This window comes from Ipomoea nil, unplaced genomic scaffold (assembly GCF_001879475.1).
Source record: "Ipomoea nil cultivar Tokyo-kokei standard unplaced genomic scaffold, Asagao_1.1 scaffold1250, whole genome shotgun sequence".
Taxonomy (NCBI): domain Eukaryota; kingdom Viridiplantae; phylum Streptophyta; class Magnoliopsida; order Solanales; family Convolvulaceae; genus Ipomoea; species Ipomoea nil.
Genome location: NW_017617678.1, coordinates 73,040 through 145,128, shown reverse-complemented (window position 1 = coordinate 145,128; position 72,089 = coordinate 73,040). Strand labels below are relative to the sequence as shown.

The 72,089-nt window shown below is 34.7% G+C and overlaps 2 protein-coding genes and 1 long non-coding RNA gene across 3 annotated transcripts; all 3 read left to right on the top strand.

Moving 5' to 3' along the window:
• Window positions 1-12,875: 12,875 nt before the first annotated feature.
• Window positions 12,876-22,143, top strand: LOC109184204. The gene is made up of 3 exons (XR_002054735.1): window positions 12,876-12,887; window positions 18,403-18,406; window positions 22,033-22,143. It is a non-coding gene; the product is annotated as an uncharacterized LOC109184204 (long non-coding RNA).
• Window positions 22,144-45,644: 23,501 nt separating this feature from the next.
• On the top strand, window positions 45,645-47,977 carry LOC109184203 (heavy metal-associated isoprenylated plant protein 7-like). The gene is made up of 5 exons (XM_019334259.1): window positions 45,645-45,836; window positions 45,910-46,126; window positions 46,205-46,410; window positions 46,636-46,723; window positions 47,151-47,977. Exons 1-5 carry the CDS (start codon window positions 45,828-45,830, stop codon window positions 47,708-47,710), a joined length of 1,080 nt encoding a protein of 359 aa, XP_019189804.1. The 5' UTR covers window positions 45,645-45,827; the 3' UTR covers window positions 47,711-47,977.
• Window positions 47,978-57,428: 9,451 nt separating this feature from the next.
• Window positions 57,429-59,037, top strand: LOC109184092 (heavy metal-associated isoprenylated plant protein 7-like). Its single transcript, XM_019334133.1, has 3 exons — window positions 57,429-57,444; window positions 58,518-58,962; window positions 59,001-59,037. Exons 1-3 carry the CDS (start codon window positions 57,429-57,431, stop codon window positions 59,035-59,037), a joined length of 498 nt encoding a protein of 165 aa, XP_019189678.1.
• Window positions 59,038-72,089: the final 13,052 nt, after the last annotated feature.

The following is a 72,089-nucleotide window of genomic DNA, read 5'->3' as shown; positions in this document are numbered from 1 at the left end:
AACAGATAGCGAGTACAACCCCCCCGAGCTTGGACCTTTAAGAAGAACCGCATGTGTGTTGCAGTCCTTCACAACAAAAAAGGTAGGGTGAAATTCAAAATAGCAATTATTATCCTTAGTGAAACGATCGACAGATAATAATGAGACCGACAACTCAGGAACATGTAAAGCGCAAGACAATTTTAATGATTTGATAACCGAAGGAATGACTGCATGACCCACATGCGAGATCGCCAAACCTGTGCCATTACCCACTCTTAGAACATCGTCACCGTGGTAGTCCTCGGATTGCGATATCACGCCGAAATCCGGAGTTGCGTGCGTAGAGGCTCCCGTATTCAGTAGCCACGACGTGACCGCCGGCGACGCACCGCCTTCACCTGCCACTGCCACATGCGCCTGGGATGGTGGCGGCCCGGAGTACCACCGATAACAGTAGGCGGCAGAGTGTCCTTGAGACCTACAAATCTGACAACGCAAGCCTCCACTCCGACCACGTCCACCACGGCCTCCGAGCTGGTTGCCGCTACGACCTCTGCCGCGGGACTGACGACCACCATTGCTCTGTTGTCGTTCACCTCAGCCGGCATACAACGCTAGGGGAACGCCACTCGCCGTTGCCGGTTGATAGATAGGAAAGTCATCCGCATGCATGAACTGTTGGGCTTGCAAATAGTCCGCCAATTGCGGAATCGTCACCAGCATACCGCTGGTCGCTAGGGAGGCTGCCATAAATCGGAACTCCGGCCGCAGCCCCTGGAAAACGTACAGGTTCTGCTCCGACAGTGTCATGTTCCGCCCGGCGAGAGCTAGGTCCTCAACCAAATGTTGCGCACGCCCTAGATATTCCGGTGTAGAGCTATCTCCCTGTCGAAGAAATTGAAACTGCCCTAATAAATTAAGGCAACAAACCGGGAAGACGAACCAAGAGCCGTCTTTGCCGCCAGCCACACACCGCGGGAAGTCGTTTGTCCAAGCGAGAGATACATGACCTCCTCAGAGATCGACGAGATGAGCAAGGATAGGATGGAAGCATCTTGCTCGACCCATGCTTCATACGCCGGATTCGGTGTGGCAGAGGCAGCTTCGTCGGATTGATCGCCGACGGGGAGCTCTAGAAACAGCGAGGGACATGGCCGAGTGCCATCGATGAAGCCGAGCAACCGTTGTCCGCGTAAGAAGGGTATAATCTGCGTTCTCCAGTATAGATAGTTATGGTGGGTAAGTTTTAGTAACACAAAATGGTGTGCACTAGGAAGGGAATTTGGGGTGGTGTTTGGGGAGGAGATGGTGGTGGTGGTAAGAGTATGCTCGGAACTCTGCGACATCGTCGAACGAGAGAGGGAGAGAGAAAACTCAACACCGGATTCCTACTGGCTAACTGATACCAGATGAGAACGGAAGTGATAATTCATTCACTAACAGAATTGTGATTACATTAATACTCTCAGAGAGAGAGAGAGAGAGAGAGAGAGAGAGAGAGAGAGAGAGAGAGCTAACTAATATGCTTAAGACTAGATCACTAACTTAAGCTACAAAATGTACACAATAAAATACATAATAATAATATAGTCTAATATTATCTAACCCAAAACCCTAGCATAGTAGCATCGTAAGAGAAGATATTATACTAGATCTACGAAACTGCGAGACTAAGGATGAGAAGAAATATAATTCAAGAAAAGAAAAGAAATTTATGAAGAATACCTTGGATTTGTGAGTAGAGAAGAGAGGGGAAGTCATTAGTTCGCTGCTAGAGAAAAAGGAGCCGCCGAGAAGTCGAGGGATAAAGAGAATCAGTTAAAAAAAATGTGTAAAATGTCTAACTCTTGTAACCCTAACGTAACTATACTTTATATACTATCCATATATTTCAGGTTTCAGGTCGAATCTGATACCAAAAATTTAAACCCGCGCCTGAACCGAACAAATTACATTTCAGCAAAGTAGTGTTCGGGTTCAACCCACTGGTTCAGCCCGATGTGGGTCGAACCCGATCTAAATTCACTTTTTTCAAGTCGAACCCATGAAAATTCCGATTTGACTCAAAATATGCCCACTCCTAGCCACGGATGACCTGTTTTGTACAATTGCATCCATTAAGTTTTGTGTTTATCAATGAAGGCACACCATATTTGTAACACCCCATGTTATGGCCTTCAAATCCGAATTAATTATTAAATTAATCCCATTAACAAATGGTTAAAAGGGGATTTAATTTGGTTAGGATTCCCCTAATTAATTAGTACGGTCCACCATGGATCGTGGACCCTCATTTGTATTAAAGACTTTAAGCTGGAAAAGGACAATGAGAGTAGAACTTCTTCCACCCAGACTCTAATTAGAACTCCTTAACTCTATAAATAGGATATTAAGAAGCAATTGGAACCCTCTCACCTCTCATAACTCTAATACACGAATTCCCTAAGAAACCTGGCTAGAGGAATTCCCCACCACCAAGCCTAGGGAGATCAATCGGAGGGAAATCTTGAAAAAGAACCTTAATAGCCAATGGAGGATTAGTTAAGGCTAAGAAGTAACACATGTCTTACAAAACCTATTTTCCTTGTTACCTTTTATTGATTGGCTCCGTGAACAATTGAATGTATGATTTTGTATTCGTACTTTGTTAGAGCTTGTCTTTAGGGATTTGTGGTATGAATTATTGTTATTCTTGATATTCTTGGTGGCCATGTGTGGTCTTGGTATGTTCTTGTGTTTAATGATATTTAGAGCTTGTCCCTAGGGTTTATATTGTAAATCTTGTTGTGGTGATGTTCTTGGTGCTCTTAGGTGAGTTTATGCATGCTCGGGTGTTGACTCAAGTATAGGGCTTGATTTAGGGTTTTGCATATAGATTTCTTGTTAATGTTGCGGTTCTTGATGCTCTTCGACCGTTATGTGTTTAATCTCGAGTCTTGGCATATTTAGGGATTGTGTTTAGGGAACAATTGTGGTGTTTCTTGGTTTGATTCTTGTTGTTCGGGTCCATATTGTTGTTGATATGTTTTGGGATGTGTTTGGACTTGATTTCGGGTTTAATTGATGGATTTCTGAGAAGGAAAAATGTCAAAGTTACCGTCGTACCAGCGGGGGGCCGGTGGGGGGACGAACCCGCACCTGACCACCCGCCAGGTACCGCCCACCGTACCAGCGGGTGGATGACCACCTGCCATGTACCCGCTGGTATAGTACCGCCCGCCAGCGGGTGGACGGCGGGTGGTTGACCAATCACCCGCCGTACCACCAGCTGGTACGGGCGGGGCGGGATGTTGTTTTACCCCGTTTGATGATTCCCCGTGCCCCATTGTGCCCCGTTTGGTGTTTATGATGTCTCGTGTGATGTTTCAAGTACCGTTTTGAGAGTCGTGTGTCGTGGTTAATGTTGTTGTTGAGCTTTGATTGTTGTTGTCGTTGAGGATTGATTATCGTTGTTGATTGAGTGTTGTTGGTTGTTGTTATCATCGTGTATTGGTTGTTGTGATTGATTTGTCCATGATGAGGAAAGAGGTGTGAATGGTGGAAAAGATTTGTTGGTGGTTAGCACAACGAGTGCTCGGTCATTGTGCTATGGCACAAACCACCCTTGATTTGCTTGCTAAAGGCATGGATCAAGTTACTAAGCGCTGTGGTCAACATGCTAGTGTCTTTATGAAGTCAACTTGTTGTTGTGTCTTGAGTCTTGATCTTGTTTTTAAAGTTAGCGTTGCTCAGTGTTATATATGTATTCCAGTCTCAAAATGATTTCCTATACTTATACTTATTGTACCCAACGGGTGAGAGTGGGTTACTAAGCATTATTCGCTGACGGTTGCTACACCATATGTCTTTCTGGTGCAGATCGGTAGCTTCGGAGTGCGCTAGATGGATACAAGGACTTAGCTTAGATAGTCTTAGCCTCGGTAGATGGCCTGCGTGCCTTGACTTGTATTTTGGATATTGAATTTGAATCATATTCTGTTTAGTTAGTTAGCTTGTGCATCTAAGCACTCAAGCTTGGATGTGGCTAGGGATGTCAATTAAGCCCTGAACCAATGGGCTGACCCATTAAGCCCTAAAAATTGCAGGGCTAAAATCCAAAAAGATCAATCCAATAAGAAAGTAAGCTCATTGGGTTGGCCCTATTGGGTTATTGGATTGAGTTGGGCCAACTCATGGATTGTTGAGCTGGCCCGTGTAATATTCAATGATTATTGGATGGACCATAGTCTATACAACTTGTGTGGACCATGAATATAAGGTACATTTTTAATATATTAATTATACATTATTTGTATATTGAAGATACATTATATGATAGTATATATGAAATAATGTACTTTTATACACTACATACATTATATGTACACTACACACAGACTGTACACACACACACACACTGTACACTGTACACTGTACACACAATATATATACCACACACACACTATATATATATATATACACACACACACTGTACACACAATATATATACTACACACACACACTATATATATATACACACTGTACACACACACACACACTATATATATATATATATATATATATATATATATATATATATATATATATAGTGTGTGTACATATATATATATATATATATATATATATATATATATATATATATATATATATATATATATATATATATATATATATATATATAGTGTGTGTGTGTGTACAGTGTGTGTGTATATATATATATATATAGTGCGTGTGTAGTGTGTGTGTGTACATATATATATATATATATATATATATATATATATATATATATATATATATATATATATATATAAACACACACTGTACTGTACACACACGCAGTGTGTGTGTACTGTGTGTGTAGTATATATATATATATATATATATAGTTATGAACCTACTCTATTTGTAATAAAAAATTTGTTTAGTGATTTAGCCCGTTGGATTAACCAACAACCCGTTGTTTAGGGTTAGGGCCAACCCAACTCAAAAAGAAAAAATAAAAAACCATTTTAGCCCAAGCCAACAAGTCCACCAACCCTGTAGGGCTAGTCCAAAACCCAACGGGTTGGCCCATTTGACATCCCTAGATGTGGCATAGCACCCCGACTTTTATGCTTAGTTTCTGCTCTGTTTGGGTAATTAATGATATATTCGCCTTTATTTCATAAGCTTTAAATGTTTTAAAAATTAGGGGTGTTACAATATTATGTTTCCTTTTAAACTTTTTTCCTCGTCTCTATACGAGCTTCTTTCTCTCGGTTTGCCTCCGAGTTTTTCCTAGGGTCTTCCCTTGTCTCTTTCTTCCGATTTTTTCTATGGCTTCTTTGCTGGAAGAAGCATGCGCTGCGTTGGCTATTGAAGATGGTGAGGAAGGGTTGATTGTGGGTTTGGATGACAACGATATTTCGGTAGTCGACATGCGTTTTGCAGCTGTGGGACGTGTTGCTACTGAACGACCGGTAAAGTTTCCTATTTTCCGGGAAGTCATATCTAATGTTTGGCATCCTAGAAGGGGTGTTAGCGTCAAAGAGATTGGTGAAGGACGTATCCTTTTTCAGTTCTATCAGGAGATGGATTTAGCCAGGGTAATGGACGATGGGCCCTGGTCTTTCGATCAAAACCTGGTGGTTTTGCAGCGTCTTCAACCATATGATAACGTGGGAGCATTAGCTTTAGATACTATTGTTTTTTGGATTCAAGTTCATTAGCTTCCTATTAGATTTATGTCTGGGAAGGTGGCAAAGGTTAGTTATAGGTGACTATATTGGTACTTTTGTCAACTCTGATCCCTCAAACTTTGATGGCTTGTGGAAGTCCTTCATGTGCATCTGTGTGAGTATAAACATCACTAAGCCCTTGAAAAAAACCATGAAGATGAAGAAGCCCAGTGGTGATTAGTTTTGGTTACAGTTGAAATTTGAAAGGTTGCCAAATTTCTGTTTTGCTTGTGAGATCATCAGTTATTCTGATAGGTACTTCCCTACTGTTTTGGAATGCTGGCAGCGGGGATCAATAAACCTTATGGACCTGACCTCCGTGCAGGAGGCCGTGGATCAACCTCGACGCCAGTTAATCGTTGGTTGGTGACCTTGAACTTGAAGGGTCAATCCGGTGAAGCTCAAAAGCCAATGATGACTGGTAACGGTCTTCATTATGGTCCGCCAATAATGAAGGGAAATGTTATGGACGTTAATGCTGTTGGAACCCGTGAGAATATCATGTGGGGGACTATAAATGAGAACTTAAATGTTGATTCAATAATAGAGGAAGTAGTCTTTATTGCAATCGTTATGCTATAGACCCGTGTCCAGTAGAGCCGTCAAAATGGGTTTAGCCCGCCGGGCTTTCCCGCCCCGCCCGCCAAAAGGGCGGGGTGGACTCATGTTTTTGAAGCCCGTTTTAAAAACGGGCTTTTTTTGCCCGCCCCGCCTAACCCGCGGCGGGCTTGGCGGGCTACCCGCCAGCCCGCCTTTTTTATTTTTTTTATTTTTTATTATATATATATATATATATAATTAAAATTAATATATATAATATAATAATATAAATTATAGTATCGGTTATTCGGTGATCGCGGTTATTACAGCTTCGTAATTGATAAATAATCGAATAGTCGAATAATCAATTTTTTTTGCTTATAATCGTTAACCGAAATTATCGGTCGGTTGGTTATCGATTATCGGTTTTTTGATAATTATACTTATCCCTATTGGTGTCATTGTTGTCATGTTGTGATGAACGAATTTATGTTATTTTCTTATGAATAAATGTTTTAAGTAGATAGCAATTAAGTTATTAACATAATCACATTAGAGTTTAGATTTTAGGGACATCACACATGATTACAAAAAAAAAAAAAAAAAAAAAAAAAAAAAAAAAAAAAAAAAAAAACAGGCGGGCTTTGGCGGGGCCCGCGGTCCTAAGGGGGGGAGGGGCGGGCTGCCCCTACCTAGGCCCGTATTCTTGGCGGGCTTTTTAGCCCGCCCCGCCAAAAGGCGGGCTTTGGCTTGCCCCGCCCCGCCAGCCCGCATTGACAGCTCTAGTGTCCAGCATGTAACAGTGCCGTTAGTGGCACTGTTATCTTCCACTTTTTTTTTTTTAAATAAAATATTTCAGACCACTTCGTTATAGGAGTATATGTTCATAATTTTATTACGAGAAAAGGGTCAAATAAGCCCATAAACTTTACCCTAAAGGTCAATTAGCCCCCTAAACTTTAAAAAAGGTAAATTGAACACTCAAACATGTTAAATTTGGTCAATGAAATCCAAAAACCGGTAAATGACCTGTTATTACAAGTCATTTTAATTCCGGCAACGAAATCCGGCCATCGGTGACAGATTCCGGCGACCGGCGAATTTTTCCGGCGGCCGACGAGATTTTTCGGCCGTCCGGTCGTCTTCCACCGGAGAAGACGACCAGACGGCCGCCTTCTCCAATGGAGAAGCGTCTGCTGCCTTCTCCATTGGAGAAGGCAGCCGTCCGGTCGTCTTCTCCAGTGGAAGACGACCGGACGGCCGGAAAATCTCGTCGGCCGCCGGAAAAAGTCGCCGGTCGCCGGAATCTGTCACCGATGGCTGGATTTCGTTGCCGGAATTAAAATGACCTGTAATAACAGGTCATTTACCGGTTTTTGGGCTTCATTGACCAAATTTAACATGTTTGAGTGTTTAATTGACCTTTTTTAAAGTTTAGGGGGCTAATTAACCTTTAGGGTAAAGTTTAGGGGTCTATTTGACCCTTTTCTCTTTTATTACTATATGTTCATAATTGTAAGTTCATAATGTCAGAGCTCTATGTTCATAATTCCATAACTGTACATTCATACTTCCATAACAGTACATTCATAATTCAATAACTGTAACGTCATAATTTTTGAAACTCTATGTTCACAATTTTAGAGCTCTATGTTCATAATTTTATCACTATATGTTCATATTGTAAGTTCATAATGTCAGAGCTCTGTGTTCATAATTCCATAACTGTACATTCATAATTGCATAACTGTACATTCATAATTGCATAACTGTACATTCATAATTCCGTAACTGTACATAATTCAGTAACTATAAAATCATAATTTTCAAAGCTCCATGTTCACAATTTTAGTGCTCTATGTTCATAATTTTATCACTATATGTTCATAATTGTAAGTTCATAATGTCAGAGCTCTGTGTTCATAATTTTATAACTTACATTCATAATTTCATAACTGTACATTCATAATTCCATAATTGTACATTCATAATCCCATAACTGTACATTCATAATGGCATAAACGAATAACGCCGTTAACGGCGAGACAAAATCAAAATTTTTTTTAACTGGAATGACGCGTTTTCCCTGAAAACGACGTCGTTTTGGACTCTAGTCCACAATGCATTGTGGACACGGGTCCAGGGCATAATTTGCGTCTTTACTGATCCCAAGCGTAGACGTGTTGTGGGCTTGGATGAGGCAACTATTGGGCCTGGATTAGATGGAAGCCCAAACTTAATGGATGTTTCACCTGTTGCTATTTCTTTTGAGGCGGGTCCTTTGTTACAGGCCCGCCAGGTCTAATGAGTCTCCTAGCCTAGAACTGTCGTGGGCTTGGCCTGCTTATGATAGTTCATGTTCTTTTGTACCTTGTCTGTTTACATAGGCCTAAAGTTATTTTCCTTAGTGAGACTATGTGTGGTCAAACTAAACTAAATAGTATTCAAATAAAGCTGGTTTACCAGAGTGCTCTTGTGGTCAACGATGTTGGTAGAAGTGGGGTCTGGCTATGCTTTGGTCGGATGATGTTGAGGTGCAGATTACTGGTTATTCCCAACGCCACATTCACGCAATCATTCGTCTTGCAGTTGGGCAACCGGAGTGGCGGTATACCGGGTTCTATGGCTATCCTAACCAGGCTCGGCAACAATGTTCTTTGGACCTATTGAGGTATCTCTCGTCCTTATCTTCTCTTCCTTGGGTTGTAATGGGGAATTTCAACGATTTGTTGGACCCTAGTGACAAATTTGGGAGAGTTCCCTATCCAGTGCATCGGTTTTGGGGTTTTGGGGATGCAATTAGGGACAGCGGGTTGTCTGATTTTCCTTTTGCTGGAAGCCAATTCACTTGGGAAAGGGGTAGGGGTTCGGGTGATTGGGTTAGGGAGAAACTTGATCGGATTTTCTGTTCCGATGAGTGGGGTGATTTGTTCAGGGCTGCGCGGGCAGAATCAATTTCGTGTGGGGGTAGTGAGCACCTTTTTTTTTTTTTTTGTTAATCCCTATTCGTTAGCCCCAACCTAGACAGCATCGCTGTTTTCGCTTTGAAAATAAATGGTTTGGGGGGGGGGGGGGGAGGGGGACAATACCGTGATATTGTAGAAGGGGTCTGGGATGTTCACGCTGACATGGGTTTACCGCAAAAAAATTACAGTATGTGGGGCTTCTCTTAAGGATTGGGGTAGAAGTCGTAGGGGGGAAACAAGGGATTTGTTAGAGGAATGCTGTGGAATTATGGATCGACTGCATGATAAGGCTGATGGGAGGAGTCTTAGAGAGTATAACACTGCCTAGAAAGCTTACCTTCAACATCTTCATGACCAGAACACTTATTTGCAACAAAGTGCTAAACAGTTTTGGCTTAGGGATGGGGATATGAATACCCGACATTTTCACACCTTAGCCCGCCAAAGACAGCGTAGAAACACCATTCTTCGCCTCAAAACTGGAAATGAGATTTGGGTTAAGGGAAGGCAGGAGGTAGCAAGGGTGGTAGTTACCTATTTTAGGGATCTCTTTACTGCCAATCGAGGGGATATAAGTCCTGTGTTATCTTGTATTAAGGGTAGAGTATCAGCTGACCAAAATATTGACCTATTGAGTGAGGTGTTGGTGGAAGAGGTTCATAATGCTCTTTTTTCTATGTATCCCGATAAGTCTCTAGGGATAGATGGTCTAATCTCGGGATTTTATCAAGAATACTGAAAAATTATGAAGGAGGATGTTGTTTTACTTTGTAATGATGTGGTTAGGAATTAGATCTTGCCTAATGGTCTAAACAATGCCCACGTAGCTCTTATTCCAAATATTAAACATCTTGTTCAGATGGGGGATCTTCGCCCTATTGCTCTTTGCAATGTGCTTTATCGAACCTGGACTCGTTTAAGCACTTCTTTAATATGAATTCATCCACCTTAGAGTGGTTGTGTGGCCTGTTAGAGCTGCTGATGGAGTGCCGCAACCCAGTTGACTTGCCTCTTAACCTCATCGTCGAGACTAGGCTTAGAATTGGGTTCTTCCACCTCGTCAGCGGCGCTGATTTTCGGGAAATCTCTAACCAATTTCGGGTCTCGGTCTCCGCATCCTAATTCTGTGTCAAACAGCTATGTTGGATGCTCTACAACAATTTCCGATTCGGGGTCGGGTTTCCCAGCCCGAACGGGCTCTAGTTCGTGTCAACTCAATTCGAAACCCTCTCTGAGATGCCCAAATTCTGCTAAGTTATCCAATGCGCCAGGTTCAAGATCAGAAGAAACAACGACTCCATCTCAGTTCCTAAAGATAGGCTTCAAGAAAATGGCAACGAATTATTGATGCAGAACGGTGACGAAAGGTAGTGCTACAATTCTTGATTTTAAGCTTTGATTTCTTCCATTTTCATAGTACAAGGGCTGAAAAGGTATGCCTGTAATTCAATTACAGAGAACGTAGGAGTGTTTAACCTGAGGAAGGGTTCTTAGCACGGTGATTGACGCTTTTTCCCCTCAAAATAACGGTAATTGGATAGCATTTGTAATGGAGGACCAAATTGAGTTTATTTTAAAAGTTAAAGAATTAAATTTGGTCATTTATAAAATTTGGGATTAAATTAAGCAATACTTAATAGTTGATGGACCAAAATGGGAGTGTTTAACCTGAGGAAGGGTTCTTAGCACGGTGATTGACGCTTTTGCCCCTCAAAATAACGGTAATTGGATAGCATTTGTAATGGAGGACCAAATTGAGTCTATTTTAAAAGTTAGAGAATTAAATTTGGTCATTTATAAAATTTGGGATTAAATTAAGCAGTACTTAATAGTTGATGGACCAAAATGGGTATTAACTTTAATAATAATGATGATGATGATGATGATGAATGCTGTGAACGTAACATATTATAAACATTACATATGTAACTTTAGGCATTATAAGCATTATCATTTCCAAGCATATAGTAAAGTTTTTCCATTATAGTAACGTCCTACAGCAATCGTGGGCCTGTACTTCACAAATGAAAGCCCACTCCAATCACCATGTTCCACTTTGCTTTGCATCAGCTTGGGACGTCTATGTTAATTCGTTATGTGTGCACACGATTGCGAACGATGCTGTTTTACTATGATGGAGTAACGATGTTGTTAGTGGCATCATTTAACTCCACCATTCAATTTTTTTTTTTTTTTAACTCCAATCGGCGGAATTTTCACCATTTTTGGTGTGGATATATAGTTCACTAATTCTGCATATGTAGTTCACTAATTCTGGATATATAGTTCATTAATTCTGGATATAGTTCATTAATTCTGGATATATAGTCAGTGGCGGATCCAGAAATTTTTTTCAGCGTGGGCAAAATATTAAAGCAAAATTGATAATTAGAAAAAAAAAAAAATAAAACACTTAAAAAGTATAGCCATAAATAATGTAGGATATAGGAAATTTATAAAACACATCAAAACATTATAAAAATATTCATAACAAAATATGAACATAATCAATTTGATAAAATAATTTGAACAAAAGAATCCATTATAAATTACACATCTCATCTCATTATTAATATAAATGAAGATTATATATATATATATATATATATATATATATATATATATATATATATATATATATATATATATGAAATTGTGTTGAAGCAATATGCACTATTAATAATAGTGAAAATTTGAAATAATGAGAAAATGTAGTGTTGAAAACATATGAAAGGAATAGAACACTTGCCTACCTTAAAGCCAACTATGCACTTAGCCAACTACGCTAACCCACCTTCTATTAATATTTGTCTATTTACTAATACTTATACTAAAACTTGTACTATATATACACATATACATACAAGGGTTATATAAGGGGTGGTGGTGGGGTGAGTGGGGGAAGCTGACCCCACTGGCCCCACTGTAGGTCCGCCACTGTATATAGTTCACTAATTCTGAATTTATAGTTCATTAATTATAAATATATAGTTCATTCATTCTAAATACACAGACGTAGCAAACTGCCATAAGCCAAAACAGAGTACCAGTAACCGTTGTTGGATATATTGTTCACTAATTCTAGATATATATATATATATATATATATATATATATATATATATATATATATATATATAGTTGATTAATTCTGGATATATAGTTCAAACTATGCACAGCATAACGCCGTAAACGGCAATCAAAAATATTTTTTTTTAAAGTCAGACATCAATGGAAAATGATGCATTAGTCAAAGGAAAATAAGTATGTTTTGGGGTAAACTGACTTTCCCTTTTTTTTTTTTTTGGGAAGTCATTTTCTAAGTGATGCACGTGCAAAATTTTTCGGACCTAATTTTTTACGGGCTTTTGCATGTCGGCCCACCAAGCCCGTGGGCTAGGATTCATACAACCATACCTCACCCATGTGGGTTGACGAGTCCCATGACCTGGTCCGCGGACTTTTTTTTTTTTTTTTAAATTTTCAAATTTAAAAAAATAAATCTACAAATAATATTCACTTTTTCGTACTTAAAAATTACATTTTTAAAAATGTTGATATATATATATATATATATATATATATATATATATATATATATATATATTTCATAATCTCATAAAAAAAACATTTATTAAATTATGAATTTTCTGTTATGAGATTATGAATTTACAGTTATGTAATTATGAATTTTCTGTACATTCATAATCTCATAACACGAAATTCATAATCTCATAACAGAAAATTCATAATCTCATAAAAGAAAATTCATAATTTCATAACTGCACATTCATAAATCCATGCCTGCACATTCATAATTTATGAGTGTTGAAGAAACTTGCGCGAAGATGAAGTGAAACCGCAAAATGTGAATATGAAAAAGAAAAGTCGCGCTGTTAATTTTTTTTTAAAAAAAAAAATTTGTGAAAGATAACGGTGCCCGTAGCCACCGTTACCGTTTGGGACCGTGTTCTCCATGGATGGTGAACACGGTTCCATGGCATAATGATTGGGGTAAGATGGCAATTTATATCCTACACCACGGCGCGCGTTGCACTATGCGCCCAGATGCAAAACGACGTCGTTTTAATTTTTTTTTTTTTTTTTAATTTCCCGCCCCAGTGAATGACAGTAGTTTTTTCTTTTTTTAAAAAAAAAACCCGATGTTCAAGAATGTACATAATGTTATACTAGAATACACATAATTGTATACATGAATGTACATAATTATATAACAAAATATACATACTCTTTTTAAAAGATAATACACATAATCTAACATAATACATAATAAACATAAACTTTTAACATAATACACACAATTTTTCTGATTCGGATGTACATAATTGTATAAAAAGAATGTACATAATTGTATAAAAAATGTACATAACTGTATGAACCAATACACATAATTGTGTGAACAAATACACATAATCCCAGCAACTTCCTACCGCGCCTCCCAAAACGACGTCATTTTGGGAGGCGCGCGGCGCACAGTGCTATGTGCGCCGTGGTGTAGGGTATAACGATTGGGGTAAGATAAGGTAGGCCCCTCCAAGCATGGGCCCTGGGCAAGGGCCTAGCCTGCCTTTGCCCAGGGCTGGGCTTGCTTATACATAATATGTTAATTATAGTAGATATAATGCAGTTAACATATAATGTTTCTATAGTTAACATATGATGTGTCTTCAATTTATTTACAGACACATAATATACTTTTTTTAAATACAAGGTACATTTTTAATATATTAAAAATACATTATTTGTATATTGAATGTACATTACTTGATAGTATAAAAAATAATATACTTTCAATATTCAAATAATATACTTTATGTATATAAATAATGTACTTTTTATTTATGAACTATTTATACCATAATCCACACAATAATGATTGATAATTTGCCGTATTAGTATCGATGGGCCAATTTTATTATACCACACTTTATTGAACCAGGCCTAGTGAATGGAAAAGTAATCAAATGTTAATCCTGAAACTTTATGAGTGAATTATAAAGGAGACATGAATAATTTTATGATACTAGACACTTTATTGAACCAGGCCTACTGCATGGAAAAGTAATCAAATGTTAATCCTGAAACTTTATGAGTGAATTATAAAAGGAGACATGAATAAAAGGTGATGGGGCATTTACATTCATATTGTTAAATAGTAACCCATAATATGTTAATAAGAGACACATAATATATTAATTGTAAGGGAAAATTACACTTTTCGTCCCTAAATTATAAGGTAATTTTAGAATTCGTCCCTAAGTGTTGGGCATACTCAATTTTCGTCCCTAAGTTATCATTGACGTTGCACTTTTCGTCCCTGAGTTATAAGATAATTGTAGGATTCGTCCTTAAGTGTTGGTCATGATCACTTTTCATCCTTAAGTTATCATTGACGTTGCACTTTTCGTCTATGAGTTATACAAAAATTGCAAATTTCATCCCTAATCACTACTACATAAATGGTATACTACGTCACTTAATAGACGACGATTTTTAAAATAACCGTCATCTAATATATTGTGTTATACTACGTCACTTAATAGACGGCAGTTGTTTAAATAACTGCCGTATATAGTTGACATACACGGCGGTTGTTTAACCGTCGTATATAGTTAACATACACGAAAAGTGAATATTTACAACGGCAGTCACTTGCACGCGCGACACTTCGAAAACCGTCGTGTATGTGTAAAAAAAAAAATCGCAGGTGGTTATTTAAAGTGTATGACGTAAAAAAATTAATTAAGGTATATACGGCTATTATTTAAAAAACCGTCGTCTATTAAGTGACGTAGTATAACAAAACAGCTAGACGATGGTTATTTGAAAAACCTCCGTCTATTAAGTGACGTAGTATACCATTTATGTAGTAGTGATTAGGGACGAAATTTGCAATTTTAGTATAACTTAAGGACGAAAAGTGCAACACCAATGATAACTTAGGGAACAAAAGTGAGCATGACCAACACTCAAGGACGAATTCTATAATTACTCTATAACTTATGGACGAAAAGTACAACACCAGTGATAACTTAGGGACGAAAAGTGAGCATGACCAACACTCAGGGACGAAATATACAATTACCCTATAACTTAAGGATGAAAAGTGCAATTTTTCCTAATTGTAATAGGCACAATGCAGTTAACATACTACGTTACTGTAATTAATATATTATGTGCATTCAATTTATTTACATAATATATTAATTGTAGACACATAATTTGAATGTCATTTTGGATTAAGCTCAACAATGTAAGATTGACATTGGTTCATGATATAATTTGCCATATTACTATTGATGAGCCAATTTTGGGGTGACGATGGAAACCTTCAGATCAGTCACTATCCGAAGATGTGTACGGGATAGAGCAGCCTCATTTGTTGTAGTTTTTTTGCACGTCATGTAAGAGAGAGAATGAAGTGAGAAAAGAAAAAGAAAAAAAAAAGGAAAAAGATGAAAGAAAAATCCAAAAAACTAAAGGCTATTTACGTGCCCAAAAGGTGTGTGCACTACATGCGCCTTCTGGGCGCTAACATTGCTGCACACGTACAGTAATCTGCTCAACTTTCTCCCTTCCCTCCAAAAGTGGATCCCATCCAAAAATCACATTTACAGGAGAATAACTACCCCAAAAATCCTATTTTTCATTAGATAAAAATCAATCACTAATTTTTTCTTCTTTATTGAGCAAAAACCCCTAATGGGATTGTTCTAAGTCTCCTCTTATTATCCTAGCTGACAAAAGACCACAAAAAGATAAATCAGCTTAAATTTTTCATAACTGACCGACTCAAACTAAAAAGGTTGAAATTCAAACTTGTGACCTTGTGATTATACGTTGTATCCTGGCCAGGGCCGTCCCTGGGCAAGTCTGCCCAGGGCGGCCGCACAGGGCCCCCGAATTTTGGGGGCCCCAAAAAAAAAAAAAAAAAAAAAAAAAAAACATAGTATTAGGTAGTTTAGGCTTCAATGCGGAAGACTACAAACAAAGCCCAAATTAAAGCTCATAAACCTTTCTTTAAAAAAAGCCCAAAGCTCATAAACCTTTCTTAAAAAAAAAAAAAAAAAAAAAAAAACAAAGACAAACACCGTATCGGAAAATTATGCTATGGACCCGTGTCTACCATGTGCATGATGGACACGCTATACATTCATAATTTATATACTGTACATTTATAATTTCTATACTGTAGATTCATAAAATTTATAATGTAGATTAATAATTTCTATACTACACATTCATAATTTCTGTACTGTAGATTCATAATTTCTGTAATGTATATTCATAATTTCTAAACTGTATAGTTATCAAATTATGAACACATAGTTATTAAATTATGAATCTACAGTACATAAATTATGAATGTGCAGTATAGAAATTATGAATCTACACTACAAAAATTATGAATGTGCATTATAGAAATTATGAATCTACATTATAAATTTTATGAATCTACAGTATAAAATTATGAATCTACAGTATAAAAATTATGAATGTATAGTGTGTCCACCATGCACATGGTGGACACGGGTCCAGGGCATAACGCTCCCACCGTAACAATGGATTAGCTTTAATCTCTATTGAAAATGACATTTTAGAAGACGTTGATATCAAAAGTTTGGTGGATGATTTTGCATCTAAGTGTGCACGACGCATGTCACTTTTTAAATAAAATTTTAGATGTATTTTTTTTATACAATATTTATATTTTAAATTTTTAACACAACTTTTTGAACAACTATTATTTGTGTATAAAAATTTATTGAAAAAGGAGGCCCAAATCAAAATATTGCACAGGACCCCAATTTTTATTGGAACGGCCCTGATCCTGGCCATCTTAATTAAAATTATCTCCGATTGGCACATTTTATAATAGTAGACACTTTACTGAACCAGATCAGACCCATGCATGGAAAAGTAATCAAATGTTAATCCTGAAACTTTATGAGTGAATTATAAAAGGAGATATGAATAAAAGGTGATGGGACATTCACATTCATATTGTTTTCAACTATTCTCACTGTCCCTTCTATTTCATATTGTAATAAGGCTATCCACACCTTTAATTTACAATTTTTTCTCACTTTTAAAATATCATATCACAAAATTAATAATTATTTGCTAATTATTATTTACTCTTCATTCATATAATTTTCTCACATCTTTTAAAAATAGTCTCACTTTGATATATATCAAAATCACCTTATTAAAAATTATATTTTTTTATCAATAAAGTAATACGGAGTAATAATAATAATAATAATAATAATTATTATTATTATTATTATTATTATTATAAACAAATAAAAAAGGTAATTGCATATCAGTTGCAATTCTGACACAAATTGCATTTGTTGCAATTCTTATGTGCCAGAATTGCAACAAATAATCTTAAAATAAAATAAAATAATCACATAGGATTTGCAATTGCCATCTTCTCATGCGTGTGGATACCCTGGCCTATGGCTATCTTCATCCATACAATTCTCTCCCACTTTCAAAATGCCACATAATTAAATTTACAATTATTTCCTATTTACTTTGCATTTTGGCAATTTGCTCTCCTCTTTCAAAAGTGGTCCACCTTCAAATCACCTTAACCAAAATTTGTTTCTTTTATCAATAAAAAAATTCTTTTCTACAATTAATCTATGTTATCAAAATAAAAATTAATTTAAGATATTACAAATTAATATTTAAAATAAAAAATTATGTAAAAGAAATATTAATTCATATTTAAAACTCGAAGTACATTAAAATTACTATAATTTAAAATATAAATATGAAAATATTACAAATGTGAAATACAATTAGGGTGTGTTCGTTTGGTTCGCATATGGGAATCGGAATCGGAATGGGTATCAAATACTTGGTAAATGTAATGAGTTTTAGTGAAAGTATTTTGCATGTTTGGTAGTAGGGTGGAATGTGAATGATTATCAATAATGATGTTTGGTTGTGTATGATCTGATAATGAGAATAAAGATTTTTAAAATACAAGAACACAAAATCAAGACAAATGATTCTAATATAAAGACATCCAAAACACCAATATGAACAAAAAAATAAAAACAAAAATCTAAAAGTACTAATCAAAGGGGATGAGAAGGAATAAGAGAATGAAAGGGGATGGTATGGGTTTTTTTAATTAAGGGGATATTTGAATATAGTAGTGTTCTAAAAATCTATCAACCAAAGAATACCAATCACTTTGATACTCATTCCTTAAAGCTAAACATGTTAACCAAACACACCTTTAGTTATTCGTTTCTTCTCCACCAAACCGGTTTAATATCAATCTCTTCAATCAAGTCTTCTTGTAGTCGATGATTAGTTGGCCTATTGCGAATCATAGCATGATTTCAAATATATTCTTCATTTCGAATCAAGTGTTCTTCTGTACTTTCAGGCATGCATACATTGAAAATTTCAATTTGAGCAAATACCAATTTTGGTCCCACGGGTATTAGCAAAATAACGATTTTGGTCCATATGTTTAATTCCTACCAATTTTCATCCACAACTATTGTTTTAGTACCAATTTTCATCCACAACTATTATATTAGTACCAAAAATCATCACGCCGGTCACCCTTCCATTTAAGAGATGCCGAAATCTAAAAATTGTAAGGACATTTTCGTCTTTTTCAACATAAGATTGTAATTTGAGCAAGAATAAAGGGATTTAAGCCCTAAAATCGATCCTAATTCGCAATTCTCATCCTCATCCTACCTTTAGTTGTGGAGAAGAACTACGAATTGGATAGATCTTATGGCTTAAATCCATTTATTCATGCTCAAATTGGAATCTTAATTTGAAAAGGACGAAATACCCTTAATAATTTCATTTTTGGCATACCTTAAACGAATGGGTGACTAACGTGATGAATTTTGACACTAAAACAATAGTCGTGGATAAAAACTGGTACTAAAACAATAGTCGTGAATAAAAATTAGTAGGAATTAAACATATGAACTAAAACTGTCATTTTGCTAATACTTGTTGGACCAAAATTGGTATTTGCTCTTTTCAATTTCATCCGTATAATCGATGACTTCACTGAGTTCGAACCTATATATGACCTCCTATTTGCCAAAACCACATATCAAGAGGTGTCATTGAACTACAGACTGCTTGGCAATTAGGCAATTAATTAGAGTGAATTTTGTTTGCAGGGAGTTGGAAATGTACAAAGGCGCAGGATCCAAGCCCGAAACTTGTGCTTCCTGCCATATGGATTCGGCATTTTAATAGGACTGCCAACCCAATCCCACCTTAATCTGCATGGAATATAATAATTAAATTATTATGATTTCACTTAATAATTAACCACAAAGATTATTATATGTATATATATTGAATCAAGCTTTGATATGATATTGTGATGGACTTACACTGGGAAGGCAAAGGAATCTCTGGTAGCCTGGGATTGATTAGAATCAGTTGATTGAGTTGATTCAACCTCATGATCTCCTACTGCACATTCCCCATCTTTTCTCCATTTCTCCACACCCTAGCTTCCAACACAAAACCACACCTTAATTAATTTACGTACACCTCGTATTCTTCAATATCAGCATTCTAAATAGATGGAGATTTTAGTTAATTTTGCATAGGTAATCAAAAGAGAGAACATGAGAGAGAAGAGGGAAAAGAGAAAAAAAATAACAGAACTAACGCGCCTAACAGGTGCGTGCTGGGCGCACATCAATTGCCCGTAAAGCGCAAGTAATGGGAAAGTCATTGCTTCTGTGGGACAATGTGTCTTACCATAAATAAGTCTTGCAAAAGAAATTAAGAAGGCGTTTGGTTGGAAGTAAGGAATTAGGGTGAAAAGTAATTGCAATTCGGTGGGAAAAGAATAAAGTGGAATAAAGTAGGAATTCAAATTACATTGTTTGGTAGGGATGAATAGAATTATTGGGTAGGGAATGAAAGAAGTGATACTTAAAATGTCCTTGTGTAATAATAATAGTAGTAATAATTAAGGGTACTTTTGTCATTTCATCCTTTTTTCCTTTTCCCACAACCATCGAATTGCAATTCATAAGGGTGCCCATGAATTGCAATTCAGCAAAAGGAGGAAATTGCAATAAATCATCCAAAAAATCCCGTATTGAGATGCTTTATAAATTCTAGGTAAGATGTTTTGGCAGGAACATAGTCATCTATAGGTATGAGTATAGGTTTTCCTAAATAATACATACACCTCAAGGCTCAAGGTCTTCACACATTCCAATGAATTGAAGTCCTCAGGATTCTCTATCACACCTTTTCATAAAGTCCCATCAACTCCTTTATTGCCGTAATAATGACGTTTGGAAAAGCAAGAGGATTACACTAAATAATTTCGAATATATTCTAAATGGCTCTATGAGTTTAAAAAAATTTAAAAATATATATAAAACAAAAACTATTTTGTAAAAAAGAATTATGAGTATTTAAAAAAAAATAAAAATTGAGGGCTAACTTGGTCAGAGTGGGGCCATAAATGAGGGGAAGCCTCTGGTCTTGTGTCATCTTCCATGAGCCGAATTTCACCATTTTCTGTGAAGCAGAAAGCAATGTAGTCCTCTTCTCGGAATCGGATCCTTCTCTCTTCGCTCATGGCTTCATCTTCTTCATCCTCTGAAATATTAAACAATTCTTTTCAAAGTCTTTCAGCTCGAAATTTTAAACCGAATTTCTTTTATAAAATAAAGAAGATTGAGAGATAATCCAGGGTTACCTGGAGGTGGAAATTTGCATGAATATAAACGTGAAGCCCAATGCTTAATCTTCCATACAAAGAGGCTTGTTATTGTAACTGGAGGAGGGCTGCTCATCATATCGATTATCAATCTTCTACCTGCAATATAATGCTGATTAATTGATCTTATATTTGATGATAATGAGTGGGAAAATATAAAATTTGAAATCTAAATTTTGGGTCATTGAGGAGCCAACGTTTGGTCCTTCCAATTATCATTGATTACTAAGAGTTAATTACTTACTTAATTGTTCCTCTCCATATATGGTATTGGAGTAATTTAGGGAAATATTGATTTATTTGGCAACACAAAATGATAAATTACACCCTGTGTTTTAAATATCTATACTTATATACTATGAATAAAAACAAAATCATTCACTTTAATTTCTCGCCCAAAACAGTCTTATACTATTAAAATCCACACCCCGGCGGGGAGGTTAAAATTTGCGTAATATAATATTGTATAATACAATCCCTAAGGGCCTCCCACACCCCGGCAGGGAGGATGTAAATTATGGTGACTCAACTGAACATGAACCACAGAGGCTAGACCGGTGCTCACTGCGCACAAGAAGCCCCCCACACTGCCGCTGATGAGACTCGATCCCTGGTCATTCTTCCAAAATTTTACCTCTATGACCAGTTGACCAGTTTTACATAAAATTCTTATTCTAATATTGTAAAATAGGGTAATACAATTTGTAATATAATATATTGTTTCTTACTTTCCTATTCGTACTACCATTCTACATTAAGATTCCAATTCGTAGTACAATACAACAATATTAAACTTGAAAAATTATAAAAATACTCTGTATCATGTAACTATATTAGATTGAAAATGTTATTAAATATTTCAGGTGAAAATTTTTACATGTCAATCATTGTAAATCAAAAGGCATGATGACATTTTTTTTTGCAAATCTAATAATAATAATAATAATAATAACAATAATAATAATAATAATAATAATAATAATTTATTAAAAAAATAAAATAAAATAAATTAAAAATAAAGCATAAGGGCAGCTGGTTCGGCTCCCCTTAGTTTGCCACTTTTCCCACATCGGTGGAAAAAGTGGCATGGGAGCCTTGAGGCTCCTATAAAAGGAGTCTCAAGGCTCCAACATAAACATTAAGCTTGCCCAGTCGTTGATGGGCAAGCAGTGAGCCAGCCAAACTGACTCTTGCATTCTAGGAGCCGAAACAACTTCTCCACAACAAATGTTTTAAAAAAATAAAAAATAATATAGGGGTGTCCTGAAACACTAAGTGCAAAACCTACAAATTGCAGTGTTTGCATTTTTAACGGTTTGGAGCAAATCGATGTTCTAAACCGCTGAATAACCAAACACTCTTTTTAGTGTTTTAACCAAGGTCAAAAATGCTAAAGTAATGGATCTGTCGTAATTTTGGCAGATACGCCATTTACTAAACATGCCCACAGAGTAATCTAATAATTATTATGATAATTAAATTAATAAAAATAAAATCATACTTTTGATAATATGGGATGAAGCACTAATGACACACAAATACTGTTTTGAGGCTTTGGACAAAACCATGAGGGATCTATTGAAATGCGACATGCCGGGTTGTGTTGAAAAGACTTTTGGTGAAAAGATAGTAGTTTTGGGCGACGATTTTAGACGGTTCATTTGAGATTGATATTCCGGCACGGATTTTGTTGAAGCGTGGGACGATCCCATAGCAACTATAGTGGAAAACACCTTCCCAAGCTCGAGATATGACATGTTTGATGAGCCGCAGCTAGAAGGCCGAGCGATCCTCTCGCCGACTTTAGATGTCGATGATTAAATTAATCAGTACATGTGCGACATTGATACTGCAGTAGGACGAACATATTTAAGTTGTTACTCTGTGTGTAAGGCAGCATCAGATAGTGAAAATGTAACACCCCCAATTTTAAGCAATTAAAACTTAAGAAATAAGGCAAATTACCATTTAATTAAAGCTAAGCGGAAGCTAACAGTCAATCGGGGTATGCTATGCCACAACTAAGTTCCCAAACCTAGTTGCACAATCTTTACAAAACACTATACAACAATCTACAAGTTCAAGGCTTGCAAGCCAAACTACTGCTAAGCTATCAGAAGGAGGCTAGTCTACCGGCTCCACTATCGTACTCTCGGCTCAACTACTTTGCACCTGAAAAACATATGGGGTAGCACCTGTTAGCGAATAATGCTAAGTAATCCACACTACTCGTTGAGTACCATATAATATAGATATAGAGAAAAGCATTTGAGACTTGGAATACCATATATAATCTTTTAAAACGAAGAATTGGAACAACACAAGATATAAAGAAATCACTCTCAATCAAGGACCGACATCCAACAGTTACTTAATAATCAATAAGAATGACAGAAGCAACATGCTTAACAATAAGATACATCATACGACAATTAATCAAGGAACAACATTAATCATACTCATAAACTATGAGAGACAAGATTCACATTCAATGACATGTTCCAACCTTATGACTACCCTCAACCTTATTTCAGTTCTAACCATTACCTCCTAGTGCCACCCTGTACACCTAGTCCAACATTTTCCCTCCGGAGCCTTTATATTGCTCCCCGCCTGCATCCGCCAGCTTGCCACCGAACGTAGACATTCGTAATTTCATTAATCATTTAGTACTAATCACATGATAGTATACCGCCAACACATAGTAACACATAGTCATTATCATAGAGGATTGAGGCTCATCAATAGCCCAATCAAGTATCAACAAATGTGTACAACATCATACCAAGGAATTCAATAGATAGATTTCAATGAAAGACATGAATCAATAATCAAGACAATGATACAACAACGATAGACTTTAATCCAAAGATTACCATGATTGGCAACACAAGTTGCCAATCCTCATTGGGAACAAGTGAACAACGCATACTAGCATCAATAACATCATAACTAGAATGTACATCAAAAGGAGGAACATAACGGTTCAACCAACATCAATGAATTCACATTAATCCAACGAATCACAAGGTTGGACTTTAAGCACGATTCAAGACTCAAAATCCTCTCACGGATACTTAGGACACCGTTCTAAACGTACGAAATATCAAAGGAAACACACAAGTGCACAACGATTCAACAAAGCGGAGGCCAAAACATCACGTACCAGTGGGCGGAACGGTGGGTGGACAACCACCCGCCACACCCCCTTACAGGTACCAGCGGGTGGACCTCCACCCGCGGCTCCTCCCGCCGGCCACAACCCTTCCACCCGCGGGTGGAACGGCGGGTGTACAGCCACCCGCTGTTCCGCCCGCGGGTACACGTACTTAGGGGAAAAACATCAACATTGCCAAGGTCAAGTCCAAAACACCCAAAATCTCACATTCAACAAGGAAATGACCTGAACACATGAATAGCTCAATAAATAGCATTTATGAACCCTAGAGCTAAGCTCTAAGCATGCATAAACACAAGATTATGCATCAAATCACTCACAACATCAAGAACTTCTATAGAACATCAAGAAATCATCATAACAAGTATAAAATAGGTTTTGTAGAGCATGAGTTACCTCTTGTAGTCTAAAGAACGCTCTTTCAAGCTCCTAGACATCTCCTTGAAGATCCTCCTCCAACAGGTCTTCCAAACACAAACCAAAATCCAAATAAAACAAGAATATTAGGTAAGGGTGGAGGAAAGCTAAGTAATAACACTATTAAAACCTATAAATCACCCTTCCTAGTGTTGTAGAGGTAGAAAGGTGGAATCTTGGAGACTTTCTCTTGAAAAGTTAGGAGGCTTTAGGCTTCTTGGAGAGAAAGCTAAGGTGTAGTGAGAAGGTAGAGAGAAGGAAAAATCCTGAAATGACTTGGAGTGCCTTGGCTAGAGTATGGTTTTAAGGCTAGAATTTGTGAAAATACCAAAAGGGCACCTTCTCCCCAAAAACAAGTTAGGAGAAGAACAAGGTCTATGGTACAAGGATTAAAGCACAAGGTCTACGCATTGACCAAATTAAAATGCTAAGGGATTTGGTCAAACTATGTCCCTTAGCTAATTTAAAAAGGGAAATTAAGAAAAGAATTGTAAGGCCACAAAGAATTAATTAAGAAATTAATTCGAGTTTAAGGAGTGAATTTCCGGGGTGTCACAGAAAATCTATCAGAAGTACACACTCCTGAATTATTGAATAGTTTGAGATTGTCGGGTCTTCCTAATCATTCATTGACAATAAAGGTCAGTGCACCTATTACGTTATTGCGGAACATAGACCACTCTCTTGGTCATTGTAATGGGATGCGGCTCATCACCACAAGATTGGCAGATCACATTGTCAAAACAATAATAGTTAATTGGACACATGAAGGAACAAAAGTTCTTATTTCCCGAATGTCTCTCAGTTATTCTGATACGAGATTGCTCTTCACGTTCCAGCGAAAACAATTCCCGTTGATGCTTGCATATGCCATAACTATCAACAAAAGCCAAGGCCAAACACTAACTCACGTTGGGTTATTGCTAAAAAAATTGGTCTTTAATCACGAACATTTGTACGTGGCTTTCTCCCAAGTCACTCATCCTGATGGCCTAAAGACGTTAGCTCTAGACGAGGATGGACAAGATTGTGTTGTGACTACCGATGTCGTTTACAAAGAGGTTTTCAATAATATGTAAATACAATCGATGATATTATGTTTTTTTTTTTTCAAAATGACAAAATTGCTATATATCAAGAAAAAAAATATCATCTATACAAATGAATTAGGATAGAAATTGATTACTATAACTAAGTTGCTATAGAACGAGCACATTTGTCCAAGTTATAAAAATCCTAAACAATGATATATAAATTCTCTAAAGTTACAGCACCGCATGCATAGATCTACACATTAACTATTAATTTGTGCAATTATTTACTCAAATTCAAGCAATGATAACATCAATAAACATAAACGATCTAAATCATATCTTCAATTGCACTATATAATATTTGATGTTATAATTTAAATAATAATATATCGATCCAAATATTCTTAATATATTATAACAAATCCATTTTGTGCATCGCACGAGTGAAAATACTAGTATAATTACAATTAAACATGAATCTTTGATTTTTTTTTTAATTATTACAACTAATTTTTTGATTATATATATATATATATATATATATATATATATATATATATATATATATTATAGAGAGAGAGAGAAAGAGAAAGATAATATCTTTCGTGTAATTACTATGTTAACTTTATGATAATATCTTTCTCTTTCTCTATCTCTCTATAATATATATATATATATATATATATATATATATATATATATATATATATATATAGTGAATGTATAAAAGTATAATTGCACAAATTAATATAATTATTTAGTAATTATCATGGTAATTAAGGAATTAATTGCAAAGACATTAATATAAGTGACTAATAATTATTATAATAATTAAACTAATAATTACAATTAAACATGAGTCGTTGGATTTTTTAAAATAATAATTACAATTTATTCATTCAGATATGGAGGAGGAATAAAAAAGTAAAGGTGATATGTGAAAACAAATATTTTTAAGGTATAAAAGTACAATTGCACAAATATTAGTATAATTGTCTAATAATTATTAGGGTAATTAAGCTAAACATGGGCCGTTGAATTTATTTTTATAATAATTATAATTAAATTATTTTTCCTTTTTCCCATATTTATTTTAGTAATAATAAAATTACATAAATCATATTACATATTGAATTTTTAAAGATAATTGCAGACAAACGAGTCATATATTATTCAATTAATCACATTGATACTTTGCACTAATCTTGTAATCAAATAAATGTACACTTTCAAATATTAGAATTTTTTTGAAAACGCTTTCGAATATTAGAATTATTTATAATTTCATCTTCTTTTTTTTTTTAATGCTACTGACTCTATTATAATTTTATCTTTAATTTTATTATCTAAATATATTATAATAAATAAATTATATGTGCATTGCATGGGTAATTGGACAATTATTTGTTCGAATTCAAGCAAGGGTAACATCAGAAAACATAATCAATCAAACATATTTCATCAATTGCACTATGTAATATTCGTTGTTATAATTTATATAATTGTATACCAATTTAAATATTTTTAAAATATTATACCAAATCTATTTTGTGCAATGCACGAGTGAAAATACTAGTAAAAAATAAATAAATAGAAATTACACCTAAACTCACCGCACCTTCAACACCTAAACTTATGTATTCCTATAAATAGTAAAATTGTAGGTGGCTTTGTTTGATGTAAAATGTCAATTTTCCTATGTTTAATTTATTTCCTTATATGCAAGAAAAATTACCAAACCTTTCATTAAATAAAGAGTAATGCCTACATTCATCTCCTCATTTCAGATCCTTACATTGTAATATTTAATTAATTCTATTTATATTTGATTAATAAAAGGAAAAGGGTCAAATGGGCCATTGAACTTTAGCTTAAAAGTCAATTAAACCCCTAAACTTTTTAAAGGTGCAATTACACCCATCAACAATTCATTTAGGTGCAATGAAGCCTACAAACAAGTTAATGACATGCTATCACAGGTCATTAGGGTCCAGGCCACCTTTCGGCGAATTTTCCGGCAAAAAAAAGTGACCAGTAACCAACCCAGATTTGTCAAAAATTTCGCTGGTCACTTTTTTACCAGAAATTTCACCGGTCATTTTTTTTTTTTTTGCCGGATAGTTCGTCGAAAGGTGGCCTGAACGCTAATGACCTGTGATAACAGGTCATTAATTTGTTTTTGGGCTTCATTACACTTAAATGAATTGTTGATGGGTGTAATTGCACCTTTAAAAAGTTTAGGGGCCTAATTGACTTTTAAGCTAAAGTTCGAGGGCCTATTTGACCCTTTTCCCATTAATAAATAAATTCCTATTTTTAACACTAATTAATGGGATCACTCAATTCATGATATTTAATAAATAAATAAAAAATCTATTGTCAACTCAAGTAGGACATAATATTATTCTTAAATGAAATGTATAGATTAGGAAAAAATTAGAAGCTGGCCCAAAACAAATCATCACTTATGAGAATCAAACTCAAGTTATTCCAGAATTCTCCCGCACAAAGAGAGCTCATTTACCACTTGAGCTACCTTGTTGGGTTAGTGCTATTCATTTATATAATTATGTAACCTATTATAAAAACTCAAATAGGCCACTAAACTACATCCAAATATGCAATTAGGCCATCGGATTCAAAAAACACTGTAATTGAATCATTGAACAACCTAAAATTATGCAACTAAACCAAAATTGACCTGTTTGACCGGTTATGGTTGATGTGTTGGTTAATTTATTAAAATATTAATTTTTTAAATTTATTTTTGAAATACTCATGATTCTTTACAAAGTAATATATGTTATATACTTTATCAATTTAATTTAGCCCAAAAACCACCCATTTGTAATGGAAACAGAGTGTCATCACATTGTATAGTAGTTGACATTAATTTTTTAATTTTAAAATACTTTTAAATTATGAAAACACGAAGCTGGAGACGAGCGAAAGTCTCTGGCTGGAGACGAAAACGGGTTTAAGGAAATTTTTTATTTACAATTATTTTAAAATTTAAAAATAAATTAATTGTTACGTCAGTGATAACCGGTCAAACAGGTCAATTTCAGTTTAATTTGTATAACTTTAAGTTTTTCAAGGCAATATTTTTAGTTCAATGGGCCAATTTCATATTCTCATATAGTTTAGTGGTCTATTTGAACATTATTCCTAAAATAAAATAAAATAAATATTTAAAATGTTCTAAGATTATTTTTGAGATATAAAACGTGATATTTATATCACATTTGTATTACGGGAGTTGATTCACAGAATGCGAGATTGCCTTAGATAATATGATTATCTCTTTAAAAGTAATGTGAGATTTTGGGAATGAAAGATTGTCTTTATGTGTTCAGTTTGGATTGCAGAAATATAATATTAACTTGTTTGGTTAAGGGGTATATTTTATGTTATATAGATCAGTTTGCTATGTTAGGAACAAGTGTATTTAGATTTGATGATACTAAAAGTTAGGAAAATTTAGTTCCCAAATTTATTTTATTTCTTAGACTTCGGAACTCAAATGTTCGATTCGAATAGTCCGAATGGTAACTTGAGTAGTTACATACGTTTCAGATAGTTAAAAGACAAAGCTTCAAAGATTGAAGACCAGAAGAGTCGAAGAGCAGAAGAGTTCAAGACCGAAAGGTTGTAAAGGCCGAATAGTGGAAGAGCCTACCTTTCGAATAAAAGGGGATTATAAGAAGAAGTTCGAATAGTGGGGACAACTATTCGACACCAAAAGGTTACAAGCTTTAATGTTTGAAACATTAACTCGAATGGTAAGAGTTAACTGTTTGAAATGAATGCTCAAAACATTCTTTGAGAAAACAATTCGAAACCTTAAACATGCGAGCTTTATGAGAAAATGTGACTAAGGCATAAGGAGTCCTAGGTACACATCCCAAATGAGATTTTTTCTTAAAAAGCCTAGACAAATGGAGAAGAACAAAAAGTAAAGTTTAGCTAAAACGGTGGTCTAACGGCTAGAAAATCTGACACATAAAGTAACATTTCAAATTTTCCGCTGGTCATTACACGATGGTTAAGAGATGTTTGAAATGAGTTTCCCTCCAACGGATTCATTTCAAAATGCCTATAAATACCTTCATTAAAGACTGAAGAAGGTGTTGATCGATTAAGAAAAAATATCTAAGTGATTCAAAAACTTTCAAGTTTCATTTACGTGACGAGTGTAAAAAAGTTAGAGCTTATACGAGGAAATCCAGAATATAAGCTTGTGCTGTTCAAGTGAAGATCAAGTTCAACATCAAAGAGCCAAGTCTTCTAGTTGGAGAATCAAAGAACTTTTCTTTGACAACTTGTATCTCTACTCGGTAGAAGTAGAAAGAGACGGAGTAACTCGTGTGGAGTTGAAAAACCTAAGAAACTCAAGGCCCGCTTGGTGTTCAAGGCTTGGGTGTTCTTCTTTGTACTAAAGTGATTAGTGCAAACCTCCTTAGGAGTTTAAAAGGAAAATGTGGGGTAGGTTGAATTGGCCGAACCATTATAAAAACTCTATATCTCTCTATTCTTTTACTTCACTACATTCATATCCACGCTCAAAACTACTAACATTTTGAAAGGGAAAACATTACGTGCAAACTTATCTAAAGGAGTAAAAATAATTTTTCCATTGTGCATACTCAACAAAAGCTTAATTGTGAAGAAGTAACCTCGGATCAAGTAATCAAATGGTTAAATTTTTTTTTTGTAATGTCTTAAAATAAAATAAAAAATTATATATATATATATGTGTGTGGGGGGGGGGGGGGGGGGAGGGGGAAGGATCAGGGGCGTGGACGAACATTAAGCATTACACTAGAGCACTTTAAGTACACAACACACGCACATTAAACACACAAACAAAATACATTCAGAATACAAACTCACGCACCTTAAGCACAAAAGTCATGCATCTTAAGCACAACCCTCACGCACCTTAAGCACAAAACTCATGCACCTTAAGCACAAAAACACATGCACCTTAAGTTTTAACAACAACTCATGTTAAGTACACATTCACGCACATTAAGTACAAAACTCACGCACATTAAGTATTACACACTCACGCACAGTAAGCACAAACCTCACACACCTAAAGCACAATACTCACACACATTAAGTACAAAACTCGCACACATTAATCACCCGCACGGGAAACCTTCACCAGCACTGGAACTTAAACCTATATATATATATATATATATATATATATATATATATATATATATATATATATATATATATATATGTTTATGTAATGTGTTATCAGCCTCAATGATATCATGGAACACTTGGAAAACAACGTTTATCGCATCAATAGTTGCCTCACAAGTTTGCCTCAAACTAAGTCCTAAAAATATTATTAAATTATATCATCAACTTCTAAAATTTTGTCAAATTTAATGCGGTCAAAATTATTACGAGTTTCCTGTATTATAGTGTTTTGCTCAATTTAGTCCTTGTACTTTCTTTTTTTTGTTCAATTTAGTCATTATATTTTTGAAAGTGGTGCAATTATGGACAATTGTTAATGGTACTAGTATTGCTGTTAACTTAGCTTACGTGACGTTGGCATCATTCTTTCCAAAAGGTTGAACGTCAACCCTAAGGGCCCTCCACACCCCGACCCGACAGAGCATCTTGGAGGATGTAAATCATGGTAACTCAAGTGAACATGAACCACAGAGGCTAGACCTTTGACGTTGGCATCATTGATGTTATAATATCATGATATTTATATTCCAACTCATATATTATTTTATAAATATTTAAAATTAATTATTTTACCACCAATATATTATATTAATATGTACAAAATAAATCGTTACAAGCATGCTGACATCAAGCATTCAAATCTCATTGGGAGCATTGTTATAATTATTTATTTTGGACATATTAATGTAATATATTGGTGGTAAAAATAATTAATTTAAATATTTATAAAGTAATATATGCATGAGTTGGAATATAAATATCATGATGTCGTAGTGATGAAGTCTGCGTCACGTAAGCTAACAGTAATATTAACACCATTAACTATTGTCCTTAATTATACAATTTTTTAAAATACAAGGACTAAATTAAACAAAATAAAAGTATAAATACTAAATTGAAGAAAACTAAATTGAACAAAAAATTTACAATGGCCGATATATAGCCTCCCCCATTTCTGATATTGAACGCTTTTAATTTTCCTTTTAAAAAAATAAAAAATAAAAGGAAGAACAAATATGTTAGGGCCAATTGGCATCACTGTAAACCAATACTACTATTAGAACTGCTTTTAATGTCATGTTGGTATGCATTATTGGTGAATTTATTATTCACAATAATGACTCTAAAAATCCTTCATATATGAATTACATAACATTATTAAATAGTACTCCGTAATAAATAATAGTATAAAAAATAATTAAAATTCTACAGTAATAAAATAGGCAAATGATTTTATTTTAATACTCTATTAAATAATTATAATTATAATATACGGAGTTACAAAGTAAATATTGATTATTTACTGAGAGTAGATAACATCTATTAATTTAATTATTTTTCTTAAATTTCACGATGAGGTTTTATTAGATTTAATATTGTATATATTGCAAGTGATGAGCCATAGGATCTTAGGGCTCATTTTATTGAGAATGTCTTGACCTAAGAAATTAGGGGAGAGTGTGAAAGATGGAAAACTATACCATGAATCATGATCTACCTTGTATTATAGTCCAAAATTAACATTAAGGCTGTGTTTGGAAACCCGGAAATATTTTCGGATTTTTGGTGTTTGGCTACACCTGGAAAATTCAGTCAACGGAAAACATTTTTCGTTGACTGGGGAAAATGAGCTCAATTTGGCGGAAAATGACTTCCGCCAAATTTGGGTGGAAGTCGTTTTCCGCCACTTCTCTTTCATTTTTTTTTTTTAAAGATTCTGGCGGAACTGGGTTCTGCCAGAAACCATAGCTATGGTTTTTGACGGAACCCAGTTACGCCGGAAGCCATAATTTTTTTTTTTTTTTTGTTTTAAAGATTTAAAATGTATTTTTTATTCAGAATAAAATAATTAAAATATTTAATTATACCATTCTACTCATTTTCCAGAAAATGAACCAAACACACCAAAACAGTTTTCCAAATGCAACCAAACAATGGAAAAGGAAAATATTTTCCGGAAAATGACTCATTTTCCAGAAATCATTTTCCAGAAGTCATTTTCCTGCTTTCCAAACAAACCCTAAGGCAATATGAACCATGTATTTTTTAAGTGCAAGCAGTATAAACCCTAGTCCATGGTATAATAATTGGTGAAACAGAGCAAAATATCAAAGGAATGTAGCAACTAAAGTTTGAACCAACAATCTCAAGCCTAGCAAAACACCCACCAACCACCCAAGCTATTTACCTCTTTTTTTCTTTTTTCTTTTTTTTTTTTTTTTTTTTTTTAATGCAGGCGTGACATGCTATATATATATATATATATATATATATATATATATATATATATATATATATATATATAGAGAGAGAGAGAGAGAGAGAGAAGAAAGTTAAAATGCGGTGGGATCTTCCCGTGCGGCGGTGCGGCGAAATTTCAGAATACACCAACAATGTAAGGGAAATACACCACAATGAAAAAAAAAAAAAAAAAAAAACCCAAAATAATTACAGCATATAACCCACCACCCATAATGGTGTATTTTCGAACACTTTATGATGTTTTTAATCACACCTAATGATGTGTTTTTTGTGATGCGTACCTAATTTTTGTGTAGTGTTTTTGTGGTGTATTTTTTTAACATTGATGATGTCAGGGGCGGAGCCAGGATTTGTTGGTGCGGGGGGCCAATCACAATTTGAGAGAGAATAATAAAACATATTAATATTTATTTAACATATTTCAAAATATATCATTATATTACAAATCTACTAAAATTTGGAACGTCTTCCAGAATTCAATGGCTCAATACTTGTAAATGAATTTACTTGAGATGTTGAATTTTCAGAATTCTTTTTTTTTTTTTTAAAAGAAAAGATCAATTTTTTTGTGTCTTTTTCATTTCAACTCAAACCTCCAATGTTCATAGTGTTAATTTTTTTTTTTTTGGACAAATCATTTGAATTAACTAAAACTGAAAAGGAAAAAAAAAATAATAAATAGACAAAGATTAAAGTAGTAGAAATTTAAAGATTTTAATTGATACCAAAATGACAATTTATTATTATAATAAACACACACTACTGGAAATTATGAAATTTCCGACCACTTGAAAATGATCTTAAATTAAATCGAAAGCAAAAAGTGGTCGGAAATAGCTATAAAGGTTTTTCCGAACACCAAAAGTGGTCGGAACAAGGCTTTCGACTTGATTTAAGATCATTTTCAGGTGGTCGGAAATTTTATAATTTTCAGCAGTGACAATTGTAATGATTTCATTTGCAAATTAAAAAAGATAAAGATTAAAGTAGTAGAAATTTAAAGATTTTGGTAGCAAAATGACAAATTATTATTATAATAAACACAATTGCAATGTATTTCATTTGAGAATTAAAAAAGACAAAGATTAAAGTAGCAGAAATTTAAAAGTTTTGGTAGCAAAATGACAATTTATTATTATAATAAGCACAATTGCAATGTATTTCATTTGCAAATTAAAAAACTAACTAGATAGCAAATTAGCAATGCACTAAATTACCCTAAAAGTTTACTTGGGGGACAAAACAACAAATATTTAGTGAGGGGGGCCAAAAAAAAACTACAATACTAATAAATAAAAAAATTGGTTGGGGGGAGGGGGGGTCAAGGCCCCCTGCACCTTACATGTGGCTCCGCCACTGGATGGTGCATGTGTATTTAATGAACTATTGGTGACGCCGCATCGTAAGACACCGCCGCACTTGAACCTTCATCTATATGACTATATATATATATATATATATATATATATATATATATATATAGTCATTGAATAAGAGATCTCATTAAAAAAAAGCCAGAAATATGGTGTAAAATGGAGATTGAACTAAGTCAGAGGAAAACGCTAATGGTACTCTGGTGTTATACTTCCACCATATGATTTGTTTTCATTGAGTCATACTTTTAAAAAGATTTTAGACTTATACAAAAGCCCTGTTTGGTAAATGGCCATTAGCTTATAGCTGATAGTTATTAGATGATTCGGTTAATTAGATGATATAACTAGTTGATAACATTAGCTGATTGTAAAAATATGTTTGGTAAATTAGTTGTTACTTATCAAGGATCTTGTGGTCCAATGGTATCCAGTTGCTCTCCTAAGTGAGAGGTGATAGGTTCAAGCCTCAATGGAGGGTGGGAGATGATTAGTAGTTGTTTGGTTATCCCCTTCTCTTGTAATTAAAAAAAAAAAATAGTTTTTACCTGATAGTTGTTTAGTATAATTTCTTTTTTCAAAAAGCCAATTAAAAAAAGTTGTTTTGAACAACTTTTTGAATTTTAGCATTTTGGAGTTACAAAAGGCTAATTAATCAAATACATAATTTTTAACCAAATCAAAAAGCTAATAGTGGTCAAACAAGCCAAAATTAACCTATAGGCTAACTATTTTACAAAACATGGCCAAAATTATATACATGCAATGTATTATGCATGTGAAATGTGATAATTTATCTAACCTCATAGGAGAGGCAATATGATTGAGTGCCTCCCATCATAGTTATACCTTCATTAAATATTCTTGTCTATCACTTAATTTCCCGTGCAATTAAATGGTCTAGTATGAATTGTAACAAGAGTTGAGAAATGATTGTGCTTAAATAGTCTACCTCAATTATTATAGGCTTTTGTAATGAGAACGTTATTCCCTTTTCAAAGCACAATATAATAGTCATAAATGACCTATTAAACTTGCATCACTTAATTGAGTCATAATAAAAAAATGTTGCATAATGATCCATAAACACATCAAAAAATATGAAGTAAAATAAGAAGACATATAGTATTAGTCAAAGTAAAGTAAAAATAATTATGGGTCTGTTTGGTTCACACATGGCAATCGGAATCGGAATCAAATAATGTTAATGAGTTTTGGTGAAAGTATTTTGCATGTTTGGTAGTAGGGTAAAATTGGAATGATTGTCAATATCGATGTTTGGTTATGTATAGCCCTATAATGAGAATAAAGGTTTTAAAAATACAAAAACAAAAAAAATCAAGGCAATTATAATGACATCTAAAGCACCAATATAAACAAAACAAAAAAAAAAATCAAAACAAAAATTTAAAAACACTAATTCAAACTTAAAAATCAGATTACTAATAAGTTGAAATGATACCTGTTTTTAATTAGGGAATGGAGTTTTTAATTGAACGGTAATCAAATTCCATAGATGTGTTTTAAAAAGTTATAAACTAAAAAGCATATATGATTTTGATTCCCATTTCTAGTGTGTAAACCCATAAACCAAACACACCGTATATATTTAACTACCCAACCAAGTTTTGTTCTATTTATGGCCTTCCATTGATGATAGGGAAAGGTTGGTGCAATGTCAAGTGGGAGTAGTGGCTTTTCCCTAATCCAAAGAAAACACATTACTCCTACTCCGCTGCCCCTTTTAATTCTTACCCAAACGTCTCAACCACAACATGTACCCTTCTACTGTCTCATTTACCTAATATCCCCAATGGAATCTTAACTTCACTACCAAACTCCAATATCTTCCTTTTTAGGATTACGTACTTATCTATATGGATCAATCTTATAATTATTTTAATCCTCTTCCTTAAGTTAGTTATTATATATGTTGGTAAATTTGATTTACCAACCGCAAAACAACATCATTTGTAGTGCCTTTTTAGAGCACTTTTGTTGATCGTATGTAATTTACCAACCATGTCTATATAACAATGATATATGATTATTAAGGTTGAATTTTGTGGACAAAATAATATGTACTAGAATATTATTAGTGAGTTTACTAACATTAGAAATACTCAACTTTTTTTGACACAAAGAAAAAGTAGAAAATAAAAAATGTGTGTGTGGTGTAAACCATGCTCCAGGTGAGAACTTGTGGACAAATTCAAACCATTGATCGAGTAGATCTAACGGTTGAAAATAAACAAAACTTTGTAATATTTATGAAAATGACTCCGCTCATTTTAAAAATTTGTAATATTTATGAAAATAATCCCGCTCATTTTTTTACATGATTTCCTATCCATCAGATCTTGTAGATCAATGATTTGAATTTGTCTACATGTTCTCACTTAGGGAGTGGCCGATTCTCATATGATTATATATATATATATATATATATATATATATATATATATATATATATACTAGTTTTGTATGCGTATTACGCGATTGGGATAATGCCCAAAGTTTTCTTTTTAAATAAGTACTTTAAAGTATATCAAGACAAGATTATATTGAAATTGTTCATGCATAGATAATTGAATGCTGAATTTGCGTATTTAAATAGGTAATTCTAAGTTTACAAATGCAATATAATATAGTCAAGATTGATTATAATTGCCAATATGGTTGAAAACAAATACGGGACATAAGGGAGAGCAAATAAAAATTAGGGTATAAAATATTAAATATATACTAATATTGAAGAGCTAACTGTTGATTGACAAACAAGGACATTGCGAGTTAGTTTTCCACTTCAATTTGTTGTGTGATTTGAATACTCTTTTTGTCAATAAATTCCCAAGTAGTTCATATAGTTAGATGAGAAATAAATATAATTAGAAACATATAGCAAGTATATATTGCGCTAGGACTGAAGTTTATGTCAGTCTAAGGCTCTGTATGGTACAAACAAATGAGGTAAATGATGATGATGATGATGATGATGTAAAATTTGAAGAAAGTATAGATGCGGTGAAAGTTTGACAATAATTTATTTGATGTTTCTATTGAGGTTATTATATATGGGTTCAATTCAATGACTCAAGTGAGGGTGGAATTAATGAGATTGTTGGTCTATAGTTTAATAGCACAATCTAGTAGAAGAAAACAAAAATAGCCCTACTTGATACATATGTCAAGCAGGAGCATATATAGGCATCACACCTGGATTATGGTGTCAAAACGAGAAAAGAGTATATTGCCATCTTGAATTCTACTAACCAAATTTCTAAGTGCAAGCCAAACATTATATATATATATATATATATATATATATATATATATATATATATATATATATATATATATAAATTCAGTTCTCGTGTATTTGGGTGTTGTCTCCTGTGGTTGTGCGATTAAATCTGAACCATTGATCTTGCCTAAATCAACATTGAGGATTAACAGTGATTAAAAAATGCGCGGTTGCAATTTGGTCTTTTTGCATCGAGGTCAAATTTAAGGTGCGTGGTTTTCCTTCTTAAGGTGTGTGGTTTTCCTTCTTAAGGTGCGTAGTTTTTGTGCTTAAGGTGAGTGGTTTTTGTACTGTGTGGTTTAAGGTGCGTCAGATGTTGAAAACTTAAGTGCGTCGATCTAAAGCTTTAGGTGCGTGGTTTTCCTTATTAAGGTGCGTGATTTTCCTTCTTAAAGTGCGTGGTTTGTGTACTTAAAGTGCGTCAGTTATTGAAACTTAAGGTGCATCGGCCTAAAGTTTTAGGTGCGTGATTTTTCTTCTTAATGGGCGTTGTTTTCCTTCTTAAGGTGCGTGATTTGTATGCTTTAGATGCGTCAGTTGTTGAAACTTAAGGTGCGCCATTTTAAAACTTTAGGTGCGTGATTTATGTTCTTAAGGTGCTTTGTTTATGTGTTTAAGATGCGTGGTTTGTGTACTTAAGGTGCGTGGTTTGTGTTCAATCTTAAAGTGCGAGCTTTATTTGTGTGCTTAAGGTGCGTGATTTGTGTACTTAAGGTGCAACATTTTAATTCTTAAGGTGCTTCTTTTTGTGTTAACCATATAACCGCATGGGAAGTTATATTTGCACCTGATCAGGTGTGATGCCAATTCATTGAAAAATTGCACATATATATACACACGACAATTCATTGAAAAATTGCAAAATATAACAAGAGGTAGATATAGACCAAGATCTCCGGAAAAGTAGCAAAGGAAAAAAATTAAAAATCAACCATATAGTAATTAAGAAAAGGAAATGGTGCGATTTGAACGTAGAGTGCAAATGTTCGGATCATACAAATAGACCAACGTAGAATTTTAAGAAGAAATACAATACCACAAGCATTCAAGGAGTCACGAATTATGTATTCACTACAATTAAATGTATTCAATACAATAACAATCAAAAAATTCTTGCCAACAATTTAGTATCCAATGTTTTTATTAAACCTTTACTTAACTCTAATTTCAATGGGCGCTTAAGTGTAACACTTTGGATCCAAATTAAAACATAATAGTTTCACATTTAGATATTCTTCAAGTCAAGCACGATTTCACTGGAGTATATATATAGGTAAGAGATCATATGCGGAGGTTGTGTTCAAGTGAAACATGCGGTGAGATAAGAGCCATTGATTTTGCTAAAATCGACGTCCATGATGAATACAGATTAAAAAAAAAATGCGATAGCAATTTGGTCTTTCTGCGTATTGGTCAAACTTAAGGTGCGTAGTTTTTGTGCTTAAAGTGCGTCGTGTTCCTTCTTAAGGAGTGTGGTTTCTGTGGTGAAGGTGCATTAGTTCCGATTCTCAGTTGAGAACTTAAGGTGCGTTTTTTGTTTAAACTTAAGGTGCGCCATTCTAAACCTTAAGGTACGTCTTTTCATAGCTTAAGGTTCGTCATTTTAACACTTAAGTGCTCCATTTAAATATTTAAGGTGCTTCAGTTATACATTTAAGGTGCATAAGTTCTCCACTTAAGGTGCGCCATTTTAACACTTAAGGTGCGTGATTTTACTATTTAAGGTCCGTCATTTTAAAAACTGAAGGTGCGCGATGTTAAGACTTAAGGTGCGCCATTTTAACACTTAAGGTGCGTCGTCTTTGTAACACAAAGTTGCGCCACTTTTAGCCTTTGCTTCGTCCTTCAGGATGCACATTTAAATTAAAAAAAATTCATTGATTTGAGTCGTTGATCTAGATTTGATCAACGGCTCAAATCTCGCCCCATCTTTCACCTGGGAGCTCCTTCGCACCTGATCTCTTCCCTATATATAGCCATTGATCTTTCCAAAGGGACCATGTCTGCAAGCTCTCCTAGGTGAAACATGCGGATTAAACATAGTCATTGATCTTGCCAAAATCAACAACCTAGAATGAAGATAAATTTTTTTTTAAAAAATGTGGTGACATTGTGGTAATTTTACTTATTGTTGAAAGCTTAAGATGCGTAATTGTAAAGTTTAAGGTGTGTATTTTCAAAACTTAAGGTGCATCATTATAACACTTAAGGTGCGTCAGTTCTACACTTAAGGTGCGTCATTTTAACACTTAAGGTGCGTCATTTTAACAGTTAAGGTGCGCCAATTCAACACTTAAGGTGCGTCAATACGACACGTAAGGTGTGTGTTAAGGTGCATACTTTTTAAACCTTAAGATGCATCAGTTCAACGATGGTAGGAGGAAATTGCATCAAGTTCCGAAGAAGCGCATTTAAAAAAAAAAAAAACATCGGTTCAACAATGTGAGACTCTTCGCACGTGAATTACCCCATATTACATTTATTTTTATCCTAAATAGTATCATAATTTCATATAAACAACAATTTATTTATTTTAAATTGGTATTAAATATTCTGTAATTATTATTATGATTTCTATAATAAGTAAAACAACTATCATAGATTCGACATGTTTCATGCACGAATTAAAAAAACTCTAAATTTTGAATATGAGCTAATAACCAAAATAATATATATCATCTCTCAATTATGTCATAATTCACAAAATAGTTCTCGATTGTAAATTTTATCAATTAAGTCATTAACTATTCAATTTTTATGCCATAAGGTCCTTTGTTGAATACCTTATTAAGTAAAATAATTGGGTATTAGCTCCTTTGAACACTATATATAAAGTTGTTTGTAGAGAAAAGAAGAAGAATATCGGAAAGAGCTACAAATTCTAAGTTTAATATAACTACGGAAAACTTGTATGGACAATTCAACTGGCCGCAGAGGTAAAATTTTTCATAAATATAACTGTGTTTAATATAATTGTGAAATTTGTCACAAGTATAATTGTGTTTAATTTAATTGCGTACGTAAAGCTTTAATATAACTGCTTGTATGGACAACTCAATTGGTTGCAGAGCTGAAATTTGTCACAAGTATAACTATGTTTAATATAACTCTGTAAAACTCGTATTGACAACTCAATTGATTGCAGAAATGATTTTTTTTTTTTTTTGGTTTTGAATGCTACTGACTCTATTACATTGTAATATCTGTGGGTTGAAGCACGAAGAGTCAACACCACCTCCATTGAGACTTGTTTTTATGACCTCTCATATGAGAGAGTCACTACATGTTATCAGATCACAAAGTGCTCGATAGAGTGAAATTTGTAACAAGTATAATTGCGTAAACCAAAGGACGTTAAAGGTGTTCCGGGAAAGCCGCCCACCGGCCGGAAAGAGTTCAGAATAGTAACGTAACTGGAAACTGCCAAAAAGGATGACTGACCCAACGTGAGACGGCGGATCGGAGCATCGAAAGCCTTAACTCTCTGAAATTACAACTCTCCGCCCTGCATCCCACGTGCCACCTCACTCTTGCCACGTAACACTCATGACTCATCATCACATTATATTTCCTTCCCAACAATACCACGCATTAGCCCACCCAAGTTCACTGAATATCATGAGCCACATTATTATTGCATTATTATAAGTTGAATCATATCTTCCAAAAAATTTTATGACGTTGATTGTAAAAATATATATTCATCCTTATATCATAAATTTTAATACAATTTTGATAAATATAATGGTATAATTAGTTAAACATACACCATCATTAACATTTGAGTAAATTTCATTTTTGTTCTCAAGTATTATGATATTGGCAAATTATTCTGTGGTCTCAGATGTACCTTGCAAGGTGGATTTAGGTCCAAAATACACAATTAATACGAAATATATATTTACAATTTTGTAAAAGGTAAATTATTTTGTGGACCATTTTATGGACCACATTACTACATGGACCATGGTCCAAAGTATCATTTTAATTCTATTATAGTTTCATTTGATAATGTACATTATTGCTTAAGTTCTATTTTGTTGTTTCATTTTCTACACACACTAATTTAACTATAATAATGCCAAAGTATTTTTTTTTTAATTACACTCTACGTTCATTTGACAATATATGTTATTGTATGGTTCTGAATTTTAGTTTAATTTTTCACACGCACTAGTTTCATTTTATCAACATTAAAGTATCATTTTAATTATACTACAGTTTCATTTGACAATACGTTGTTGAATGACCTCTGATTTTTAGTTTCATTTTTCATACACACTAGTTTCATTTTAGCAACACTAAACTATCATTTTAATTTACAGTTTCATTTGACAATCATGGTCCACATAACACTATGGATCACGGTCCACTGTATAACAACCGATATTGGCAAATTATTCTATGGACCCGGATCTACCTTGCAAGATGGACCTAGGTAAAAAAATACACAATTAACATACTAAATGTTCACAATTTTGTAAAAAGGTAAATTGTGAACATTAAGTATGTAAATTGGGTATTTTGGACCCTGGTCCTTAGTATAACTATTGTATGATTTTGTGCCAAATGCCTTTTGCTCAGATGACACATTTGTGGTTCTCCTTGAAGGAAGGTCATAAGATCGAACTCTGGTGGTGCGGTATTAACTCTTTGGGCTGCAACAGATATAGAAAATATAGAACAAATACTACCTTGTAAGTTAATGCGTAATTTATTCATTAAAGCATTTTGCCCAGACATGTAATTTTCACACTCTCTCGTAACCTCTTTTTAATTAGATGTTGAAATTACATGTTAATTATCTTTATTAAATGGTATAATGACAAAACAATTAAAAAGATGACTAATTGTAGCAAGTTAATGAAAGTCTATGATGTAATTTGACAGAATTAAAAAATATGACTAAATATGATAATACAATAATAACCGATGATTAAAAATGAAATTTGTTTGTTCTTAACATTTTTATTTTTTTTGAATGCTACTGGCTCTATTACATTGTAGTATCTATTCATATACTTTCTCAACCTACTGAAACACAAAGAACCAGGCTCAAACTCATAATCTTCTAAATGGAAGACCAACCCGGGTACCATTAGACCACATAGTCCTGGTGTTCTTAACATTTTTATGATTATATTGATAATGTAAATATTTTGTTTTCGAAATATTATTGCCCATTTTAGTTAGAATCATTGGTTTGAATAGTTTTACTATATCTTGCATAATACTACTATATATTTGATATTATACCATTTGTATTAACAATGCAATAGAGTTTTGTTATATACGTATACAACAATACTATTAAGAGAGCTCTCTCATATACGTTCAACCGACTTGATTTTCTATAAATATGCACACTTTTCTATTTTAAGTAATTTGCATAATAGATTTCCTGAATTCTCATTGAGAGTTTTAGCTTAGTTAGAATTAAGCTAGTTTTACAGATTTTTATTATACATATTTATGAGTAATAGATAAAATTGAGTTTTTTGCACTTTTTGGTCCACAAGTATTATTGTGGTACTGATAATTTTGATCCACAATTTTCAAAACTTGCATTTTTTTTTTATTTTTAAATTTTATTATTAAAAACTATTAAAAATAACAATTCATCATTCGCATAAGCAGACAACCTAATGAAATTGGTGGTAACCTACTATATCATGTGAAATTGCATACATTTGCAGCATTCAGTAACCTAATTGTACTTTTTTTTTTTTTTTCGTTCAGTAACCTAATTGCATTTTCAAGTTACGTTTAGTGGCCAATTTGAACCTTATTCCAATTATCTATTACAATTTTGCTATAAAATATTACATTACATTATAAAGTATTACATATAAGACTTAAAGTATTGATTATATTTGCAATTATGTTATATAATGACATTTATTTTCTGCAAATTGTCTATTATAGTTTTCCTATAACGTATATTATTATATATAAAGCTTAAAGTATTGATGGTATCTGCAATTCAATGCAAAATGTGTATTATATTTATATTATAAATTATTATATATGAGGCTTAAAGTATTAATTATATTTGTAATTATGTTATGTTATTACTTTATTTCATGCAAATTGTCTATTATAGTGTTGCTATGAAGTATTATATTTATGATATAAAGTATTATATATAAGGCTTAAAGTATTGAAGATATTTATGATATAAAATATTATATATAAGGCTTAAATTATTGATTATATCTACAATTTTGTTATATATTTTTATTTCTTGCAAATTGTTCATTACAAATTTTTATGAAGTATTTTACATTTATGATATAAAATATTATATATAAGGTTTAAAGTATTGGTTATATGGAAACTCATGAGACGGCCTCATAAGAGATCAATCCAAAATAATTTCTCTCTTTAGGGTGGATATTATATTCATTTATTGAAATAAATGTAAATTATAATTAAATTATATTCATAATGCTCGCTTTCAGAAAAGAAATATTCTTAATGCTCTATACTATTAAATCATTTATAGCATGTTTGGTTCATGGAATAGGTCAGGGATAGAATGACATTATGGAAAGGGAATAACAATTCTTAGGGGGCTTGGTATTAGCTATACCCATGCTTATTGGAATAACTTTTATATATTACAAATACCAAAAATACTCTTAAATATATATATATATATATATATATATATATATATATATATATATATATATATATATGAACCCTAATTAAATTTATTTCCTATTTCACCACCACCACCACCGCCATCGCCACTGCCACCACCGTCGCCGCCACCAGCACCACCACCCCACCAACGCCACCACCACATATTTTTATAAGGGTATTTATGTCTTTTAATTTAAAACATATTTCATTTATATTCCTTAAACCAACCAAACACGGTAGTATAATTCTTAAAGTCTATTCCTTCCGCGAACCAAACACTAGAATACAATTTCTATTATATTCCTTGCCTATTTCATTCCTTATGGAATAGCATTCCTATTACCCTAAAATTCATTTCGTGAATCAAACATGCTGTTAAAGTTATACGTCTTGATGGTTTTGTTGAATTGGAATCGCGTCCACCGTAAACTGGATATAGAAGTACATAATGGGGGAGTAGGAAAATAGTAATATTATCACGACGGTCCAAATAATACAAGCTATAAGCCAAAATGGATTCTAAAGGGAGATCAGGCCAGGCAAGGCACCCTATTTATATTGTTAAAGAACTCACAGATGATTGACAAATGTACTACATATGACAACCTTCATTCTTGGCCATACACGTGTCCTTCCACTACTCTGCTTCCAACGCACTACCGATGTATAAGTGGAGCTTTCTACCTTTAATACACAAAAATTTGAGTGACTTAGGTGGTTAGTACTTCTATTGTTAACCCATAGGCCATAGGTCCGAATCTTGTTGGTTCCACTTTTTGTAATTTTTTGCTCCATGCTTCCTTCTTTTATTGACAATAAAAATGAATCCCTATTGAGCTAAGATCTATCCAGTAAAATGAACCCCGGATCCCATGTCATCGTCACGTCTCACAATGTTATGATATTTACTTAATATCTCTATAAAAACAAGCGGTACAATTGCAAATAGCATATGATATGTAGAATTGTAATTTGTAAGTCACCATAGAAGTTGCTTATAAATACGGAGTATATAAATAAATTCATACATTACTTTGTTTCTTTGTTTTTACTTATGAAGTTTGAATCTTTATTCAAATAAAAAATTGTACACTCTAATTTTATAATTATTATTTACATACGGCAGTAATTTTTTTTTAATGCATTCATAAAATAATAAATAAAAAACTATTAAAATAATAAAAACAGTATTATTGGGAAATAAAAAGGGGAAATGGGTTGTGAGATCTGATAGCCATCCGTTAAGCCACCCATCACCCATGTCTCTTCCCTTTTCCTTTCTCACCAACTTTTAGAGAGAGAGAGAAAGAGAGACAAAATAAGCAGAGAGACTCCACTACTCTAAAAGAAGAAATTAATAATCCCAAGCTTATCATCTATCCTTTCATTTCATTTCTTCACTATATCCCGATGGGGGAGGTACAGAACTACAGATAATAACAGATTATATTCCTTCTTTTTATTGTTTTTTGATGGGGTTTTTGATATGTAGGAGGAGAAGAAGCCTGAGGATGTGAAAAAGCCGGAGGAGGAGGAGAAGGAGGAGCCACCGGCTGCCGACGGCGGCAGTGACAAGAAAACGGAGGCGGCGGAGGAATCCAAAGACCCGCCACCGCCTCCGCCTCCGCCGCAGGAGATTGTGCTTAAAGTGTACATGCATTGCGAGGGGTGTGCTCGGAAAGTTCGCCGGTGCCTGAAAGGTTTTGACGGTGGGTTCTGGGATCGACGGTGATTATTAAGTGTTTGGAATTTGAATTAATCTTAATTGATTTCTGGGTTCTGTACAGGAGTTGAAGATGTGGTGACTGATTGTAAGAGCCACAAGGTGGTGGTGAAGGGGGAGAAGGCAGATCCACTCAAGGTGGTGGAGAGGGTGCAGAAGAAGAGCCACCGCCAGGTGGAGCTCATCTCTCCCATTCCGCCGCCGCCGTCCGCCGAGGAGCCCAAAAAGTCGCCGGAGGAAGCCGTTAAGCCCGAGGAGAAAAAGGAAGAGGTTGCTTTATTATTATTATTGTTAATTATTTTTCCCTTTTTCTCTCTTTTTCTTCTCACGTCTTTTTCATTTCTAATGTTTTCTTTCCATGCGGAATTTCTTGATTTAGTTAAATCCATCCATCATGCATATGGTATTTTAATTTTTAGTTTTATTTTCTTCATCAAATTACACATTTATTTTAATTATAAATTCACCCCTCTTTTTCCTCTTAATTCTCTTCAGCCCCAGGTGATCACTGTGGTTCTGAATGTCCATATGCACTGTGAGGCATGTGCTCAAGAAATCAAGAGGAGGATTCAGAGGATGAAAGGTCTCTGTCTGCAATTAATGCTACTAAAATTATTTCTTGAAATTTATATTTTTCTAAAAATTTGGCCTTTTTTATGGTATTTTTATTCATCTTATGATTTATGACTTCAAATCTGGCACTTTTAAACTGAACTTTCAAGAAAGATGGTGTCTTTTTTACTTTACTAATTCCAAAAGTGGTAATATATAGATATTGGGTGCGTAATATAATTTTTGTGATTTTATTCTCAACCAGCATGATATGCCATTCTTTTATATATGTATATATGTACAATAAAATATTGGGTTCTTTAGATTCTGTTGAATTTTCAAAACTTAGGACAGACAATTCAAAGTTTCAAACTCCTTTTGGTTAAAAAGAGTTGAGTATATTCCGTGTCAAATCATCGGAGTCTCCAAATTAAATCCTTGTGATTCATATATCTTAGGTGTTGAAAATGTTGAGCCTGACTTTAAGGGCTCATTGGTGACGGTGAAGGGTGTGTTTGAGCCGGCGAGCCTAGTGGAATATGTGGCCAAGAGGACCGGGAAGAGGGCCGCGATTGTGAAGGTGGAGCCGGAGAAGAAGGCGGAGGAGGCGGCGGTGGAGGAGAAGCCGAAGGAAGGGAAAGAAGAAGAGAAGGCGGCGGCAGGGGAAGGCGAGAAGGAAGAGAAGAAAGACGAGGAGGAGGCGGGTGCCAAAGAAAAGAAGGAAGGCAAAGAAGGAGGAGGAGGAGGAGCAGCAGCAGAGGAAGCAGCTGCTGCCTCCTCCGCTAAAGCGGAGGAGGTGGCCGCCGTAGCGGAAGTGGAAGAAGACCCGAAGCTCGAAATGAAGAAGAACGAGCTTTTTTACTACTACTACCCTCCCCAAAACTACTACCACCATAACCCTCCGCCGCTAAGGTTTGCTCAAGAAATGTATGGGTATGGGTACGGGTCAGGGTCAGGGTATGGGTATCCTCCACAGATGTTCAGTGATGAGAACCCTAATGCATGTTCAGTGATGTAAATGAAGTGAAGGGTAAAATGGGGAATGAAGAAATGAATGAGCAAAAATGGTGGATGTGCATGGAGGGAGGGAGGATGATGGGCCATTGTTCCTTGTTGGGTGCCTCTCATGTGGCCCTGTCGTCTCAAAATTACTTTTAATTGCTTCCTTTTTGTTTATTATAATGCTTTGTTCCATACCCTTAGCCTAGCTAGCTGCTGTTAACTAATAATATTATACTCTCATTTACCCCTGTTATTAAATAAAATTTCTAATCTTGTAATGTTATATATATACTTAGCTTGCAACTCTCTATTACTTTCAGTCTTGCATACTGTTTAAAAATATTTTAATAGTAAATTACTAAAATAGTTCTTGATTTTACGTTTTTTATTTTAACCCTAAATAGCTAGGTCTTAACAGGAAGATGTATCTTTAAGTCCGTATTATATTATTAATTCCTGATTGTAGGGGCTGATTAACAAGAAGAGGTATCTTTAAGTCTGTATCATATTATTAATTCCTGATCGTACGGGCCGATTCAATTAACAGACAAAGTTCTGGTTATATTGATTTTTTCAAGATGAGTCTTGATTTTATTTTTGATTGTCAAATTGGTAGAACTCAAATATGTAAAACTTTTAACGGAAGGACTACGGCAGGTCGAATTCGAAACCCAAATATGTAAAAGTTTTTGATTTGAAAGTTTAAAATTAAAGGTGGTAAAATCATCAAATTCGGAGGACTTTGACTACCATTTATTTATTGAAGAATTAAAATAGATAGGTATAAATTAAATTTAGCGTTAATAGTACATTTAGATAATTAAAATAGGTACAAATTTAATCCTTAATAGTATTATTATTCGACGATATTAAAATATAAGGGTCAATATACTAAAAAAATATTATTTTATCAATTTATTTTCTTTGATAGTTAAGAGTATCATATGACCAAATTAAAATTTGAGAAATAATATGGTTAGTTGTAATGGAATAACTATTTTGATAATTTACTCTACCGTATGGAGAAGATGAATGGTATGTTACAACAATTGTTAGGACAATGGTATATAGACATGATGGATGCATAGTATGTTACAACATGTTTTATTCTTACCACAATTTGATAAATAATTATTACCAGACAACATTCTTGTATCTTGTATACATCGTACCAATTAGATTCCAATCATTGCTTCTTTCATAGCCCTCGGATGCCATTTCTTCTCTTTCGGTGCTTCATATATATATATATATATATATATATATATATATATATATATATATATATATATATATAGGGACGCACTCAGGTGCGAATAAGTGCCCAGGAAGGAAATGCGAACGAATCAGCGCGCGACACGTGTCCAGATCTAATAACTTAAAAAAAAAATGCGGTGGCATTTTCGTAAATAATTGAACATCGAAGTGCAAGTAAAATATCTTATAAGTGCACCTATTTTCACCTATAAGTGCATGTAATTTTGCCTTGTTAGCATTCACTTTCCGCAACCATTCATGCACCTGGGTGTGCTTATAACTATATGTGCAACTATTTATAACTATAGGTGCAACTACTTATAACTATAGGTGCACCTACTTTCACCTATAAGTGCATGTAATTTTGCCTTGTTAACATTCATTGATCTGAGCTCAGCAGGTAGTAATACTCCTGAAAACCACTCGCAAACATTCATACATCTAGATGCAACTACTTATACCAATGTGTGCAACTACTTAGAACTATAGGTGCAACTACTTAGAACTATAAGTGCAACTAAGTATTGATGCTCAGTGTAAATTTTTACTTGCACCTATAATACATTTTACATGCACTTGTAATACATTTTACTTGCACTTCGATGTCAATTATTTACGAAAATGCCACCATATTTTTTAAAAAAATCAATGTTTCTCATCCATTAGATCCGGACACGTGGACGAACAGAATCCATTCCTATTTCGCGCCTGGGCCAGCCGTTCGCACCTGAGTACAAGTCTATATATATATAGGGATGCACTCAGGTGCGAATAAGTGCTCAGGAGGAAAATGCGAACGAATCAGCGCGCGACACGTGTCCAGATCTAATAACTTAAAAAAAATACGGTGGCATTTTCGTAAATAATTGAACATCGAAGTGCAAGTAAAATCACTTACAAGTGCACCTACTTTCACCTATAAGTGCATGTAATTTTGCCTTGTTAGCATTCACTTTCCGCAAACATTCATGCACCTGGGTGTGCTTATAACTATCTGTGCAAATATTTATAACTATTGGTGCAACTACTTATAACTATAGGTGCACCTACTTTCACCTATAATTGCATGTAATTTTGCCTTGTTAGCATTCACTTTCCACAAACATTCATGCACCTGGGTGTGCTTATAACTATATGTGCAACTATTTATAACTATAGGTGCAACTACTTATAACTATAAGTGCACCTACTTTCACCTATAAGTGCATGTAATTTTGCCTTGTTAACATTCATTGATCTAAGTTCAACGGGTAGTAATACCCCTGAAAACCACTCGCAAACATTCATACACTTAGGTGCAACTACTTATAACTATGTGTGCAACTACTTAGAACTATCGGTGCAACTGCTTAGAACTATTGGTGCAACTAAGTATTGATGCTCAGTGTAAATTTTTACTTGCACCTATAATACATTTTACATGCAAGTGTATTACATTTTACTTGCACTTCGATGTTCAATTATTTACGAAAATGCCACCGCGTTTTTTTAAAAAATCAGTGTTTCTCATCCATTAGATCTGGATACGTGGACGAACACAATTCATTCCTATTTCGCGCCTGGGCAAAGCATTCGCACCTGAGTGCGATTCTATATATATATATATATATATATATATATATATATATATATATATATATATATATATATATATATATATATATATATATATATATATATATATATATATATGTGTGTGTGTGTGTGTGTGTGTGTGTGTGTGTGTGTGTGTGTGTGTGTATTCAAATGAGGACAAGTATATTATGGAGGACTGTGAGGACAGATGTAGTGTGTGCCTTTAGTCGATATGTTGTGTGCATGGGCGAATGTAGTCGTGTGCCACAGTTTGTATCTCGCGTGCTAGAATTGTTAATTTATAGAGCCCGGGTTCGAAACCTGATGTTTACATTTATTCTTGTGTGCCATTGTGTATTAAGTTGTGTGCCTGGTATTAATTTGTTGTGTGCCCATTATTTGTCCTCACAGTCCTCTATATATTGTTGTCCTCAACCATATATATATATATATATATATATATATATATATATATATATATATATATATATATATATATATATATATATATATATATATATATATATATATATATATATATATATATATATATATATATATATATATGTATATAGGGAATGGATCAGGTGCATTTGTTGCTTTCCGTGCGGATGTGCGGTGGATTAATGTGTGTGAGGTTTATACTTAATGTGCGAAGATATATATATATATATATATATATATATATATATATATATATATATATATATATATATATATATATATATATATATAGGGAAGGGATCAGGTGCATTTGTTGCTTCCCGTGTGGATGTACGGTGGATTAATGTGTGTGAGGTTTATACTTAATGTGCGTGAGATTTGTACTCAATGTGCCTGAGATTTGTATTTAATGTGTGTCATGTTAATATGCGTGAGTTTTGTACTTAATGTGCCTGAGTATTGTGTTTAATGTGCGTGAGATTTGTGCTTAATGTGAGTGAGTATTTCAGAATTACGCGAGCTCAGAAGGAAGCAGAACAGAAACTCACGCACATTAACGCCCAAGCTTCTTGTTACTTCTTCCTTCAATTTGGCCATAGATTCTGGATTATCAGCTAGCTCCAGTGCAGTTGAATGTTTATATAAATGACGCACGCACAGTAAAATTTACAAAGTAGCTAAGTGTGGATTTCTGTTGTATTATTCCCATAATTCTTGATCACCATAGCCGGCCTCCGCATCATCATCATCAGGGAGGGGGCAAATGGCTACTGGGGTGGGGAAGAAGCTGACATCAATATTTTCTGCTGCATTTTACACATTCACGCACATTAAGTACAAATCTCAGGTACATTAAGCACAACACTCACGCACATTGTGTACAAATCTCACGCACATTAATCTACCGCACATCTGCACGGGAAGCAATGCTTCCCGTGCGGTTGTGCGGTTGATTAATGTGCGTGAGCTTTGTACTTAATGTGCGTGAGTGAATAATGTTAATGTGCGTGAATTTCGTACTTAATACGCCTGAGTCCTGTGTTTAATGTCCCTGAGATTTGTACTTAATGTGCGTGAGTGTGTAATGTTAATGTGCTCCTGTTGCTCCTGTACATATACGTCTTCGTCTTCTCTTCATCTCTTTTCCCTTAATCCTCTCTTCCTCTCTCTCTGTTCTTCTTCATATACGTCTTCGTCTACGTCCTCGTCTTCTCTTCCTATTCCCTTAATCATCTCTTCCCCTCTCTCTGTTCTTCATCATCATAAACGTCTTCGTCTTCTCTTCTTATTCCCTTAATCCTCTCTTCTCCTCTGTCTATTCTTCATCATATACGTCTCCGTCTTCGTCTGACTTTTGTGTTTAATGTGTGTGAGTTTGTGGTCTGAATGTATTTTTTTTATAGCTTCCTGTGCGATTGTGTTAAAAGTCATGCACATTAAGCACAAACCTCTCGCACATTAAGTGCAATACTCAGGCACATTAAGTACAAAACTCACGCACATTAACATTACATACTCACGCACATTAAGTACAAATCTCAGGCACATCAAGCACAAGACTCACGCACATTAAGTATAAAACTCACGCACATTAATCAACCGCACGGGAAGCCCCACACACACACACACACACACACACACACACACACACATATATATATATATATATATATATATATATATATATATATATACATACATACATATGGGTGCACTCTCATGCAAACGGCCGCCCAGGAGAGAACTGAGAACCATCCAGCACGTGCCACGGGTCCTTTGGTGCATGTAAATGTGTTATATGTGCAAGTAGGTGGTGCACCTTTGCAAATAATAAGTGCAGGTAAAATCACTTACAAATAAACATACTTTCACCTACAAGTGCATGTAATTTTGTCTTGTAACATTTATTGATCTGAGTTCGTTCTGTTTGGCATCACTTTTGTTCTTGCGGAGGATTTCAGCGGGTAGTTAGTACACGTGAAAACCACCCGCAAACATTCATGCTCCTAGGTGCACCTACTTATAACTATAGGTGCACCTAGTTATAACTTTGGGTGCACCTACTTATAACTTTGTGTGTGCGTGTGTGTGTGTGTGTGTGTGTACATACATACATACATACATATATATGTATATATACATATATATGTAAATATATATATATATATATATATATATATATATATATATATATATATATATATATATATATATATATATATATATATATATATATACTAGTCTTTTTTATGCGCGGTGCGCAAAAACATATGCCCAATATTTATATATTTTAAAATAACTATCAAATTCCTACTAATTAAAATCTATGGAGTATATGAAATCAAATTTATTTATTATAATAATCCAATATATAATGTCTTCAAATATTATTATCATTAAAGAATATTAAAAAATATATGGTAGATGGCATGTGCATGGTAACAATCATGGAAAAGATAACAGAAGTTATAACGGTAGGGGTATTTTTGTCCAAAAATTTATATAGTACAACTCTAAAAGCATAATGTACAAAATGATTAGCATTAAAAACATGGACATAAATGAGGGATATAACTTTGATTGAGACTTATTATGTTTTTAGATATGGAAGAAATCAGGTGCGAAGGAGCTCCCAAGTGAAACATTGGGTTAGATCTGAATCTTTGATCAAATCTAGATCAGCGGCTCAAATGAATAACATTTAAAAAAAAAAAAAACAAACACGGGTCCTGAAAGGAAGAAGAAAAGTGTAAAAGTGATGCACCTTAAGTGTCACAAAGATGCACTTTAAGTGTTAGAATGACGCACATTAAGTATTAAAATGATGCACCTTAAGCCTTAACATCGCACACCTTCAGTTTTTAAATTGGCGCATCTTAAGTAGTAAAATCCCGCACCTTAAGTATAAAAATGACGCACCTTAAATGGAAAAATTATGCACCATAAGTCTATAACTGACGCACGTTAAATGTTAAAATAACAAACCTTAAGTGTTAAAAGTACGCACCTTAAGATATGAAAAGACGCACTTTAAGGTTTAGAATGACGCACCTTAATTTTAAACCTAAAACCCACCTTAAGTTCTCAACTGAAGAACTGATGCACCTTAAACACAAACCCACGCATCTTAAGAAGGAACACGACGCACCTTAAGCACAAAAGTACGCACCTTAAGTTTGACCAATATGCAAAAAAGACCAAATTCCCACCGTATTTTTTTTTTTTTTTTTTAATTTGTGTTCATCCTGGATGTTGATTTTGACAAGATCAATGGCTCTCATCTCACCGCATGTTTCACCGAAACACAACCTCTGCATCTGATCTCTAACATATATATATATATATATATATATATATATATATATATATATATAGTGAAAGGTTCTCGTGCGGTTGAATGCTTCCCGTGCGGTTGTGCGGTTACTAATGTGCGTGAGATTTGTACTCAATGTGCGTGAGTGTTGTGTCTAATGTGCCTGAGATTTGTGACTTATTATAATGTTATATTCATATGGTTTCCGCACCATCTTCAATGGCAACCAGTTCCCTCAACCGAGCCAGCAACTGTTCGAAATCGTCGTCCATCTTGAGGAGGCTGAGCCGCACATAACGATCCTCGGCGCTGAATATGCTTCCTGCTCGTCCTATGATCTTCGCCCCTTCCAGGACTGCACTGCAATTTGTTTCTTCCTCCCATAAACACTTCACCCATGCATACGCTGCATGCAAGTTCATACACTCTGCGTTTATTTCTAGTTTCATCAATGGAAATCAAGAACAACACTTTGTATGTACCTGGAGAGGGTCCTCGAATTTTCTCGAAAAAATTGCAGTACTTAAGAGAGATTGATAATCCAAAATACTCACGCACATTAAGCATAAATCTCACGCATATTAAGCACAATACTCAGGCACATTAAGTACAAAACTCACGCATATTAACATGACGCACATTAATCCACCGCACAACCGCACGGGAAGCAACAAATGCACCTGATCCCTTCCCTATATATATATATATATATATATATATATATATATATATATATATATATATATATATATATATATATATATATATATATATGTATATGTATATGCTTCGAATCCGGTGCAACCCCTATTGTAGATGAGACCGTGAACCCTCCTAATATCCGTTGATTTTATTTCCATGAATGGTTGAGATTATAAGAGATTTAGGTAGTAATTAAGGACATTTCCCAATGAGAAGGAGATAATAGTAATTGTATATTTATGAATATATTCTGATTGGAATGTGAAGCATTATATTAGGGAGCTTTTAAATGGAAATTAATATTCCCTGCTTCTCTTCTCCCCCAGCCATCGGGAAATTAAATCTGGCCATCAGTTTCTTGGGACTAGAATTCACAATTTACTTGGCTGGGGAAGGGGAATTCACCTTGCAGATTGGTGACGAGAAAGGTGAAGGGCGGATGGGAAGATTCGCTAGGGCAGAATGGTGACGAGGAAAGGTGAATGGCGGACGGGAAGATTCGCGACGAGTAAAGGTGAATGGCAGACGGGAAGATTCGCTAGGGCAGAATGGTGACGAGGAAAGGTGAATGGCGGACGGGAAGATTCGCTAGGGCAGAATGGTTGTATGCGGACGGAAAGATTCGCTAGAAGACAATTTTGCAGAATAAATTGCCCTCCTATTAGGATAACCTAAATACATAAAGCCTTGAGGATAATTTTGCAGAATAATCACGGGGAGGATATGGGGTAGTGGGATCCCGTTGACTCTGGGATCTCAACAGGGAGGATATGGGGGTAGTGGGATATCGGTGACTTTGACATCGAACAGAGATCCGATCGCCAAATGCACGGGGGGAGATTCAATCTAGGCGGAAGAATGGCGCCGCCCCGGGATCTCAGTTTCAAGCGGGAAACCGAGCCATTCCTCCTCTGTTGGCTGGCGTGCCGGTGCCGTCTCCGTTGCAGTAGACTTGCTGAAAGACTTCTTCAGCCTCCAAACCTTCTTTGATATCCATTCTTTGAAGAATGGACGGTTGCTGTCCTCCTCAGTTTTGGTTTTTATTTTCTTTCCAAAAAATCCTCCGGCCATAGTTTTTCAGAAGTGCAGTTCTTTCTTCAAAATTTAGGGTTCTGTTCTCTTCTACTTTATAGAGTTCAAAATGTAATAAAAAAGGGAGGATATAATCTTACCTCAGCAAGCTTTGGCTGCTTCTTTCCTCTTCTCTGCTTCTCTTCTTCCCCGGTCATTGGAAAATTAAATCTGGCCATCTTGAGAACTATCACAATTCACCTTGGCTGGGGGAATGGGAATTCACTTTGCAGATGGTTGTATTCGCACGGAGGAAAGATTCGTTTGCACAATCGTCTGGCTCTGATACCAAGTATTGGGCTCTGATATCAAGTATTGAGCTCTGATTACCAAGTATTGAGCTCTGATGCCAAGTGTTGAGAGAGGAGAAAGGTTAAGGAAAGATTAAGCCTCCACATAGGTGAGATAGCGATCCTTTCATTTTTAGCTTCAATTTTCAATATATTCGAAGATGTCTTACAGATGAGCAATCTAAACAAATGCCACATTTAAAAAAAAATTTAGAAAGAGAATCTTCCAACCCCTATACCCAAGTGGCTATGGATATATTTAAGACCATAACTAAAAACTTTAATGCCAAGCGATGCAAAATTTGATCATAATTAAAAACTTTAAGGTATATTATATTTAATTTCTACTTATAGTAGATTTCTTGATATTGTGCTTATTATTCTTTTTCAAGGTTCTTAATTTTTACTAATAGTACATTTCTTGATGAACGTGAAAGTTCAAAAGACAAACTCAGTTCTAGTACTGGTGAAAGTTCCAAAGAGAAATTCAGTCCTAATTGTTTTAAAAGAAGGAAGGTATCTCATCCAACTTATTCAATACTTGGTATCAGAGCTCAATACTTGGTATCAGAGATCAATACTTGGTATCAGAGCCCAAAACTTTTAGGCAGGAGGAGGAGAACAAATCAAATCCTTGTGATTCATATATCTTAGATGTTGAAAATGTTGAGCCTGACTTTAAGGGCTCATTGGTGACGGTGAAGGGTGTGTTTGAGCCGGCGAGCCTAGTGGAATATGTGGCCTAGAAGATCGGGAAGAGGGCGGCGAATTAAAAAGGTGGTAAAATCATCAAATTCGGAGGACTTTGACTACCATTTACTTATTGGAGAATTAAAATAGATAGGTATAAATTAAATTTAGCGTTAATAGTACATTTAGAGAATTGAAATAGCTACAAATTTAATCCTTAATAGTATTATTATTAGACGATATTAAAATGTAAGGGTCAATATACTAAAAAAATATTATTTCATCAATTTATTTTCTTTCATAGTTAAGAGTATTATATGACCAAATTAAAATTTGAGAAATAATATGGTTACTTGTAATGGAGTAACTATTTTGATAATTTACTCTACGGTATGGAGAAGATGAATGGTATGTTACAGCAATTCTTAGGACAATGGTATATACACATGATGGATGCATAGTATGTTACAACATGTTTTATTCTTACGACAATTTGATAAATAATTATTACCAGACAACATTCTTGTATCTTGTATACATCGTACCAATTAGATTTCAATCGTTGTTGCTTTCATTTCCCTCGGATGCCATTTTTTCTCTTTCGGTGCTTCATATATATATATATATATATATATATATATATATATTGTGAAAGGTTCCATTGTGGTTGGGTGCTGCTCATGCGGTTGTTTAATGTGCGTGAGCTTTGTACTTAATGTGCGTGAGTCTTGTACTTAATGTGTCTGAGCTTTGTACTTAATGTGCGTGTGTAATGTTAATGTGCGTGAGTTTCGTAATTAATATGCCTGAGTCTTGTGTTTAATGTGACTGAGATTTGTACGTAATGTGCGTGAGTGTATAATGTTAATGTGCTCCTGTTGCTCCTATACATATATGTCTTCTTTTGCACAATCGTCTGGCTCTGATACTAAGTATTGGGCTCTGATATCAAGTATTAAGCTTTGATTACCAAGTATTGAGCTCTGATGCCAAGTGTTGAGAGAGGAGAAAGGTTAAGGAAAGATTAAGCCTCCATATAGGTGAGATAGCGATCCTTTCATTTTTAGCTTCAATTTTCAATATATTCAAAGATGTTTACAGATGAGCAATCTAAACAAATGCCACATTTAAAAAAAAAATTAGAAAGAGAATCTCCCAACCCATATACCCAAGTGGCTATGGATATATTTAGACCATAATTAAAAACTTTAATGCCAAGCGATGCAAAATTACATCATAAATAAAAACTTTAAGGTGTATTACATTTCTTGATAAACGTGAAAGTTCAAAAGAGAAACTCAGTCCTAGTACTGGTGAAAGTTCCAAAGAAAAATTCAGTCTTAATTGTTTTAAAAGAAGGAAGGTATCTCATCCAACTTATTCAATACTTGGTATCAGAGCTTAATACTTGGTATCATAGCCCAAAACTTTTAGGCAGGAGGAGGAGAACAAATTAAATCCTTGTGATTCATATATCTTAGGTCTGGAAAATGTTGAGCCTGACTTTAAGGGCTCATTGGTGACGGTGAAGGGTGTGTTTGAGCCGGCGAGCCTAGTGGAATATGTGGCTAAGAGGATCGGGAAGAGGGCGGCGATTGTGCAGGTGGAGCCGCAGAAGAAGGCGGAGGAGGCGGCGGTGGAGGAGAAGCCGAAGGAAAGGAAAAAAGAAGAGAAAGCGGCGGCAGGGGAAGGCGAGAAGGAAGAGAAGAAAGGAGAGGAAGAGGCGGGCGCCAAAGAAAAGAAGGAAGGCGAAGAAGGAGGAGGAGCAGAGGAAGTAGCTGCCGCCTCCTCCGCTAAAGCGGAGGAGGCGGCCGCCGTGGCGGAAGTGGAAGAAGAAGACTCGAAGCTCGAAATGAAGAAGAACGAGCTTTTTTACTACTACTACCCTCCCCAAAACTACTACTACCATAATCCTTCGCCGCTAAGGTTTGCTCAAGAAATGTATGGGTATGGGTACGGGTCAGGGTCAGGGTACGACTATCTTCCACAGATATTCAGTGAGACAAAATAAGCACAGAGAGACTCCACTACTCTAAAAGAAGAAATTAATAATCCAAAGCTTATCATCTATCCTTTCATTTCATTTCTTCACTATATCCCGATGGGGGAGGTACAGAACTACAGATAATAACAGATTATATTCCTTCTTTTTTGTTGTTTTTTGATGGGGTTTTTGATATGTAGGAGGAGAAGAAGCCGGAGGATGTGAAAAAGCCGGAGGAGGAGAAGAAGGAGGAGCCACCAGCTGTCGACGACGGCGGTGACAAGAAAACGGAGGCGGCGGAGGAATCCAAAGACCCGCCACTGCCTCCGCCTCCGCCGCAGGAGATTGTGCTTAGTGCGAACGGCCGCCCATGAGAGAACTGAGAACCATCCAGCACGTGCCAAGGGTCCTTTGGTGCATGTAAATGTGTTATATGTGCAAGTAGCTGGTGCACCTTTGCAAGTAATAAGTGCAGGTAAAATCACATACAAGTGCACATACTTTCACCTACAAGTGCATGTAATTTTGTCTTGTTAACATTTATTGATCTGAGATCGTTCTGTTTGGCATCACTTCTGTTCTTGCGGAGGAGTTCAGCGGGTAGTTAGTACCCGTGAAAACCACCCGCAAAATTTCATGCTCCTAGGTTTACCTACTTATAACTATAGGTGCACCTAGTTATCACTTTAGGTGCACCTAGATCTGGACACGTGGCGCGCTCTGAATGGTTCTTTGTTCTCTCCTAGACGGGCAATTCGCACCTGAACGCGATCATAAATATAAATATATATATATATATATATATATATATATATATATATATATATATATATATATATATATATATATATATATATATATATATATATAGCTCCCAAGTGAAACATGGGGTTAGATCTGAGTCTTTGATCAAATCTAGATCAACGGCTCAAATGAATGACATTAAAAAAATAAAAACAATCTCGCGTCCTGAAATGAAGAAGAAAAGTGTAAAAGTGATGCACCTTAAGTGTTAGAATGACGCACATTAAGTATTAAAATGATGCACCTTAACCCTTAACATAGCACACCTTCAGTTTTTAAATTGGCGCATCTTAAGTAGTTAAATCCCGCACATTATGTATAAATATGACGCACCTTAAATGGAAAAATTATGCACCGTAATTCTATAACTGACACACCTTAAATATTAAAATAACAAACCTTAAGTGTTAAAAGTACGCACCTTAAGATATGAAAAGACGCACTTTAAGGTTTAGAATGACGCACCTTAATTTTAAACCTATAACCCACCATAAGTTCTCAACTGAAGAACTGATGCACCTTAAACACAAAACCCATGCATCTTAAGAAGGAACACGACGCACCTTAAGCACAAAAACTACGCACCTTAAGTTTGACCAATATGCAAAAGAGACCAAATTGCCACCGTTTTTTTTTTTTTTTTTTTTTTTTTTTTTTTTTTTTTTTAATTTGTGTTCATCCTGGATGTTGATTTTGACAAGATCAATGGCTCTCATCTCAACGCCGCATGTTTCACCGGAACACAACCTCTGCATCTGATCTTTAACACACACACACACACACACACACACACACACACACACACATATATATATATATATAATATATATATATATAGGCTTCGCATCCGGTGCAACCCCTATAGTAGATGAGACCATGAACCCTCCTAATATCCATTGATTTTATTTCCATGAATGGTTGAGATTATAAGAGATTTAGGTAGTAATTAAGGACATTTCCCAATGAGAAGGAGATAATAGTAATTGTGTATTTATGTTTATTTGTGGATATATTCTGATTGGAATGTGAAGCATTATATTAGGGAGCTTTTAAATGACCAGGACTATGTGGTCCAATGGTACCCGGATTGGACTTCCATGTGGAAGATTGTGTGTTCAAGTCTCAGTGGAGGCGTTATTAACTCTTTGTGTTTCAGTAGGTTGAGAAAGTATATGAACAGATACTACATTGTAATAGAGCTAGTAGCATTCAAAAAAAAAAGGGAGCTTTTAAATGGAAATTAATACTCTCCTCTTTACAGAAAAAAAAAAAAGGGAGCTTTTAAATGGAAATTAATACTCTCCTCTTTACAAAGGCTGCTGGACTGACTGTGGCGTGAACAAGCTTTGAGAAGAAAACGAAGGGCTGTGAGTGCATAGAAAACGACGGAGCAGACTACTGCAATGGTTGGTACCAGTACAGGTATGTGCGTTTACGTACTCGAGATTGTGGTGGTGTGTGGGTGGGGGGTGTGTGGCGTAGTTGGACGCAGTAGAAGTTATGTGATGTGTGTGAGCTTCGGAATTTATGAAGTGTGGAACGACAAGAGTATGTCGATCACTACATACTATGTGAGTTATGATCGAGGGTGCGTATACGAACATGAGTGCGTGCATACTGTGTGAATATATTGAGAAATTTGTTGGTGTTTTTTTTTTCTTTTTTTTTTTTTGGTTGTTAAAAACGTAAAACGTCGATAAGTAGATTTTGTGTGGCAGGTGCACCACCTATGGAAGACGATGTGGACGCCGAACAATGTGTTATGGATATATCGCTGAGTGGGACAAAGATTTGGTTGCGGTAAACGAGTTGACTTATTAGTTGGGTTTAAAATTGTTATTAATTTGTAATTATGCTGTGAGCGTTGTTGTATGCAGGTGAATGCAGTTTTCAGTAAAGTATAGCTGTAAGTAAATACTAATATGGTGCATATGCATCTTCGTGCACTGCTAGTGGCGTAGCAGGCCACCGGTCGGTGCATAACGTTGTGGCTAAAAACATGCATGTGTTGCGGTGTGCATTAGTGAATAGAAGAAAGTTTATAGCACTTGTTCTGTGTGGGTTTTATGTTTTGGTTTTAGGTTAGTCCTCTGTTGGCACCCAAGTTTGCACGCACTTGACAATTGATTTTTATTTCAAACAAGGATGTGTGCGTAGTTATATAAAGGTGAATGCGTTACACCGTAAACAAGATTTATTACTTATTACTAATATGGTGTGTGCGTAGTAGGCCATCAGTTTGTGCATGTCGCTTAGTAGGCCAGCAGTCTGTTAATATGGTGCGTATGCATTGGCGTTACACCGCCAGGTGCGTAGTAGGCCATCAGACTATGCATAACACTGTCGATGAATGCTTGCATGTTTCCGTGTATGCTTTATACGATTCAAGTTAGTACGTACTGCTGTAATATATGACTCATCTATAATACGCAATGTTCATTTGAGTGCACGTACGTAAAGCTTGTGAGAATTCAAATGCATTTAAAAAAAAAACTCAAAAAACGTAAGACGAGACAGAATTGTAATACGAAATGTTCAAGTGAAAATCCAAAACAAAAACCAACATCCAAAAACAAAATCCCAACGAAACTGACCACAATATTTAAAGTGAGGAAAGAATTGTAAAAGCCGTGTATAAATGAAAGGTTTGACAAGATGCTTTGGAGATGCGCGAATCTTCAAGGGGGAAAAAATTACCTCATCAACCTCGTCAGGCTCAGCATCCGATCCATCCGTATCCGGCACCGGTTGAGCGGGTTCTTGGGGCACTTCTACTGCTTCCGACTGTGGCAAAGGTGCCACCGCATCAACTACACCCATCGGCTCAACACCACCATCCCCTGCAAATGGCACCAATCAAAAGACCGAAACCAAAAACAAAAAACCCAATAACATAAAGAATACCACTACAAAACATCATAAAACAAACTCAACAACCATAGTGCACAAAGCTAAATAAAAAACACAAACATACAAAAAATAACCCCCCAAAACGAAGACCATTAAACCTAGCTTTACCACGATGACACACATCCACGCACAAATTATAAAACCACACACACGCAGCGCCGATAAACTTGTAACCACTAACTACAAGTCCATTTAGACTAAGTTGCACAAAGTGACATACATCCATGCACAAGCGTGAAGACTAGCAAATCTGTAGAATAACATAGTACTGTACACGAACGAAAGATCCCAAAAAAATCAAAAAATTTAAAACGCACAACGCACAACGCAAATGCATGACATCAAAAAAATGAAAAAGCAATGACCGAAGCACAGACCAAATACCCATAGTGCACAAAGCTAACAACAAAAGACATCACCCCCTAACCCTACCCCACGGTCTGCAACATAATACAATTTTGTTTATACTATAATGCATTCACCTCCTTACCCTTACACACACATTAAAAAAAAAACAAAACAGACCATTAAAAAAAAACAGTAACACATGAAGCAACAACTGTAGGCCCTTAGCGCACAGACCCTGAAAGACATTCTCAATCACAAGCAACGCACAGACCAATGACCTTTACGCAACGTGATAGTAGTTAAACCTATAACATGTTAATACTATACTGCATTCACCTCCTTACATCTATGGACACAACAAACTTCAAAAAAGAATTAAATTCAATTACCGGTCTTGATACACACACGCTACCAAACTAACAAGCCACGACCCCCCACCCCCCCCCTCAAAACCCCAAATAGGAAAAAAACCAAGCATATTACGAAAAGAAATAACAGACCCCAACCAAAAAAAAAAAACACAATAACGCACGAAGCAACACCTACATGCACTCCCCCCCCCCCCCCCCCACACCGGCAACACACAGAGCGATAGTCTTCACGCAACGTGATAGTACTTAAAGCTACAACATATTTATAAAAGGTTGCCTCTACGATCACGGCATTGGGAAGACCAAAATTTATATTTATATTTAATATATAACAACAATAATTTGTTTTTGAAGTAATATTATATTTAGGTGTATAGTTTATGCATTGAAATTGCAGGAAGAAGAAGACAATTAGGATTGGAGTTTGTTTACCTTAATTATGTTGCACATGAACACTGATAAAGATGGGAAATGTGGACACTATATTAATCAATTCTGATTAAGAGGGCACTGCATCCAAATCTCACTCAGAATGTAGAATAGATTCATATATTTTGACGATGATATGATTCACAACGACAGATGTAGTCCGCTGTTTTCGATTTTTGTCGGCTAGTTTGTCGTCCCATGATGCTTTTCTGACGAGGAGGAGAACTGTGAGAGACACAAATCGGTGGTATCAACGCCGTCGTCGTACTCTCCGGCATCTTCCTCGTCGAGTTTCAGTCTCTTAATTTTGATCATTCTCGTTTCCCTTCTTTAACGATAGACTCAAATCAAGATTCACTTGATGATCGCATGAAGAACAACGACCGAAATCAACTTGGAAGCCCCAAAATACCCGACTGAAGATGAACACTGAGAAAGATCAGAAGTCGAAAAGTCCGACAAGGTACACAAATCCCTAATGAAACGGCGGAAATGTGAGAGAATAATAATATATCCTAATTTATCTCTACACACGCCCTACTAACCACGCAGAATAATTACTTAACATAATGAGCATCGTACCAAAGGACAAAACTACCCCCTAACTTAATAAAAACACAAGGCACGTGTCTTTAAAGTGCAAATAATCTGAAACGTTAAACAAAGAAATCAAACAATCAGGACTAAGGCTCATGAGCTCATCCAACTAGGGGGTTGCACCGGATTCAAAATATATATATATTGATGGGTGTCGAAACCAAAAAATAATAAATTACTTATTCTATAATTTGCAATAGTGATGAGTAAGGTCGTACCCACAGAGATTGGTCAGACTTATTTTTAATCAAAGATTTAATAAAGAAAGAGATAAGAATTGAAAATTAAATAGCAACCATAAAAAGGCAAACATCATGAAATATCAAATAATAATAATAATAATAATAATAATAATAATAATAATAATAATAATAATAATAATAATAATAATAATCAATAGCAACTAGTACCCAACTCAAGGAATAATATCAATCTAATTCTAACAAGACAAATCAGTGATTCCCAAGAATAAATTAAATAACTTTACTCTTTACCAAATTGGTTATGGTTATTAACAAGTTCTAATAACCTATCTTTCCTTACTTTGTCGGTAATCAAAACAAGCTCTTTGATTACTTCTCCAGCTAATAAACAATCCTAAAGATGCTCTTAGGATTTAGTTTACTAACAGCATTAAAAGAATTAGAGAGATTACCAATTCTAGCCAACAAACTCAAAAGCATGGTTCATTTAAACTAGACTATATATCTTCATAACATAAGATTGAAAATCTAATTTATAATCAACTATGTTATTTGCTACTAGTTTTAGAACACTTAAACAATTACAGATTCAAAGTTCTAATTAGCAATATAATTCCTTGACAATTGAACAAAGGGCCCTTTTGCAACAATTAATCAAGCAATAATTAAAACTCATATAACAGGAGATATGTAAATAATAAAGTGCAGAGAATAAAATTAAGCTAAATAAATCTCACTGGTCTTGTAGAATCAAACTTCAATAATCCTTGAGTTGGAAAATCAATACTCAGCAGTCCATTGCAGAGAGTGTTTACAGTAAAATAAAGTGATTCTGAAAAACTGATTGTTCTCTACTGAAAAATCCAGCCCTATTTATACTAGTTCAGGCTCCCTAATCAACTCAAAATAACTCTAATTTCCCTAACATCCACAAATTAAATTCATATCTTAAACCACATAAAACATAGAAAATAAATAACCTTTAATTTCCTAACCATAGGAAATTAGCAAAGTAGGCTATTGTTACTCCAACCTCTGCTTCAATTAATTTTGTCCGTTCATTGCAGTAGACCATCAGTTCGAAGAAACCGCACTTCATGGATGGACGTCGTTGCAAATCACGGAAGATGAACGTAGAAAAATTCGCTGCAGTAGCCGACGGAGTCGCGGACGTCACAGCAGTTGCCGATTCCGACGCTGCAAATTGTTGACATAATTTGAAGAAGCCGTTTGAAGTTGCCGCCTGAATTGAATCTACTCTCTGGAGTCTGGACCTATATTTTGCATCACACAATCCACAGAAAGAGAAAAATGCAAGTTAAGTTTAAAGGATTTGGGCTTCATTTAAACACATATTTAGTGGGCCAATTAATAAAGCAATAAATGGAAAGGTATTAGCCCACTTCAATTCCACCTTCAAATAAATCCAACTCTTATTAATAATGTTAATACAATCCTAATAGCCAAAATAGTAATTAAGCCTAATTATTCACATAATTATTATATTAGTACAAAATATAAAATAAAGTTTAAAATAAATATAATACTAAATAAATATAACTAATTTATTATAAAACTAAACTAAATTAAATATATAAATAGTGCTTATCAAAATTCCCCACACTAATCATTTGCTTGTCCTCAAGCAAAAACATTATTTAAGAAAGCATAAATATATAAAAAAAAAAACTCATAACACTTCATGAACATTAGTCTCAAACACATTATAAATAATTAGCTAGCAATTTATTTGAAAATAGCGTTAACTAAATAACCAAGCTCTCAGGAGAATATCACTCATAACGCACAAGTTTTTGAAAGGTGTGTACATTTCACTCAAATCAATTCATATAGAAATGCTCTACCATAGGCTTGCATATCTTCTCATTCTCTACTACAAGATAACATGCATGATCAAATCATAAGGACTTTTCATGGTTGTAATGGGGCTAGGGTAAAGGGTAGGAATTATTTTAAAAAGTAGTTCAAAAAGCCTTCAAAACTAAATGAGCATAGATTGAATGAACATAACTCAAAATAAAGACCAAGTGAACCAAATCTCTCTTGTTGTTTTGATACTTCAACTCCAACCAAATAAACTATCACACCTCCCAAAGACCATAAATATTTCATACTTTATTTAACATGAAAAATTAATAATAATAATAATAATAATAATAATAATAATAATAATAATAATAATAATATAAAAATAATAATAATTCTTTTTCATTTTCTCCTTCATATCATTTTTTCCTTTTTTCTTTTCATTTTTTTTTCTGCTTCTTTACTTTTCGTATTTTGCATTTTTTTCTTCTTTTTTTTTTTTGATTTTTTTTTTGGTAGAATCACAACTTCCATCGAATATTTCACCTTCTTAGTTTAGGAACAATCTCGAATTGAAATAATTACATCAACTCATTTCCCATTATCTACTATCTTTTCTTTTTGAAAATACCAACCACAGGCTCATAGAAGTCTAATGACCAATTCATTATTCCCACCCATAGATACTTTGTCAACATTTTTCCCCACACTCAAATCTTTATGCAATTACTCAATCAAAGCTCCCCTAATATTTTAGGCAAGGTTAAGGAAATCAATTTCAGGTATGATGCTTATAATGGGGTTTCATAACAACAAAAATACAGTTAAAAAAAGGCTCAAAATGGCTAACAAAGGATAAGTCAATCACGGTATGAAATCAAAGATGGCCTTAATCATATTAAAAATCATGCACGTATCAAATTAGCTTTAAAGAGAATCAAGACAAGTTCTAGAGATACAAATCTATGGAAGATATCACACAAGAACAAAATAATTAGACTGAAGTGTCAGTCAAAGGCTCAAAATCTCACAGGTTCATGCTTGCTTAGTTTAGCCACCACCATATCAAAGAAAATACTAAACTAAATAATCATAATATGCAAGACCGATTATTCAATTATGTTATGAATTTTAGTAAAAATATTATATTTTTTGAAAAATTTATTAGTAGGGAAGAATTAAATCATGAATAATATTCCCCTCCCTACACTTATTCTTAACATTGTCCCAAATGTTAAAATAGAATTGAAAATTAATGCATGTAAACAATAAAGAATGTGTTTAAAAGAATGGAACAAACTCCCCTTGTCATAAGTAGCATGTCATTGGTTGGACATCATCTCTTTTCAATCCTCATAACCTGGGCACTGCAGACTAATTTCTTCAACATTATATGCCTGAAAACCTTCATAAAATGGCTTTAAACGATGTCCATTAACCTTAAAAAATTTTCCGGTCTCTAAACTGTGTATTTCAACTGCACCATGAGGAAAAATATTAGTGACAACAAAAGGTCCTACCCATCTAGAACGCAATTTACCAGGAAAAAGTTTCAATCTAGAATGATAAAGTAAAACTTTCTGACCAATAACAAAATTCTTCCTAGAAATCTTTTGATGATGAAATGCTTTTGTTTTTTCCTTGTAAATTCTAGAGCTTTCGTATGCATCATTACGAATTTCTTCAAGCTCTTGCAGTTGCAACTTTCTCAACTCACCAGATTCATCCATACTCATGTTACATTGCTTAACAGCCCAATAAGCCTTGTGTTCCCACTCAACAGGAAGATGACACGGTTTACCAAATACCAAACGATAAGGAGACATACCTATTGGAGTTTTGTAGGCCGTTCGATAAGCCCATAAAGCATCATCAAGTCGTGTACTCCAATCTTTCCTGTTCGGATTAACAGTCTTCTCTAGTATGGACTTAATTTCTTTGTTTGAGATTTCTGCCTGTCCATTGCTTTGTGGATAGTAACCTGTAGAAACACGGTGAGTAACATCATATTTTTTCATCAATGCTTCCACCACTCTGTTGCAAAAATGAGTTCCACGATCGCTTATTATTGCTCTTGGCATCCCAAACCTGGTAAAAATATTAGATTTAACGAACTCAACAACAACTTTAGCACAATCAGTCCAGGTAGCCTTAGCTTCAACCCACTTTGACACATAATCCACAGCAAGAATAATGTAAACATTATTGTAAGAAGAAGGAAAAGGGCCCATGAAATCAATACCCCAAACGTCAAATATTTCACAAACAAGAATAGGAGTAAGTGGCATTTGATCCCTATAACCTAAATTTCCAGTTTTTTGACATTGCGCACATGTTTTGCAAAACATATAACAATCACGAAATAAAGATGGCCAAAATAAACCACATTCCAACACTTTATGAGCAGTTCTTTTTGGACCAAAATGTCCTCCACATGCATATGAATGACAAAAATTCAAAATGGAAGGAATTTCTTCTTGAGATACGCACCTTCGGATTATTTGATTAGAACAATGCTTTTACAAATAAGGGTCATCCCAAACATAGTATTTAGCATCACTCTTTATTTTATCTTTTTGAGATTTAGATAAATCAACAGGTAATGTTCTAGTAACTAAGTAATTCACAATATCAGCATACCAGGGAATCGTCTTTTGAACAGAAAAAAGATGTTCATCAGGAAAATCATCTTGCAATGGCGAAGGTTTTTCACTTGTAATTATCCTACTAAGATGATCAGCAACTAAATTTTCTGCACCCTTTTTATCTCGTATCTCCAGGTTAAACTCTTATAGTAAGAGCATCCACCAAATGAGTCTGGGCTTAGCTTCTTTCTTTGAAAGCAAGTACTTAAGAGCTGCATGATCAGAATAAACAATCACTTTAGTACCTAGCAAATATGAACGGAATTTTTCTAAAGCAAATACAATAGCTAAAAGTTCTTTTTCTGTTGTGGTATAGTTGCTTTGTGCACTATCAAGTGTTCTTGAAGCATAATAAATAACATGTGAAGCTCTTCCAACTTTTTGGCCTAGTACAGCGCCAACTGCATGATTGCTGGCATCACACATAAGTTCGAATGGAAGATCCCAATTCGGTGGCTGAATTATTGGTGCAGATGTTAACATATCTTTTAGCGTATCAAATGAATATTTGCATGCTTCATCGAACTCAAATGTCACATCTTTTTGCAACAATCGACACAATGGATTGCTAATCTTTGAAAAATCCTTCATAAATCTCCTGTAGAAACCTGCATGACCAAGAAAAGAACGAACCTCCCGCACACTAGCAGGGTAAGGCAAAGATTTAATAACTTCAACCTTAGCTCTATCCACTTCAATCCCTTCAGAAGATACCACATGACCCAAAATAATACCCTGATCAACCGGGAAGTGACATTTTTCAAAATTTAAAATAAGGTTTTTTTCAATGCATCGTTCAAGCACTTTTGTGAGATTAGATAAACAGGCATCAAAAGAATCACCATAGACTATAAAGTCATCCATGAATACCTCTATAAAAATCTCTACAAAATCTGAAAAGATACTAACCATACACCTTTGAAATGTAGCAGGAGCATTGCAAAGACCAAAGGGCATCCACCGGAATGTAAAGGTGCCAAATGGGCAGGTGAAGGTCGTTTTTTCTTGGTTTACAGGTGCAACTGGAATCTGATGAAAACCTGAAAAACCATTCAAGCAACAATAATAGGAACGACCCGCTAAACGTTCAAGCATTTGATCAATAAAAGGGAGTGGGAAATTATATTTTCTAGTTGATGCATTTAATTTTCTGTAATCTACACACTTTCACCACCCATTTTGAATACGAGTGGGCACCAACTCACCATTATCATTTTCTATCACTGTTATACTTGTTTTCTTTGGGACAACGTGCACAGGACTTACCCACTTGCTATCTGAGATTAGATAGATTATACCTGCATCAAGAAGTTTCAATATTTCTTTTTTAACCACTTCCATCATGGGTGGGTTCAATCGGCGTTGGGCCTGTTTAGAAGGCTTACACTCATCTTCTAACAATATCCGGTGCATACAAGTAGAAGGGCTCAATCCCTTAATGTCAGCTATAGTCCAACCTATAGCTTGCTTATATTCCCTAAGCACTCGGACCAATTTTTCTTCTTTCAATGTAGATAGTTTTTTGGAGATTAGCACGAGAAGAGTCTCTTCATACCCTAAGAATGGATACTTTAAATGATCTGGCAATGGTTTCAGTTCTATCTTTGGAGCTTGAACAACATAAGGAAGAAGTTTTGTGTCAGATATAGGCAACTCAATATAATAAGCATTATACTTCATTAGCTTAAGTGACTCCAACTCATGTACAATATCTTGCAAATCAAACTTCAAAGAAAACTTATTCATGATTTTCTTCAACCCATCAGGGGTAAGATTCAAGTTTAGTGCAACCTTTAAGGCATTATTATAAGTCAAATAAGAAATTTTCTGCACAAAAGGGTCAACAACATCTACTAGAGAAACAGACGACACATCATCAGGATATTTCATAGCATTATAAATGTTAAACTTAATGAGTTCACCATCAAATTCCATTGTGAGTGTACTATCATGCACATCAATGTTAGTTCTAGATGTTTTCAAAAATGGCCTTCCTATTAAGATTAATGAAGAATTAGTAGAATTATCTTCTTCCATATCTAACACATGAAAATCAGCAGGAAAAATCAACCCATCAACTTGCACTAAAACATCTTCTAAAACCCCCACAGGATAAACATTAGATCTATCAGCAAGTTGAACAATTACACCAGTTTCTTTTAAAGAACCAATATTCAAATATGAATAAATAGATAAAGGCATCACATTAATTGAAGCTCCTAGATCTAACATTGCTCTTTCAACATTAACATTTCCAATTTTGCAAGGGATAGTAAACATACCAGGATCTGTGCATTTAGGAGGCAACTTCTTTTGTAGAACAGCTGAAACATTTTCCCCCATGCTTACCATTTCATTGCCTTTCAACTTTCTTTTATTTGTACACAACTCTTTAAGAAATTTAGCATATCGAGGAATTTGTTTAATAGCATCAAGTAAAGGAATATTTACCTCAACCTTTCGAAATGTGTCAAGTATTTCTTTTTGTTCTTCATCCTTTTTTGATTTTGCCAATCTACTAGGAAAAGGGGGAGGAATTACCACACCCTCCGGATGTTCTTTGACAAGCTTTTGATCATTTTGGGGTGGATGGACTTCTTTTTCCTTTTCTTCATCTCGGTTTTGTCTGCTTTTCACTTGAGTAGGTTCTTGCAGCTCTTTCCCACTTCTCAAGGTAACTGCACTTGCATTTTGCTTTGGATTTACAACAGTTTGTGAGGGTAATTTACCTTGAGACTCCAATCTATTCACAGTCAGGGTTGTAAAAATTCCGCCTAGGCACCCCTTGGCCGTGGCGATTTTCCCCCTAGGCGCCCGCCTAGCGCCTAATTCGGCCGCCTAGCGCCTAACTCGGCCGATTACACCGAGTTATCTCGTCAATTTCTGTCGAGTTAGCCGAGTTAACCCGGCCGACTCGACCTTGCTAATTTTTTTC

What these genes read in the sequence shown, in the direction of transcription:
- LOC109184092 (XM_019334133.1), top strand. An exon ending in CATAATCCTTCGCCGCTAAG is followed by an intron (nt 58,963 to 59,000) that starts GTTTGCTCAAGA and finishes GGTACGGGTCAG; the next exon opens with GGTCAGGGTACGACTATCTT.
- LOC109184203 (XM_019334259.1), top strand. An exon ending in GTGCCTGAAAGGTTTTGACG is followed by an intron (nt 46,127 to 46,204) that starts GTGGGTTCTGGG and finishes GGTTCTGTACAG; the next exon opens with GAGTTGAAGATGTGGTGACT. An exon ending in CCGAGGAGAAAAAGGAAGAG is followed by an intron (nt 46,411 to 46,635) that starts GTTGCTTTATTA and finishes AATTCTCTTCAG; the next exon opens with CCCCAGGTGATCACTGTGGT.